The sequence below is a fragment of the Musca autumnalis genome, unplaced genomic scaffold (assembly GCF_047663935.1).
Source record: "Musca autumnalis isolate F117 unplaced genomic scaffold, ASM4766393v1 scaffold_5, whole genome shotgun sequence".
In the NCBI taxonomy this organism is placed as follows: domain Eukaryota; kingdom Metazoa; phylum Arthropoda; class Insecta; order Diptera; family Muscidae; genus Musca; species Musca autumnalis.
This window is the reverse complement of record NW_027412088.1, coordinates 31,596,119-31,668,207: the sequence shown is the minus strand read 5'-3', so window position 1 is coordinate 31,668,207 and position 72,089 is coordinate 31,596,119. Positions and strand designations below refer to the sequence as shown.

General features: G+C 35.8%; 5 protein-coding genes and 1 long non-coding RNA gene across 19 annotated transcripts in view; 4 read left to right on the top strand and 2 right to left on the bottom strand.

Moving 5' to 3' along the window:
* whd (carnitine O-palmitoyltransferase whd) overlaps window positions 1-11,402 on the top strand; it is a 70,167-nt gene extending 58,765 nt beyond the window's left edge. For 8 of the 14 annotated variants that reach the window (XM_073992849.1, XM_073992855.1, XM_073992854.1 and 5 more), the window contains 9 exons: window positions 480-702; window positions 777-1,514; window positions 1,582-1,781; window positions 1,853-2,191; window positions 4,823-4,882; window positions 5,617-5,749; window positions 5,814-6,062; window positions 6,127-6,486; window positions 10,562-11,402. In XM_073992849.1, the coding sequence (XP_073848950.1) occupies window positions 562-702; window positions 777-1,514; window positions 1,582-1,781; window positions 1,853-2,191; window positions 4,823-4,882; window positions 5,617-5,749; window positions 5,814-6,062; window positions 6,127-6,486; window positions 10,562-10,720 (2,379 nt within the window). In that variant the 5' untranslated portion in view covers window positions 480-561 and the 3' untranslated portion in view covers window positions 10,721-11,402. Of the gene's footprint in view, window positions 1-479; window positions 703-776; window positions 1,515-1,581; window positions 1,782-1,852; window positions 2,192-4,434; window positions 4,501-4,822; window positions 4,883-5,616; window positions 5,750-5,813; window positions 6,063-6,126; window positions 6,487-10,561 lie in introns of all 14 variants that reach the window. The other 6 variants (XM_073992843.1, XM_073992847.1, XM_073992844.1 and 3 more) reach the window with 1 other exon arrangement.
* LOC141406806 (peptidyl-prolyl cis-trans isomerase-like 3) lies at window positions 11,391-15,088 on the bottom strand. Its single transcript, XM_073992857.1, has 3 exons — window positions 14,959-15,088; window positions 11,745-11,981; window positions 11,391-11,677 (listed from the first exon to the last, which is right to left on the bottom strand). Exons 1-3 carry the CDS (start codon window positions 14,959-14,961, stop codon window positions 11,432-11,434), a joined length of 486 nt encoding a protein of 161 aa, XP_073848958.1. The 5' UTR covers window positions 14,962-15,088; the 3' UTR covers window positions 11,391-11,431.
* Window positions 15,089-22,633: 7,545 nt separating this feature from the next.
* Window positions 22,634-24,002, top strand: LOC141406803 (uncharacterized). Its single transcript, XR_012413508.1, has 2 exons — window positions 22,634-22,872; window positions 22,947-24,002. It is a non-coding gene; the product is annotated as an uncharacterized lncRNA (long non-coding RNA).
* Oda (Ornithine decarboxylase antizyme) lies at window positions 23,138-36,791 on the bottom strand. The gene is given in 4 exon segments (XM_073992839.1): window positions 23,138-24,676; window positions 24,748-24,799; window positions 24,801-24,963; window positions 34,734-36,791. Coding segments are annotated over 4 exon segments (825 nt in total). The 5' UTR covers window positions 34,799-36,791; the 3' UTR covers window positions 23,138-24,131.
* On the top strand, window positions 25,732-26,990 carry SmD3 (small ribonucleoprotein particle protein SmD3). Its single transcript, XM_073992840.1, has 2 exons — window positions 25,732-26,538; window positions 26,603-26,990. Exons 1-2 carry the CDS (start codon window positions 26,220-26,222, stop codon window positions 26,725-26,727), a joined length of 444 nt encoding a protein of 147 aa, XP_073848941.1. The 5' UTR covers window positions 25,732-26,219; the 3' UTR covers window positions 26,728-26,990.
* A 23,548-nt stretch (window positions 36,792-60,339) lies between the features above and the next one.
* On the top strand, window positions 60,340-71,098 carry thr (three rows). The gene is made up of 6 exons (XM_073992838.1): window positions 60,340-60,790; window positions 60,859-61,893; window positions 62,228-63,181; window positions 68,122-68,961; window positions 69,029-69,235; window positions 69,480-71,098. Exons 1-6 carry the CDS (start codon window positions 60,485-60,487, stop codon window positions 70,890-70,892), a joined length of 4,755 nt encoding a protein of 1,584 aa, XP_073848939.1. The 5' UTR covers window positions 60,340-60,484; the 3' UTR covers window positions 70,893-71,098.
* Window positions 71,099-72,089: the final 991 nt, after the last annotated feature.

The following is a 72,089-nucleotide window of genomic DNA, read 5'->3' as shown; positions in this document are numbered from 1 at the left end:
GCCAACAAAGACAACAAAAGGCGTGGATTTTTTAAAGATTTTTGGCAGCCAACAAAGACAACAAAAGGCGTGGATTTTTTAAAGATTTTTGGCAGCCAACAAAGACAACAAAAGGCGTGGATTTTTTAAAGATTTTTGGCAGCCAACAAAGACAACAAAAGGCGTGGATTTTTTAAAGATTTTTGGCAGCCACCAAAGACAACAATAGGCGTGGATTTTTTAATGATTTGTGGGAGCCAACAAAGACAACAAAAGGCATGGATTTTTTAAAGATTTTTGGATTTTTAAAGATTCTTACTATTATGCATATATGTACTTATGTACATATATAAGTGTTTAAATATTATTTCCTCTTTCTTATAGAAACGGCCTTTTAGTCTTCCAAATCTTGTATATCATTAAACTTCTTCTCATATCAAGTCTTTTATAAACTTCTCCCTAATTATATTAATTTTCTTGCTTTTCTCCTATCATTTCAGATTAATATTTAAAATCTCGGAAAGAAAGCCCTAAATACCACAGTTTCAATACATTTTTTGGTGGGTTAATTAAGCCGGCGCCATGGCTGAAGCCCATCAGGCCGTTGCTTTTTCATTTGCCATTACCCATGAGGGTTTTGACATCAATTACGATCAAGAAGTTTTAAATCTTGTGTGGACTTCCGGTGTCAGATCGTGGAAGAAACGTTTAGCCAGAGCCAGGGTAAGAAGCAAACAATACATTCCCCTCTACTAACTAAGCAAACACAAATTTCCTCTCCTCCTTTCTTTCTACAGAATGGCATACGCAACGGTGTCTATCCAGCCCACATACACAGTCTATGGCTAATAACGGCCATAGCATTAGGCCTGCATTTTGCCGGCTTTCAAACGCCATTTAATATAGTCAATCGTATTCTAGTACATTTACCTGCAAACACAATCAATTGGCAAGTGACAGCTTGCTTTCTAGCCTCATTAGTTATATGGTTAAGTATATGCTTTACAATGCGTTATACGCTCAAACTGTTACTGATGTACAAGGGTTGGATGTATGAATCTCGAGCGCCGGGTAGTAAAACATCGCTACGCACAAAATTATGGGCTGGTGCTGTCAAGGTATTCTCCAGTTGGAATAAACCTGGCCTCTATAGTTTTCAAGGTTCGTTGCCAAGGTTGACACTGCCCTCGGTGAAGGATACAATGCAACGTTATTTGAGATCGGTGCGCCCCCTCTTGGATGATGAACAATATCAGCGTATGGAACGTTTGGCTAATGAATTTGAAAACACCATCGGCAAGAAGTTGCAATGGTATTTGATTTTGAAGAGTTGGTGGGCAACCAATTATGTTTCCGATTGGTGGGAGGAATATGTCTATCTACGTGGTCGCAGTCCCTTGATGATTAACAGTAATTTCTATGGTACCGATGCCATATTCATGGATTTGACTCACAATCAAGCTGCCCGCGCTGCTAATGTTGTTTATCTGTTGTTGAACTTTAGACGTTTGATTGAGAGACAAGAATTGCAACCTGTAAGTAGGGAACTTTTAATTTTTAAATGGATAATATTTAATTTGAATATTATTTACCTTCTCACAGATCATGGTCCAAGGCATTGTTCCATTGTGCTCCTGGCAATATGAACGTACCTTTAATACGGTACGTGTACCCGGCATGGAAACAGATCGCATTGTCCATTACAAAGACTCCAATCACATTGTGGTGCTACACAAAGGCTGCTATTACAAGGTTATGATTTACCACAAGGGACGTTTGTTGAGACCCTGTGAAATTCAAATGTAGGTGACCTTTCATTTTTCACAAGGTTAAATATAAATATCAATAAATAATCTCTCTCACTCTCTTCTAGACAAATGGAAGAAATCTTAAAATCCACTGCCACCCCCTTACCTGGTGAAGAACATTTGGCTGCTTTGACTGCCTGGAATCGTTCCAAGTGGGCTGAGGTCCGTAATACCTATTTCTCTCGCGGTGTAAATCGCGTCTCATTGAATACCGTCGAATCTGCGGCATTTGTTGTTTCTTTGGATGAAGTTCCATTTGAATTCGATTTGAACAGACCCGAACTATTAGATAATTTCGGTAAAACTCTTTTGCATGGCAATGGCTATAATCGTTGGTTTGACAAGAGTTTCACGGTGTGTGTTGGCACAAATGGTCGTGTTGGTTTCAATGCTGAACATACGTGGTAAGTGCAAAAAAGGGAATTTTGAGTATTAAGAATTAAAACTTGGAAAGTTTACTCCAAACAAAGATGAAAACCCCTAATATTGGATAGGATTTTATGAGGACAAGAATAAGAATGTTTATAAGAATTTTAGAGACAATCAAAAAGGATAATAGGCATGGAATTTCAACGAATTTTAGGAACAATCGAAGTCCAGAAAATAGGCGTGGAATTTTTAAGAATATTAAGACAACAATAGGCGTGGATTTTTTAAAGATTTTTGGGAGCCAACAAAGACAACAAAAGGCGTGGATTTTTTAAAGATTTTTGGGAGGCGACAAAAACAACAGTTGGCATGGATTTTTTAAAGATTTTTGGGAGTCAACAAAAACAACAATATGCGTGGATTTTTTAAAGATTTTTGGGAGCCAACAAAGACAACAAAAGGCGTGGATTTTTTAAAGATTTTTGGGAGCCAACAAAAACAACAATAGGCGTGGATTTTTTAAAGATTTTTGGGAGCCAACAAAGACAACAAGAGGCGTGGATTTTTTAAAGATTTTTGGGAGCCAACAAAAACAACAATAGGCGTGGATTTTTTAAAGATTTTTGGGAGCCACCAAAGACAACAATAGGCGTGGATTTTTTAAAGATTTTTGGGAGCCAACAACAAAACAACAATAGGCCTGGATTTTTAAAGATTTTTGGGAGCCAACAAAAACAACAAGAAGACGTGGATTTTTTAAAGATTTTTGGGAGCCAACAAAAACAACAAGAAGACGTGGATTTTTTAAAGATTTTTGGGAGCCATCAAAGACAACAAAAGGCGTGGATTTTTTAAAGATTTTTGGGAGCCAACAAAGGCAACAAAAGGCTTGGATTTTTTAAAGATTTTTTGGAGACACCAAAGACAACAATAGGCGTGGATTTTTTAAAGATTTTTGGCAGCGAACAAAAACAACAACAGACGCGGATTTTTTAAAGATTTTTGGCAGCCACCAAAGACAACAATAGGTGTGGATTTTTTAAAGATTTTTGGGAGCCAACAAAAACAACAATAGGCGTGGATTTTTTAAAGATTTTTGGCAGCCTCCAAAAACAACAATAGGCGTGGTTTTTTTAAAGATTTTTGGCAGCCTCCAAAAACAACAATAGGCGTGGATTTTTTAAAGATTTTTGGCAGCCTCCAAAAACAACAATAGGCGTGGATTTTTTAAAGATTTTTTTGGAGACACCAAAGACAACAATAGGCGTGGATTTTTTAAAGATTTTTTGGAGACACCAAAGACAACAATAGGCGTGGATTTTTTAAAGATTTTTTTGGAGACACCAAAGACAACAATAGGCGTGGATTTTTTAAAGATTTTTTGGAGACACCAAAGACAACAATAGGCGTGGATTTTTTAAAGATTTTTTTGGAGACACCAAAGACAACAATAGGCGTGGATTTTTTAAAGATTTTTTTGGAGACACCAAAGACAACAATAGGCGTGGATTTTTTAAAGATTTTTTTGGGAGCCACCAAAGACAACAATAGGCGTGGATTTTTTAAAGATTTTTTTGGAGACACCAAAGACAACAATAGGCGTGGATTTTTTAAAGATTTTTTTGGAGACACCAAAGACAACAATAGGCGTGGATTTTTTAAAGATTTTTTTGGAGACACCAAAGACAACAATAGGCGTGGATTTTTTAAAGATTTTTTTGGAGACACCAAAGACAACAATAGGCGTGGATTTTTTAAAGATTTTTTTGGAGACACCAAAGACAACAATAGGCGTGGATTTTTTAAAGATTTTTTTGGAGACACCAAAGACAACAATAGGCGTGGATTTTTTAAAGATTTTTTTGGAGACACCAAAGACAACAATAGGCGTGGATTTTTTAAAGATTTTTTTGGAGACACCAAAGACAACAATAGGCGTGGATTTTTTAAAGATTTTTTTGGAGACACCAAAGACAACAATAGGCGTGGATTTTTTAAAGATTTTTGCCAGCCACCAAAGACAACAATAGGCGTGGATTTTTTAAAGATTTTTGGGTGACACGATTGTTAGATGGTTTGAAAGCCGAAAATGAATTAAACGCAAAATTCTTTAAATAATTTAGGAAAAATAAGAGAACAAAGTTCCCTTCGGCCACTTGTGTTCATATTTTTTTTTTTTTTTAATTTTTTTTTTTTTTTAATTGAAAAATAATTGGCACAAAAATCATAAATAAAATATTCAAAATCATTTTATTTTTTTTATTAAAAAATAAAAAAGGGCCGATGCTGCTGTTGGTGCTCACATGTGGGAAAACATGATGGTGGACGATCTTGTCCTCGACGGGTAATACAATATTTTCCAAAGACCTTTTTCTAAAGATATGACAAATGGTGTTGGCCCTTACAGCGTTGTTTATATGTATACGATCACATTTTTTTCATATTTCAAATTTTTTTTTTTCGTTCGCATCTGGTTATGGACATTTTCCTTCACATTTGTACGATTTTTTCATTTTTATGGTTGCAGTTTATTATTATTTTTTACAGGTACAGGATTTTCAATATTTTGTATATTTTATTTATCGTTTTATATAAATTTTATTTTTTGTGTTTTTTTATATAATTTTCCACACATTTTTTATTTTACTTTCACACACTTTTTTTAGGGCTGATGCACCGGTTATGGGTCATACATGGGAATATATATTTGGTGATGATATTTATGGGTAAAACAAAAATGGACTTACTCATTATGTTAAACGCCAAGCCAAGCTAGTCCCCAAATATATAACCAATTCCTAATCATTCATTTCCAAAACAAAAATGTTAAACTAACCATTTTTTAATTTATTCCAACTTTTAAAGATAAATTTAAACTAATTTTAATTTAAAAAAATTTCTATTTTTTTAATTTTTCTCATCAAGTTGGAATATATTTTTGTTGAAACTTTGTTGATAAGCACCGTTATTTGTTGTCATTAACATTTGTTCTCTTATCCATATTGAAAGCTATCTAACCCCTCTAACCCTAAACTTATCAGCAGGCAAATTTGTGTTCTTTGTATTGAATAATTGAATAGAAGAGGTGATAAACTACATGTTCCCGATCCATTTCGCTACGTCGGTGACCTTAAACCATTGAAGATTACAATGCCTCACCATGGAGGTATTGACATTGTTGCATAATTAGAAAAAAAAAAAAAACTCTTTCGGTTTAGGTTACAAACCTTGACTCCTGAATAAATCATTCCAATTTCCAATATTTTCTTCTTTCAAATAAAAATTGCCTGCTAATGATTCGTAATTTGTACTAACAATTGTATGTGTATGTGTTTATGCATGTAGATGTGTATATAGATTCATCTGTAAAATCATAAACCTCGATAAAACGGTGCCGATTCTTCCCAGTTTTATTCCCAAAAAACTAATTTTCTCCTATTTATATTTCTAAACAATTTAGATATGATGAAAACGGCAATACCAAGGGTACACCTGAATTCCAGCCACCCTCACCCACACGCCTCAACTGGCAATTGGAACCATGTTTGCCGCAAATTGAAGAAGCCACCCTAGATGCTAATAAATTGATTAATGTAAGTGAAGAGATAGACTCACAATTTCAAATAAAATTAATAATAAAAATTCTTAAAATTCTAGGATGTTGATCTCAGAATTTTGGTACACAATCAATATGGTAAAGGTTTCATGAAGAAGTGCCGTCTCTCTCCAGATGCTTTCATACAAATGGCCCTGCAATTGGCCTATTATCGTGATGCTGGACGTTTCTCATTGACCTATGAAGCCTCAATGACACGTTTGTTCCGTGAAGGTCGTACCGAAACGGTGAGACCATGTACCATTGAATCGGCTGCCTGGGTTAAGGCCATGGAGGACAAGAATACAACTGTAAGTTTTCACTTTACAAAATTTTTTTATAAAAAAAAAATATTTTAATTTTCTTTATTTTTAGTTGGACGAACGTGTTGCCCTCTTGAAAAAGGCCTGTGAACGTCATCAGTTGGGCTATCAAGATGCCATGTGTGGTCATGGTATTGATCGTCATCTGTTCTGTCTCTATGTGGTCTCTAAATATTTGGAAGTTGATTCACCATTCCTTAATGAAGTGCTCAGTGAACCCTGGCGTTTATCTACTAGTCAAACACCTCATGGCCAGACACCAAAAATGGATTTGAAAAAACATCCCAACTGCATCAGTTCGGGTGGTGGTTTTGGTCCCGTTGCCGATGATGGTTATGGTGTCTCCTACATTATTGCCGGTGAAGATTTGATATTCTTCCATATTTCAGCGAAAAATTCGTGTGCAACAACGGTAAGTTAAGAAAATATCTGTTCAGAAAAGATTTTTAGAAACTCTAAGGAGGTCCGAATACATTGTGAGGTGCTTTATTGAGGTCAGAATAAATTTTGAGGACCTCTATGGTGGTCCGAATAGACTTTAGGAGCCCTATGGTGGTCAGAAAAAATTTTGATGACTTCTAAGGAAGTCGAAATAGATTTTGAAGAGCTTTATGGAGGTCAAACATCTAATGACGTCGAAATAGATTTTGAGGAGCATTATAAAGGTCATAATCGATTTTGAGGACCTCTAAGGGGGTCAGATTAGATTTTGAGGACATCTAAGGAGGTCCGAATACATTTCGATGCGTCTTATGGAGGTAAGATTAGATTTTGAGGAGCTTTATGCAGGCCACAATAGATTTTGAGGACATCTAAGAAGGTCCGAATACATTGTGAGGTGTATTATGAAGGTCATAATAGATTTTGAGGCGCTTTATGGAGGTGTCAGAATAGATTTTGATGACCTCTAACGACTTCGAAATGGATTTTGAGGAGCTTTATGGAGGCCAGAATATATTTTGATGACCTCTAAAGAGGTCAGAAAAGATTTTTAGAATCTCTAATGAGGTCGGAATACATTGTGGGGTATTTTAAGGTGGTCATAATAGATTTTTGGGAGCTTTATGGAGGTCAGAATAGATTTTGAGGACCTCTAAGAAGGTCCGAATAGATTTTGAGAAACTTTATGGAGGTCAAAATAGATTTTGATGACCTCTAAGGACGTCGAAATTGATCTTGAGGAGCTTTATGGAGACCAGAATATATTTTGATGACCTCTAAAGAGGTCAGAAAAGATTTTTAGAAACTCTAAGGAGGTCCGAATACATTGTGGGGTGTTTTAAGGAGGTCAGAATAGATTTTGGGGAGCTTTCTGGAGGTTAGATTACATTTTGAGGACCTCTAAGAAGGTCCGAATAGATTTTGAGGAACTTTATGGAGGTCAGAATAGATTTTGATGACCTCTAAGGACGTCGAAATTGATCTTGAGGAGCTTTATGGAGACCAGAATATATTTTGATGACCTCTAAAGAGGTCAGAAAAGATTTTTAGAAACTCTAAGGAGGTCCGAATACATTGTGAGGTGCTTTATGGAGGTTAGATTAAATTTTGAGGACCTCTAAGAAGGTCCGAATGGATTTTGAGGAACTTTATGGAGGTCAGAATAGATTTTGATGACCTCTAACGATTTTGAGAACCTCTAAGAAGGTCAGATTAGATTTTGAGGACATCTAAGGAGGTCCGAATACATTTCGATGCGTCTTATGGAGATAAGATTAGATTTTGAGGAGGTTTATGGGGGCCACAATAGATTTTGAGGACATCTAAGAAGGTCCGAATATATTGTGAGGTGTATTATGGAGGTCATAATAGATTTTGAGGCGCTTTATGGAGGTCAGGATAGATTTTGATGACCTCTAACGACTTCGAAATGGATTTTGAGGAGCTTTATGGAGGCCAGAATATATTTTGATGACCTCTAAAGAGGTCAGAAAAGATTTTTAGAAACTCTAAGGAGGACCGAATGCATTGTGAGGTGCTTTCTGGAGGTTAGATTAAATTTTGAGGACCTCTAAGAAGGTCCGAATAGATTTTGAGGAACTTTATGGTGGTCAGAATAGATTTTGATGACCTCTAATGACGTCGAAATAGATTTTGAGGAGCATTTTAAAGGTAATAATCGATTTTGAGGACCTCTAAGGGGGTCAGATTAGATTTTGAGGACATCTAAGGAGGTCCGAATACATTTCGATGCGTCTTATGGAGATAAGATTAGATTTTGGGGATCTTTATGGAGGTTAGATTAAATTTTGAGGACCTCTAAGAAGGTCCGAATAGATTTTGAGGAACTTTATGGAGGTCAGAATAGATTTTGATGACCTCTAAGGACGTCGAAATTGATCTTGAGGAAATTATAGAGGTCATAAACGATTTTGAGAACCTCTAAGAAGGTCAGATTAGATTTTGAGGACATCTAAGGAGGTCCGAATACATTTCGATGCGTCTTATGGAGATAAGATTAGATTTTGAGGAGCTTTATGGAGGTCACAATAGATTTTGAGGACATCTAAGAAGGTCCGAATACATTGTGAGGTGTATTATGGAGGTCATAGCAGATTTTGAGGTGCTTTATGGAGGCCACAATAGATTTTGATGACCTCTAACGACTTCGAAATGGATTTTGAGGAGCTTTATGGAGGCCAGAATATATTTTGATGACCTCTAAAGAGGTCAGAAAAGATTTTTAGAATCTCTAAGGAGGTCGGAATACATTGTGGGGTGTTTTAAGGAGGTCATAATAGATTTTGGGGAGCTTTTGGAGGTTAGATTAAATTTTGAGGACCTCTAAGGAAGGTCTGAATAGATTTTGAGGAACTTTATGGAGGTCAGAATAGATTTTGATAACCTCTAAGGACGTCGAAATTGATCTTGAGGACATTATAGAGGTCATAAACGATTTTGAGAACCTCTAAGAAGGTCAGATTAGATTTTGAGGACATCTAAGGAGGTCCGAATACATTTCGATGCATCTTATGGAGGTAAGATTAGATTTTGAGGAGCTTTATGGAGGCCACAATAGATTTTGAGGACATCTAAGAAGGTCCGAATACAATGTGAGGTGTATTATGGAGGTCATAATAGATTTTGAGGCGCTTTATGGAGGTCAGAATAGATTTTGATGACCTCTAACGACTTCGAAATGGATTTTGAGGAGCTTTATGGAGGCCAGAATATATTTTGATGACCTCTAAAGAGGTCAGAAAAGATTTTTAGAATCTCTAAGGAGGTCGGAATACATTGTGGGGTGTTTTAAGGAGGTCATAATGGATTTTGGGGAGCTTTATGGACGTTAGATTAAATTTTGAGGACCTCTAAGAAGGTCCGAATAGATTTTGAGGAACTTTATGGAGGTCAGAATAGATTTTGATGACCTCTAAGGACGTCGAAATTGATCCTGAGGAGCTTTACGGAGGCCAGAATATATTTTGATGACCTCTAAAGAGGTCAGAAAAGATTTTTAGAAACTCTAAGGAGGTCCGAATACATTGTGAGGTGCTTTATGGAGGTTAGATTAAATTTTGAGGACCTCTAAGAAGGTCCGAATAGATTTTGAGGCGCTTTATGGAGGTCAGAATAGATTTTGATGACCTCTAAGGACGTCGAAATTGATCTTGAGGACATTATAGAGGTCATAAACGATTTTGAGAACCTCTAAGAAGGTCAGACTAACTTTTGAGGAATAGATTTTGAGGACCTTTAAGTAGGTCGGCATAGGTGAGATGCATTATAGAGGTCAAAAAAGATTTTGGGGAGCATTATATGGCTCAGAATAGATTTTGAAATAGTCTATTTCAACCTCAATGGATCCCTTTGTGCTCTACTCGGACTATAGGTCTCCTTGTAGTATATCCGAACATCTATAGAACTCCTCATATAGAGTTCTCACCTGTATATAGCCCCTCATTATATATACAGACCTCTATAGGGCTTTTAAAAATCTACTCGGGCCTGTTTCGGACATTTATAAAGATCAGTATAGATCTTGAGGACCTCTAAAGAGGTGGGAATAGATTTGGAGGATCATTACAGAGGTCAGAATAGATTTTTAGAGCGTCTAAGTAGGTCCGAATACATTGTAAGGTGTTTTATGGCTGTCAGAATAGATTTTGAGGACCTCTAAGGTGCTCGGAATAGGTTTTGAGGAGCATTATAGTGTTTAGAAAAGAGGTCTGCATACAATGTGAGGTGTTTTATGGAGGTCAGAATAGATTTTGAGGACCTCTTAGGTGGTCCGAATTGATTTTGAGCAGCTTTATGGAGGTTAGAATAGATTTTGGTGACCTCTAAACACGTCGACATATATTCAAGGCGATTAGGAATGTCAACTCTCTGTGAGTTTTGCCTTTCTGCCGTTTCAACTTAAAGGAGTAAGTGAAAAAACTCACAGGGAGCTGACATTCATAAATGACCTGATAATAATTTCCAAATTTCCCACTTAAAAATTTCTAAATAATTTTTTTTATTTTATTTTTGTTTCCCTCTTTCAGGATGTTCATCGTTTCGCAAATAACATTTGCAAAGCTTTGGCCGATATTCGTGCTATGTTTGAAGAACACATGAAACAAAATCCACCACCACAAAAGAAAGCTGCTGCCATAGCCAATGGTAGTACAACAAAAGAAGCCGGCAAATCAGCAGCTAAATGATGATGCAGATAGAAAAGAAAAACCTTATGGAAAAAATAACATCACCATCTTCATCAGCATCCCGAGATTGATTGGTGGCCCAGCCAAAGGCCCCTCCAAGAATTGAGATGATGAAATTGCTGGGAAAATCAACTCCTCGTCCTCCTCATACAAAAAGAGAAATTAATTTGTTGCAGCGCATTTGTTTTTTGATTTCATATTATTATTAAACATTTTTAGCAATATTAGGTTTAAAAAAAGAAAAAAATATTAAAAAAATCGTTATGATTTTTATAAACCAACCTCCTTGTAGACTACCGCAAATACTATTATTATCATCATCTGTAGCTTAGATAAGTTTTAATGCAAAAACACAAACAGAAACACTAAAATTATCATCGTCCTTTCTCCCTCCATTTGGGTAGTTTTAGTGAAAGTGTTGTTCATTATTTTTTCTTCATTACATCGAAAATTTGTTTTTCCTTAAGAAATTAATCAATCAATGCAATTTTTTTTATTTTTATTTGGTTCTGTATTATCATCATTGTGTTTCGTATTTCCCTTCCCCCTTTTGTTTTATTCTTTACTCATTTTTATTTAAATTAAGAAAAAAATATTAGTTTGTTATAATGAAAAAAAAAAAAAACGAAAAGTTGTTTTAAACAAATTTTTAAATAAAAAAACAACTCACTACTTTTAAAAATATACAAATATTTTATTTATACAAAAACCTTATGCTGCAATGGGATTTGCATGTATTGTCACACTGTTGATTTTCTTCTCTGCATGCGGCCGATAGGTTTTGGGATTTACCGGCAATTTTTCCAATTCATCTAAGGCATCAAAACCATCAATGACACGGCCAAATAACGTGTATTTCAAATCCAAATTTGGTTGGGCAGCATAGGTTATGAAAAATTGACTAGCATTTGAATTGGGTCCATTGTTGGCCATGGACAGCATACCTCGATCTGAGTGCTGTAAATAAAAATTTAGATTAGTATTTTGTCTCTTTATTGATTGTTGTTTTTTTGTTTTCACTTACCTTCAAATGATCTTTGAATTCATCTTCAAATTTGTGTCCCCATATTGATTTACCATTTTTACCCGTATTGGTGGGATCACCACTCTGCACAATGAAGCCTTTTATGTTACGTATGAATGCACAACCATTATAATAATCACTGGCACACAAAGCTAGGAAATTTTCACATGCCTTTGGACAATCCTCACAAAATAATTCCAATTTTATATCTCCAACATCTGTATGTAATGTGACCGCCTGGGAGAAGTAGTAAAAATTGGAAGTTCAATCACATTTTTAGGGAACACACAAATACTCGTATTCTATTACAAGCAAACAAATTTAGGAAGTGCCTAGAACCTATACCAAAGCGTAAACATGCATATAAAAATTTCGGTTTTCTGATCAGAGAAGACGAATTGGCAAATTTCTTTGAATTTGATATAATATTGGCAAAATCATTAAAGCCGATGATGGTATACTTAACCATCTCTATGTCGTCTGATACGCACGATTGTTTTTCACACATATAATTGGCGAACAATTTTTTTGTTAAGTCTACGACAGACAAGTGTGGGGAAGGCGGCAAGTTGAATGTTTTCATTAAGCTCGCATCGGGACAAACTTTTTTCACAGATAGGTCTCGTCACCCTACTCACAAATATGTATAACATTTATTGCGGAAGTCCATAGTTCCGAAATATGGGCCATTGAAGTTCCGAAAATTCCTTTGTAACTTCGCTATTTTTGAACGGATAATGATCATATTATCGATAATATGAGTACCATTGTAAAGCTTACGGAACATACTATAATATACGGGGGATTCAATATTTTCTCCTATGGAAAGGTGCAAATCTCGGAAATGGTAACAAAACTTTCTTTAAAATTGTAAATTGTAGGACTTTACTTACACAAGGGAGTTTTCAGAACTTCATAGGACCATATATGGAGAAGTATGGACTTCCCCCATCGAACTTTATATTTTTTAATCAGGACAAAAAGTTCTACCTATGGTATAAATTTCAGATTTTTCCGCCAGTTCGTAGAATTATAAATTTATGCCTGCTGAACTTTTATTTGACTTATCTTACAAAATTTTTCCATGCGAGGAATATGCAAATATCCACCACTAAATCACCACATGGGCGGAGTGACTAACAGAGTTAAAACAGAGCTTAAATTCGTCGCTATCCGCTTGTCTTAAAAGCGGACCTGTGAATCCTAAAAAGTTGTAAAAAAATCTACTCGCGATGTGACTACATCTTTTCGTTATGACCTTGGTCGTTTTAAGAAATTGAATGTGTGTACAAATATTAAGAAAAATTCTTTGGGGAACACAAAACTTTGTTCGTTATAAACGTAGTTTCTTATAACCGATGTTCGCTATAAGAGAATTCTTTAAAAATGTATAAAAGGTCCATAAGTCCACCGCTATTAATTTTTGTCTCAAAAACAGACCAAATTACCTATAGTTGGTAATTTGGTCTGTAACCTTGTTGGCCACATATAACGCGATAGGTCGATCTGTGATAAGCTATGCGGTGCCAGTTTGGTCCGCGAATATAACTGCAAGGGAATGAAAAAATATTCAAACCTGTCAGAATGCCGCCCTGAGAACAGCAACAGGATGCCTCGTCATGTCTTCAGTGGACCATCTACATAAAAAGACTGAGATTCTTCCGGTACAGCAACACAATGGCATAATCAACTATACTGTGAATGCGGTCCTCGGAGAGGAGCAGCTGAGGAGCGTCAGCTGCCACGAGAGTTTAGGTCCGCGAATATAAGTGCAACGCAATGGAAAAAATGTTCAAAACTATCGGAATGCCGCTCTGGGAACTGCCCATCTGCATAAGGGATTGATGAAATTGTGCAAACCATCAATGATGATGATGACCATAGGGCACAGACCCGCACGACACTCTGCACATATTCAAGTATGGACTTGCCCTCGAAAAAAATGTACCGTTGTAACTAGGACCGCATATACACAACATGTTGCCAAAAATTTTAAAAAGATCTTTGAACTTTGTGTGGGAGTTAACCGAAATAGTGGTCGGAGGATGTAGTCAATATTCGGACAAAATCCGAGTCTGTGGGGCGATGTACAACGTTTGGACCAAGTCGTTTTCTCCCTTCGAGGGTTATTTACCACCCAGTTTAATTGGTACCAACAAGCTTTATTGGAGCTTATGGGCCATTATCTCAGGAAGTATGGATATTCCCCCGAAAATAAAGTAACAGGTCCCACAAGAAACTGATCTGTGCCTAGAAGTATATGCAAAGTTATGACCAATTCAGCTACTACCTTAGAGAGTTATCGTTTACATAATTTTAGCGAAAAATTTTGGAACAAATCTAGTTTAGTAAAAACTCTCCGATTTTTTTGAAATTTTTTCCAGAGGTAGGTATTTTTACGCTGATTACGGGAATATAAAATTTTCTTGGGGGACGGACCCGGTTACCCGGTTATTCGACCCGAAAGTCCGGGTACCCGGTACCCGATAGACCCGGTTCTACTGAACCGTTGGAAAGCTTATGAAACTACCTATACAACAAGTGGTCATATGATGGGGTTATCTCCAGGGGTTCAGAAGTTATAACCAAAATACCTCTTTTTGGACCCGGGTTTTTCCATAAAACCCTCAAAAAGTCGAAAAAGGGCCCATTATGGGTGCTCATTTAATTCACGTAATTTTATAGCTCATACTTCAACCTTTCCAAAATGGTGCCATTTGTTATAATACCTTCACTGGATCCAGAGTTTTTCTAAATTCATCACTTTTTTTAAGTAAATTTTTTTTCTAAGTAGCCGGCCTTCGTCCGGGGATTTAAGACTTTCTCCTATGGACAGGGTCCAATCTAGGGAATGGGAACAACATTTTCTTCTAAATTTTAAATGTTTCTCTCATTCTAAGGTCAATATCTCTGGACCCAGTGAAGGTATTATAACAAATGGCACCATTTTGGAAAGGTTGAAGTATGAGCTATAAAATTACGTGAATTAAATGAGCACCCATAATGGGCCCTTTTTCGACTTTTTGAGGGTTTTATGGAAAAACCCGGGTCCAAAAAGAGGTATTTTGGTTATAACTTCTGAACCCCTGGAGATAACCCCATCATATGACCACTTGTTGTCGGCGCTTTGTATATGAATTTCTATTAATCATGAATGAATTTGCTTTGTGCTTCGGACATATTATGGAAATTATGTATGTGTGTAGTTGCTTACCATTCTTGTTTACTTTTATTATTTTTCTATTAATTAACTATGAATTAAATTAATAAAATTGCTCGCAAAAAATTAGATGGAGATTGTGTGCTTCAAGTCAAAATAACAACAAATACCTGCTTCTTTTTTGTGGCTTCACTCACTGTGAACTGTTAGAACAATGGCGCGCTATTTGACCACGAATGTTTTATTTGGTACTTTATGACAGGGATGCCAACTGTTCCGAGGTAAAAATCGCTACAGCCTCATACGCACCATTGGTCTGTAGCGATTTTTACCTTAAAACAGTTGACATTCCTGCTAAAACAGTGGTTTTTGTACGTCAAAAATCACCACAAGTAGCGGGAAAACCACCAACTTGGCACCCCTGCTTTATGACACAGTTTTGCACAGTTGCAACCATGGTAGAATAAAGTAAAGGTAGGCCACAGCTAACAGCTGATTACAATTTTTTTTCTTTTTATGGTCTAATCTGTCAAAAGCAGGTTTGACATTTTGTACTGTTTTTGACATTATGCAATCATAAAGGTAGATGTATCGCTGAATTGTTCCAACAAAAAACTTCTGCTGTAACACTATATGTATCTTAAAATTGAAAACAAGGACAAAAAATGTGTATTCGCGTGCCATAATAAAATTGTTGATTTTTTTAGCAAAACTTACGAATGAACAATTTATCAAATATTGATATTAATTTAAATTTGTTCCAAAAGTACGGAAATGTAAAAACTACAATTTTTGTATTAATTCTGCTGACATTTATCTGCAAATCGGATACCAGCAATCACGATGTCAGATTAGCCAAACTTGTCAAGTAGAAAATAAGTGAATGACATTTTTCACTGTCATAAGTTTGGGAAGAACTTTTGCTATTTTTTGAACACTTTTCCAACAAGAATATTCTGGAGCATAGCTAAAGAAATGTTTTACACTATATGGCACTTTTAACATATAAAAAGTGAAGCTCTGAGTTCCATATGTTTTTGTAATACGGGATAGCTATGCAGGTACATCTACCATTATTATTTTACCATGCCATTTGACGTTTTAAGCCATGGCTGCAGGGTGGCATTTCTCAGTGATTTTCATACCTGGCCTACCTCCACTTTATTGTACCATGGTTGCAACTTTGTGTATTCTCCACATTATTGTGAATTGTATCTTAGGGAGGTTTCACAGTTGTGTTGTTTTAGCTACATTTACATTCAAGTGAATAACTGAAAGTGGTATTCGTTAATATTAGCTCTGTTCCAGAACTAAAAAGTTTTTACAATTTTTACCACTTTTACACATTTTGCGTTCCCGTACACAAAATTTATATGAAAATCGTTTACGACTTTTACAACTTTTACGACTTTTACCACTTTATAAAGTACGGGAACAGGCCAATTGTTACGAATGTAACTGATAGGTTTAAGTTAATTTAGTTTAATTTCCGTTAATTTAAAAATTTGAATTGTAACGTAAACTTTTATTACGCAGTTACTTTATTTAAGCAACAACAACAACTACCATGTAGAAATCTCTTCATCATTCTAGTTCTTTACCTTTCATTAATGTGTTTTTGTTTTGCTTTGCCATAGTCATGTAATTATTGTTTAGTTTGTCACCTCTTTATTTCTTGCATCTGTTTGTTGTTGTAATTACGTTATTACTGTGCTTGTCGTCCAATTGTATTCCCCCCATGTATGTATGTGAGTATGGTTGTTCGCTTAGTGCGAATGTGCGTCTGTGTGTTCGCTGCACAGATTCGAGGTGTTGCCATATGCTCTAGATATTTCTCGAACAGGGAGACTATGGGATATAAATAGCGGTAGGAACGGCAACATGAGTTGAGTTGTGTTTTAAGCGTTGAACTGAACAGATCGGTAAAAGAGTAGCTGCGTGCTAACTAGAGATTTGCTGTGTGCTTAATAATTAAAGTCGGTTCTGAATAAGTGTAATAAAGTAAATAAAGCATTGTAGAAACGTAATCTAAAACGAACCCTGTTTTATTTGGTACAAATCGTATCGGGGAATAAAACAACGTCTACACGGAGATTAGTTAAACCTAATTCCGTAACAATTGGTGTCAGAAGTGGGATTACGATCATCCTACAATGAAGTTTATGGATCTACGAGTGGAAGACTTGAAGAAGGATGAGTTGTAAGTAAGTAAGTTGGAGTTGTGTTCTACTGGCAACAAGGCCGAACTACAAAAACGCTTGTTGGAAGAGTTCGAGCGCCGTGGAATGAACATCGATGAATATGAGTTCGAGAAGGAGGAAGTCGAGTTATCGGCAAAGGGCGAATCCAGCGTTGAGGAAGTTTCGTCGGTAGCTGCCAGGGGTGACGATTTGAAATCAATGCTGGCTATGATGATGCTGGAAATGAATAAGAAAAATGAAGAAACTTCCAGACTTATGGCGGAAATGAAATCTGACAACTGTAAGATGTTGGAAGAGATGTCCAGAAAGAGCGAAGAAAATTCCAGAAAATTAGAGGAAAAGTTGGAGGAGAACTCTAGAAAAATCACCGAAAACTTAATGGCAGAAAATTCTAGGATGTTTGAAGAAAATTCAAGAAACTTAAAAGAGGAGTTGGAAGAGAATTCTAGAAAAATTAACGAGAAACTCGAGAACATCACGATAGTGATTGAAAAGAGAGTAGAAAACATGGAGGTGCAAATTAAAGAGTTGGATAAAAAGATTTTGTCTGTTGACGAGAAAGTTCTGGCCCATGATGAGAAATTTGTGAACCTTGAGAAGAAAATGTCGGAACTGGCAATCAAAGGTGGCCCAGTGAGAGCTACTCATAACACGTTAAAAATCAAGCCTCCAGTGTTCGACGGCTCTACCTCTTTAAATGTGTTCAAATTGCAGTTCGAGACATTGGCTGCTAGAGATTCATGGAACGACAACGACAAGGCGGTATCACTCCTTATGGCATTGAAGGGTGATGCTGCTGACGTATTACAGAGTATTCCCGCCGCTTCTAGGAACAACTATGGAGATATAATGGCTGCTCTTGAACGTAAGTACGGTAGTGAACACAAGCAAGAGATCTACCGAATGGAACTGAGGGGAAGAGTCCAGAAGCCAAATGAGACTTTACAAGACTTTGCGGCTGATATAGAGCGGTTGGCGCAGTTGGCATATCCAGGAGAGACACATCCATTGGTGGACCGCATAAAGATTGAGACATTTGCAAGTGGTATTCGCGATCCAGAGATAAAATTTGCGACGTATGCGGCACCGATAGGAACATTTGCAGAAACCGTGTCATTTGCCCTGGCCCAAGAAACCGCGAAGATGCTGGTGAAACCTAAAGTTTACAACGTGCGGAGGCTGCAAGTTGAGGACAGCAATTCCCAGACCGTTGTCGACCTGCTGAAAGATGCACTGATGCGTGTTAAACGAGGGGCTGCTAGAACGAAAAAGACTTGTTATAACTGTCGTAAAACTGGACACATGGCCCGAGAATGCAGATTGCGGCAAGCAAAACCCAGATCCCCCTCACCGCCTTCAAAAAGCGACGAACAACCGATGGCCAAGAATCTGGAAAGAGAGACATTAGGTGAATCAAATAAAGTGAATTCCGTCAATCACGAGGCGCCGCTGGCAGAGGATGAAAACGATGGTCCCACTATCTCTATAGCCATAGTCCAGCAGAAGAATCACAACTTAACGGTAAAAGGCTTTATCAATGGTGTATTGCGTACCTTGACATTGGACACCGGTGCAACAAAGTCCATTATTAGACCGGATTTGGTAAAAGGGAAGGTATTGCCGTTAAATGGAGTCAAATTGCGGACGGCCACAGGCGAGACTACAACGGTGCATGGAAAGGCCTACCAAAGGCTGAGCATGGGTAGAAAATCTGTAAATTTCGATTTTGTATTGGCCGATATTATGGACGAAGTTATTCTTGGTGTAGACTTCATGATTGCCTTCGATATAAACCTGGACATAAAGCACCGTGTGATGACTTGGTCCAATGTGGAAATACCGATTAATGTGGGCTACAAAGAGAAGAAAAGCATGTGTCGCCCTAGCGCAGAATCTGACGAAATCGCTGTAGATGTCCGTACGCTGAAGGTGGAAGCCGCCGAAAAATGGCCAGTACGAAAGCGGAAAAATCTCGCAACGAGGAGGAAAAAGCGAAGATGTACGTCGAGGAAACGTCCATCGAAAAGCGGCCGTACAACAAGGAAGGACAAGTCCGATGAAGACCAGGTGACACTTAAGAAGGTGACCACAAAGAAAGAAGGTATAACGTCAAGATTCCTGGAGAGAAAGCAACGTCGTCCAGAAGAGCAAACATCCAAAGCTGACGGCGTAGAGGGTACGTCTAAATTGGTTGCCACCACTACGGATCGAGAACTGCGTCTAGTCAAGAGGAACAGGCTTAAGCGGGAGGCAGTGTTACCAATGCCCATATCACAGAGAGGGAACTGTGCCTATTCGGGACGAACAGGCTTAAGCGGGAGGCAATGTTACGAATGTAACTGATAGGTTTAAGTTAATTTAGTTTAATTTCCGTTAATTTAAAAATTTGAATTGTAACGTAAACTTTTATTACGCAGTTACTTTATTTAAGCAACAACAACAACTACCATGTAGAAATCTCTTCATCATTCTAGTTCTTTACCTTTCATTAATGTGTTTTTGTTTTGCTTTGCCATAGTCATGTAATTATTGTTTAGTTTGTCACCTCTTTATTTCTTGCATCTGTTTGTTGTTGTAATTACGTTATTACTGTGCTTGTCGTCCAATTGTATTCCCCCCATGTATGTATGTATGTGAGTATGGTTGTTCGCTTAGTGCGAATGTGCGTCTGTGTGTTCGCTGCACAGATTCGAGGTGTTGCCATATGCTCTAGATATTTCTCGAACAGGGAGACTATGGGATATAAATAGCGGTAGGAACGGCAACATGAGTTGAGTTGTGTTTTAAGCGTTGAACTGAACAGATCGGTAAAAGAGTAGCTGCGTGCTAACTAGAGATTTGCTGTGTGCTTAATAATTAAAGTCGGTTCTGAATAAGTGTAATAAAGTAAATAAAGCATTGTAGAAACGTAATCTAAAACGAACCCTGTTTTATTTGGTACAAATCGTATCGGGGAATAAAACAACGTCTACACGGAGATTAGTTAAACCTAATTCCGTAACAATATTGGTAAGCCTTAGAGCTCATTTACATTACGCGGCATTTAGAATAGCTCAGAATTTAATTTTATGTTTACATTATAGCATTTATCCGCTTAACCTTATATAAGTTACTCATATTTAGACCAAACCAAGATCTATTTACCAGCCGCTGGATTCTTATTCTATGAAAATTTGAAATGATAAATATTTCCTTTATATATTTTTTCATTTAACAGTTTTCAGTTTTCATTTCATATTTTCATAGAAACGGAATTGAGCCCCAGTTGGCCTTTTCTCTAACTTTTTAACAATCCGACAATCGACAACGTTGTCGACACTAAAAATTGTTTGCAGTAACGATTGTGCTATTCTCTAAATATTTAGACAAATTGTCTCTAAACTTCCAAAAGCTTTCAATTTTGAATGTATTCATAATGCCCGTAATTTCTAACCCTAGGTAACCTGGTAGGTAGCTACCTATTAGTTATCTTTACCTACATGATGAAATAATAAGGTGGCGTAAAACGTCCAGCTGATTGGTTTCAATCTGTCAAATTTTTTGTTATTGTGAATAAATTGTATGAAAACGTAAACAAACATTTTGACATATTGAAGAATTTTCCGCCAAAAATGAGTTGTTGTGCTACTTACGTGACCTGTTAATTAGATCTTGCTTTACCAACGAGTTTGGTAATTTCTACGTGTCATTTACCGAGGCGTGTAAATTTTGAAAACATGTGTTACATTGGTGATTTTCATTCATGATTTCGTAAAAACATTGCCACATATAAGTGTTTTACAATTTTTAACACATTGGCAACGATCAACCTGGCAAAATCCTTGGTGTAAGTAACACGGCCGTTTTCGACCCGGTAACGTTACCTATGGATTGAAATTATGAAATTTTTCTTACACGGGGGATATCTATGAACTCATAGATAACCACACGTAGAAATTACGGGCATAAACAAAACATACACACAAACCAAAGGCTACATTTGTGTTGTTCTCATAACGACATTTTTAACAAAAGTACTTTTATGATTTTCAAATAACTTTAGATTTATTAACTCCATAAAATCTCATGCGACCAATCGTAAACGTGTAAAACACGACAAACTCTGTTGCAAAAACAGTTGCAACTTTTGGTACTTTTTGAGTAGAGTTGGATTTTTTTGCACAAATGCCGAATACAACACTGTATTTTTGGTGGATTTGTGCCGGATTTAAAATAAACCCAGTCGTGAGAGGATTTAATTTTTGTATGGCAAATCTGGTCAGATTTGACCAGGTTAAGCATTAAATCCTCATAAAGTGGGTTAACCCGGCAAAAAACTGTAGTGTAACCGCACTATAACTTCCGAAACGTCAGATAAAATTACTCTAGTATGGAACTCGACCTAAGAACCCCTGGTTTCATGCACGAATACAAAGCAACTGACGTTTCGGAAATCAGCCTGCTTACGTTTTCATACAATTTATTCACAATAACAAAAAATTTGACAGACTGAACCCAATCATCTGGCCATTTTACGCAAACTTATTTTTTCTTCATGGACCAAACCTCAAAATTTGTTTCGATTGCGATTCATACACAATAATGAATTTTGAAAATTAGTATGATGATTTTCCTTTTTGAAGTAATGAGGATTTATTTGACGTATACGCAAAGGAATTGACATTTGAAACCCAGTGGGTTTGTTAAATCTGGTTATATATAAACGTACTATAAAGCACTAAACACATCCAACGTTTCAGCAAAGTTGAACGTCATTTCTGGTAGAAGAACAAAAGAGCAAGGACAAAATAGATTGAATTTTTCTTTATTCGACTTTCAGAAATTATGTCCAACTTTACTCAAACATTGGTAACATTGTGTTAAGCCAGGGCTGTTAACCTCTGTTTATATTAGAGCTTTTTGCCGGGTTAAGCTTTTTTATGAAGATTAATTTGACGTATACACAATCAAATTAACATTTGAAACCCAGTGGATTTATTAAATCCGGTTATATATAAACGTTCACTTACACCTTATTGCGGCATGTTTATGATGATTTATTTGACTTAAATCTAAATGCAGTTATATGTGAACAAAAATTCCCGTGAGTTTTGTCTATCCACTGTTTCAACTTAAGGGAGAAAGTGAAAAAAACTCACGGGGAATTTTCTTTCAGAATGGTGCCAATTGTAATTTGTTAATCTTATAGCGCAATTAAACAACGCAGGATTTAGTGTAGCTCTCACGGAACTTAGTATAGATCCAAAATAACCATTCTACCCAAGTTATAAGCCTACAATCTTTCATATAAGCTCCGTTCCAGAACTAAAAAGTTTTTACAATGTTTACCACTTTTACACATATTGCGTTCCCGTACACAAAATTTATATGAAAATCTTTTACGACTTTTACAACTTTTACGACTTTTACCACTTTATAAAGTACGGGAACAGGCCAATAGATTAAATAAACCTATTTTTTCAAAATACAAAGATGTCAATATTATAAGATAGGAAAAGTCAATTGTTAAAAAATAACTGTAGAGGGAGTTAACCTCTGTTGCTACGACATCATAGCAACATTCTGTTAAACGAAAACTGTTACTCATTGGAATATTGACAAGAAAAACATTAAAACTCAAGTTTGACGGCATTCGCTTTTGATTTTTTCATTGAATGAACAATAAAAAAAGAAAAGAAATAAATTTCAGCCACAAAACACGACGGTAATGTTTTCTGCCGCGAGAAATGGGAATCAAAAACGATTGGCGTTGCTGTTATCAATTCCAGTGAGTTGTGTAGCCATCTGTAACCAAAATGTGGAACTATTAGCATATGTTTTTGGAAAATGCATTTCTTCTAGTCTTTATTCTCTACGTCTTTGCAAAATAACTGATGTTATCTGGCTTGAGGTTAAAATTAAGTCTGTCTGGTTACTTTCCCAGCAAGAACTTTCTCAGATTTTCGACCTATAAATTCCAAATGGACGATAGGATGCTTAGCTATATATCATTTAACTCACTTTGCAAATTAACCTCAAAAATAAGAACACAATTTCTTTTGGGTGAGTAAATATTTCTTTGTATTTCATCAGTTAGATGGAGAGAGCAAGTAATTTCTATTTCAAATTATTTTGTTGTGTAAATGTGACAAACAAATAACTAAAGGAACGGGTGAAAAAAGAAAACGAAATAATATGCTGTTGTTTTAGGAAAAATGGAACATTTATTAAAGAAAAAAAAATTAAATGAAAAACTAAGAAAATTTAAAATTGATAAAGAGAAATATATTGTTCTAAATGAAAATTACATAAGCCATCAAAATTGAAATATTATATTAAATGTTATCTTAAATGATATACAATAATGATTATAAAGAAAATTCAAAATTTTCATTACACATAATATAATATAATAATAGACACATTATAAAGAAAATAATAGACAATAATTGAAAATGCACATATAAAAATCATTAGAACGACAATAAAAGAAATATAAATGGAGAATAATAAAAAAAAAAGAAATTAATAAAAAAATAATAAATTTGGAATAGTTGTTGTATATTGTGTTTCGGTAATATTTTTGTTGTGTATAAGCAAATAATATTTTTAGAAAGCAAATGTAGTATATGTTTTGTGTGTTATAATGTTGCAAATATATAAGAAATACTAAACTAATATATTTTTTTTTTTTCAATTTTTTTATATTTTTAAATTTTTTTGTTGCAGTTTTCTTTGCATTTTTATTTTTGTGTTTTATTTGTATTATTTTACCAATTGTGTTGTGTGGTGATATATTTTGACGACATAATTAGCTTTGCTCTTAACATTGATTACTAATCTCTCCCAAATTCGAAAGTAAACATCATAGCTGGAAAAGTATTGGGCAAAACACGATGATTGGTGTTGGATTAAAAAGATATGCAATTTTTGAAGACGAGCGGTCAGTAGTTTTTGTGTACTGGCCTTGTTGTTGTTACTGGCGTTGTTGTTTTAATTATTGCATATTTTCTTTTTGGGTGTTTTGCCATGAGTTAGCATTTTTGTTTACTCCTCAATACGATAGATAAGGAAGAAATTCTCGACATCTTTAATAGCGGCTGGTGGCGCCTCGGGAGCTTTTCTGGACAACGGTTCAAATCCCATCAACAAAAAGCTTTCCAAGATACGGGCACGATCAGCACGATCTTTGCGAACGCACATGACCACAGCATCAACTTCCAATTTATCTTCGGCAAATTCCAAAAGGGACAAAAAGGTCTGTTGCGATGCCTCGGGGGCCAATTTATCTGGCATGGCCACGTACAAGATGTCATTGTCGGGATTTAGAACGCATTCCCATTTAGTGAATTTCGATTCGGTGACATGCAATTTGATAGAAATGCGAGTTGGATGATCTTGATTTAAGATCAGCTTAACTATCTCTTGACAATCGTCGTCCGAGTAGATAGATTGTATATCCGAATCCGAGCATTCCGATGAAGCCGATGATGAAGTGCTAACGCTTCTGGAGCCACCGCTGCTGCCATTATTACTTCTGTCAAATACACTGCTGCCACCAGATGAATCAACAGAAGATTTACGAGTGTAACCTGTGAAGAAATTCAATTAGAATTGTTTTCGATTTCAAAAAAATCAATACATAAAACAAAAAAATACTAACCTGTTAAGAGGGACGCCCTATCGTGATCTGTTCTGTGGTGGGTAGGGACATCAGGACCACCACAGAGGCCCTACGCCGAGAGAGATACAGTAGGACTCAGTCGACATGTTGGTAGCGCAAGAAGAGGTGGAGATGGTACGCAATTTATTCTCAGCGCAGTTAGCGCCAAGAACGGATTCCGTAAACTCTCTTCTACTACTACTACTTAATGGGTCGCTGAAAGAACAATATTAAGAAATTATAAATGTATTGTGGTTTTATTTTAAAAAGATAATAAAAATATTAGTCCAATTTTAAATAGAAATTCATCCGGTAATTTTCTCTCCACTATCACATGATGGTAAAGTTGCATTTACACTAACGCTTGATATCATAATAAAACCAAGATAGAATGGCAGTCATGATAAAACTTAATTTGCACTTGCAACAAAAAGAGGTGTTTTGTGAATTTGTCATTTATTTTACAGATATTCAATGGAATTGACAACTTAAATGGGGCGCTTTTTTTTCTAAAAATGTATTGTAAATTTGCTTTTACATTTCATTAGTCTCTTCATAATGGACATATTAGGCCGTTTACATATAACCGGGTTAACCCAGTGGTTCTGGGTTTCAAATGCCATTTCCATTGTGTATACTTCAAATAAATCCTAATAAAGAAGGTTAACCCTGCAAAAAACTATAATATAAACGCCGTATTAGATAATAAAATGATGATAATAAAACTCGTCAATTAAATTTTTAATTCCATTTGAATATAATCCAAATAAAGCAATTTTTTCAAAATTTTATCGTAATTTACTTAAAACGGAATTTTGGGAAAGCACTAATTTGACAAATATCCATTAATGTAAATGCACGTTATGATATAAGAACATCTTGAGGAATTTTCCATCAAAGAATTTCGTCTACCGGAGAATTTTATTTAAAATTGTATATGTTTGAAAAATCCATTTTGCAGTAAATTTTGTTTTCATTTTTTGTAGTGGCCGAATAATTTAGGGTTTCTAAATGAAAAAAAAACAACTTGTTTAATAAAGGAGTAAAGTATTTTGTTTTGGTTATGTATTTTAATTAATAAAACTATCTATTTTCATTTAAATATTTTTTAAAATATAAATTAATTGAATAAAATTTGTTTTAAATAAAACAAAATAAAAACACTGAAATTATAACTAACCACACCTAGTGTTGCCAACCTCCTTTCTTATAATACCTTCATTCACAATGAAGCATACTTATAAAATACAACACTGTGTGTGCTTGACATGTGAATACAGCTATGCGCACACACACACTCCCAGACACGCAAATTCAGCAATAGAAAAACATGGCGCTGTACTAAAAGCCGTACATTCTAATCGTTTTCTTCAACAATTTCCAAAGCAAAACATTTTTGTGGTGCAAATAAAGTTCTATATCTGGAATATTTTAAATAAAATCCCAAGAAATTATAGAAAAGACAATAAAACATGTCAATTGGTGTACCCATAAAAGTTCTGCATGAAGCAGAAGGCCATATTATAACATGTGAAACAATAACTGGCGAAGTATACAGGGGAAAACTAATCGAAGCTGAAGATAACATGAATTGCCAAATGACACAAATTACGGTAACATATCGTGATGGCCGGACAGCGCATTTGGAAAATGTGTATATTCGAGGTTCCAAGATACGTTTTCTCATACTGCCGGATATGTTGAAGAACGCGCCCATGTTTAAGAAACAAACGGGCAAGGGTCTTGGTGGGACGGCGGGCAGAGGGAAAGCGGCCATACTTAGGGCACAAGGTAAGATGGAATAGGTTTCTATTGTTATTTAGTAAATATTAACTTGTTTTCTTGTGTTTTATAGCACGAGGTCGTGGTCGAGGTGGGCCTCCAGGTGGCGGCAGGGGAGGTCCGCCAGGTGCTCCTGGCGGTGGCCGTGGTGCTTGGCAAGGTGGTCCCACAGGTGGACGTGGTCGCGGTGGCTTGTAAATAATAACCGTGACTTTGGTTTCATTTTGATTTATTTGATAAATTAATTTTAATTGTTCCCTCTTTAGTCTAAGAAGTGAAACTTGAATTATGATTTATGTATTGTGCTGCATACATCTATGAATTCTTTCTACCAACAAATTCAAGAATCTAAATGTACGATTTTTCAAATATTAAGTTAATGAATAGTAAGTGTAGAAACTACTCTCTTTTTCTACGTTCCCCCAAATAAATTTTGAAGATATTTAAGAATTACCGAAAAAGCTGAATGGTTTGACTTGAAAAAGAGGGAAATGGTTTGAAAACAGACATGTTATGATCGCCACACTGATGTGTGAAATGCAGCTCTTTTGCAAAATTGCAGAGACATTGAGTTCAGTTCAGTTGGAGTAGTAAAAACCAAATCGAAACCTATGGCTAAATAACTTGGGGTAAATATTATTGCATATTCTAAACTAGAATTCTATTAAAAACTTGTCGTTTTAGAAAATAAAAAGGAAAGACTGTGTGTTACAGTTAAGTAGGGTTAGACGCCTTCAAATCACATATAAGGTACATATTAAAATCAACCCGCTTCAACTACATCTACAGCAAAACGTGTTCCACGCAAACCCCAAAATTACATTAGTAGATGCCTGATACGCAGTTTAAACAGGAAATACCTGTCCGATAACAATGAGCCATAAGATATGTAGACAGTTTAAAATGTGAAGTCTTCGAAATTCTGTTACCGACGCTTGCCTTTAGAGCTAAGATAAACAATCTAAAAAGTTGGTAAATATCAATGCACAAAAAGATCGACTCGGGCAGAATGTGCAAACTGAAAATACCAATTTGGAGGTAGTGGGAATAAATCATCCATTTATAACGTTATAAGTCGATATGTTCTTAGATATGTGGCAACAGTGTGGTCTGTGGATGCAATTGCAACCCAACTGTAAGAGTATTTACCACATGTCAGTAAACGTCCTTAAGAGCTGCTTTAAGGTGCCTCAATACTCCATGTGACCATTTAGACAAACATACGAAATTTTTTCTCCTGTTTTTACGTTTTGTATTGCCTGCTTGGTGTTACTGTGGGAGGCCATCCTTGCCCCTATCACATGGTGGGCATAAACCCCATCCAGGCCTGCTGGGAAGGACCTTCATGATATAAAGAAAGATCTGTTAGATCAACAAGCCGATGAGATGTCACAAACAACTAAAATGTGAAGATGGTTCTCTGAGTTCATCCTTAGCAGTTATAACAGAAGGAACAAAGCTGTCCAAGAATAGATTTGGCTTAGTTGTAACACCTCCATTTGTAGAAGGATTGATGGCAGTGTGCAGGACAGGTATAAGCTGCAGGTCCACACAATACGCTGTCAGCCATCAGAACAGAAATCCATGAAAAACAAGTAAGAAAGTATCAGTGAGCTATGTCGACAGAGATGCACCCTCAGCCTCGGACCTAAAGAAAAGAGGTAAACACAATACTTATGACGTCTATATGGGTTTATTGAGTTTTTGGACCAATTTCTAAGGATGTATGGACTTTGCCCCCGAAAAAAACTGTAACGTCGTAACAAGGGCCGCATACACAACATGTTGCCAAAAAATTAAAAACGACCTCAGTCCTTAAACGGCGCTCTTTCCAAATTTTGTGTGGGAGGTAACCGAACGTGTGGTCCGATGTAGTCAAGGAAATTATGAAAAATTTATCACATGTAGTGCTTTTAGTCCTGATTTCAACGATGCATAACACATTCTGGGGAAATGTATTCTTCCCGAGATATGGGCCGGCTAATTAGAGAAAAATTATAAATTAAAAGAAAATTTGGTTCCCATTCCCGAGATTTGCACCTGTACACAGGAGAAAGTCTCAATATCCCGTCCGAAGGCCGACTATTAAAAGGAACTTAAGATTAAAAAAAAATCGTATTGTCGGTAAAGGAAATTTGTTCCGTTATCAATATTCGGATATTATTCGAATCTGTAAGAAATAATACGATGTACAACGTTTGGACCAATGGTTTCTGCCTTCGAGGATTATCTTAAGTATTACGCCAGGCTTTTTCAAGCTTTTGGGCCAATATCTCAGTATGGACTTGCCACCGAAAAAAATTGCGCCATCGTAACAGGGCTTGCAAGAAGAACTTGTTGCAAAAATTTTCGAAACGATCCGATACGAGCTGTTAAACTGCACTTTTTTTAACAGACCAGTCTAAAAAAACCCGTAGAACTGATACAACAACAACATATCGCTAGAACTAGAACATAGATTTCTAGGTAGAACGAATAATTTTGGACCTACCAAAATGTCGCAAAATCGAAGGACGAATCTGCATTGAAAAATAATTTATGTTCCGTTCATTACTGCCATGCAGCTCTACTAAATATATTGCGTAATGAATTAACATACTCCAGGTAAAATTTCGTCTGAATATAATTGCGGTGACGTTTCATGCAGAAGCGAAGGATGGAGAGCTCAAATTAAAAAGGACACTACATCACTCTGCTTTAGTTCACCTGCTTAAAATCGTTTGTCTTACCAAAAAAAAACCTGGATGCCCTTGTTACATTCTTTGGCTTATGAAGACCACCTGTAAATCAAAACATTTTATTGTTTATAAATTTTTTAGAAGAAATCCCAAAACCAAATCAATCATAACACAAACCAAAATAGACTATAGTGTTAGATTGTCGTTTCTACGAATACTATATAAAGAGAGCAATTCCATGACAGTAATAAAAAGCTAGACTGTCGACAGATAGCTCTCTTCATATGCGTAATTCGTGATCTTTTTTCTATACGAAAAGATCAAAAAGGAATTATGGTTGTTAAATCAGTAAAAAAGACGGACAACAAACAGGACAAAATTAATTCCAGACAAAAGACAATAAAAATAAAACACAACATGAAGTCAGTAGAGAAAGTGAAAGAGTTAGGTTAGGGGAGTGAGTAAACGATAGAGAATAGGATTGAAAAAGTATTAGAGATAAAGTCAACATTTATTGAGGCTTATCGAATATCATACAAAGAGAGCAATTCCATGACAGTATTATATTTGTTTAACTGGACTGTCGACGGACAGCTCTCTTTATTTATATATTCGCTTCAATACAATTTGAAGGCGGCAGTGGCAATGTTAGCTGTAAACAAAATAATTAAAATACGTAGCTGCTTGTCATGACGTTTTGTCTGGCATAGTGGCAAGCACTACCCCAAGTAGTTTATGATTTATTTACCGGGAGACTGAAAACAACAATTTCTTATTTTTTCAGCAAAATGAAAAATAAGCATTTTCTCATGCACATCAAAAACACATACACGTTATATGTATATAGGGATATGTGAAAAACTCACACAAATGTATAAAAAAAAAAAAAAAAACAAAAAGGAAAAAAACAATTAAAACTGCGCACTTGGCACACATTTTTTGATATATCGTCACACCACACATTATTGAAGAAAGCACGTATTAATTGTTGCTTTTGTGTAAATAGCTTTTTTTTGAAAATTGTTTATATTTTTTATTTGAAAAATTAAAATCTATAAATAATCTAGGCAAGTAAAATTCAGGCAATTTGTAATAAAAAATATATGTTAAAATTCAACAAATGATTATTTGATGTTAATTTGCACAATATGCATGTTAATAAAAATTCAAATTGCCTATATACCGCATCTGCTTAAAATAGAGAACACGTGATGTCCCCAACTCTCATAAACAAAAACATTAATTTCATCATCACTTTATGAATTGCTACATGGTGGTGGTGGTGGTGTCACATCAATAAAAAAAACCCGAAATCATATTCTCTTGAATTGTTTCATGACGCAAATAAAGATAATTTTCTTAATTATTTTTTGATAAACTCAAGTGGGTTTCAATGTTTGCGTCAAGGTTAATCATGACATATAACACAAGTATATTGAAAACAAAGGAAACAAAATAAATTTATTTTATTTGCTTGCAATACAGGCATATGTATCTTCCATAATTGTTAGCCAAGAAGTGACAAATTTCATTGAATCTCACCACTAAGCATTGAAACATTATTTTATTTTTGAAATAAATTTTAATTGGAATTAGGAGGCAGTATAGGTCAGTGGCTTTGCTTGAAAGGAAAAAGTAACGTTGTCCATTAAAATTGCTAGCAAAGGCAAAAAAGACAGGTAACAATTGTTTGAGGAAAATGCCACCGAAAGTTTAAGGGGATATCCCTACTTATAACTTTCAAAAAATCATCAACGATAGCTTGTCATTAAATGAGACATTTTATTTTATGGTCTATTTTTGGACAAAATAAAATAAATAAAAAAATCGGTAAATTTTTTAGGTTAAAATAAAAATGTTGACTTTGACAGTTCACTATTTTTTCAAAAATGATGTTTTAAGACCCTTTTCGCTTTAAGACAAAATTATTAGGTTCTTAGAACGCCCACAAAAATATCTGAAGATCGACCCATTCGTTTTCGTGCTATCATTGGCACAGCAAAACTCTTTTATAAAAAAGGATTTCGCAGGTAGCCATTTACCCTAAAACTATGCAATATTTGTCAACAAAACAAATTGCAGAAGTAGATTAAGATGTGCTCTTTCAGATGAAAAAATATCTACTAAAACCAGTAAGGAAAGGATCAAAGTCGGGCGGGACAGACTATATGATACCCTACACCACTGTGAATAGGTAAAATATATATGGGAGCTATATCCAAATCTTAACCGATTTTTATATAATTTGGCACATTTATTTCCAGACCGAATTCATTCACACACTCCAAATATCATTGAAATCAGAAGTATATAGCGTGTTTGGTGCAGCATAGACGCGAAATCGGCCGAAAATATATATGGGAGCTATATCCAAATCTAAACCGATTTCGATATAATTTGGCACATTTATTTCCAGACAGAATTCATTCACACACTCCAAATATCATTGAAATCAGAAGTATATAGCGTGTTTGGTGCAGCAAATACGCGAAATCGGCCGAAAATATATATGGGAGCTATATCCAAATCTGAACCGATTTTCACCAAAAGCAATAGCGTTCTGGCTATAGCTAAAAAAATTGTAGTCCTCAATTTTCAGCTGAATCGGACAAAAAATGCGACCTGTACGTTGCGAACAAAAATACATGGACAGACGGACGGACATGCATAAATCGATTCAGAAAGTGATTATATGTATATCCCCAAAAGAAACTATGGGTCTATTTCGTTTCCTTTTGTATGTTACATACAAATGCACAAAGACAATACCACTTACCACAGTGTGGTGCAGGGTAGGTATAAAAACATAAATAACAGGAGTGGTAAATATAAACGTGAATGATATGAAAAAAATGGTATGCACACCCGCCTTTCACACTAAAGGTCGTGGGTTCGATTCCCCGGCCAGTCAACATCAAAACACTTTTCAACGGTGGCAAAATATCCTTCAGTGATGTTAGCGACATTTCCTAAGTATTTCAGCCATGTAAAAACTTCTCTACAAAGGTGGTGTCTTAGACACGCCGTTCGGACTCGGCGATAAACAGTAGGTCCCATATCATTGAGCTAATATGAATCGGGGTGCACTCCTTGATATGAGAGAAGTCTCCCTTGTCCCGTATGGGATGTTTGTGGAACAATTATTATTATATGAAAAAAAAAACATATTTGTAGCTGATAAAATAATAAGTTTTGGAAGTTTCCAGAGAGGTGTTTTGGACAATTTTTGGAATTTTTTCGAGAGAAAAAAATATTGCATTGTAAAATTTTGACGGCCCAAAGTGGTGAACTTTGGAGAAGGAGGTACCTGAAGGAATGAATCGATATGGTCCATCTTTGAACTGGATATAACTGTGAGTGTAATTCTTTCCACAGCGAAATTGTTAAGCTTTGAGATGCACACAGTTGCCCTAAGGAGTTATGCGATATAATTCCACGAAAAAATATCGTTGTAATCAGAATCACTCTGTTTATAATTTTAAAACGCTCCTCGTACACTTAAGCGAACATTTTGAACTTTTGAGAGGGGTACCATCATCGAACTTGATTTAAGTTTGAGAGAAATATTAACCAATGTCAGTCATTACTTTCGATTGTTATAGCGCGCCCGTCGTCCCTTTTGTCACTGTAAACAGGACCACAAGGAGTACATATGGTAATAATTTTAAAACGATTCTCAAACATTCATTAAATTGCACTTTAATTTTAACCATTTGAGGGGGGTACCGGAAAGAGTTGTCCGATATAGTCCATCTTGGAACTTGATTTAAGTTTGAGAGAAATATTACAATGTGTAAAGGTTATACAAATATCAGACCCTCCTTTGGAATATTTTCCTACCCAGCAGCCATTCTAGTTTGTTACAATAGAGGTTTTTAGAGTTTTTGGATCATATAGTCTGGAAGCATGTACTTGGTCACGAAAAACATTATATCGCTGTACACAAGACCACAACTGAACTTAAGTGAAAATGTTTAACTTTTGTAAGGGAGGTAACCCAAAAGTGTTGTCCGATATAGAGCTTCTTGGAACTTTTTGTACTTTTGGAAGAAAATTTCAGCCAAATCGGACACTGCAAATTTGTAAGTTCTCGTGCTCATCAGGATTTTTTAGTCCTCAGGAAGTATGGATTGAATTGTATATTTCATATTTTGTGTGGCAGGTAATGATCCATTTTCAAACCTAATGTATGTCTGAAAAAACAAGTAAGAAAATATCAGTCAGCTATGCCAACAGAGAGATATACCCTGAGCTTAGGACCTAAAGAAAAGAAGTAAACACAATACTTCTGACGTCTAAACACAACATGTTGCCGATCCAGACGAGTCCTTAAACTACACTCTTCCAAACTTTGTGAGGGAGATACCCGAAAGAGTGGTACGATGTAGTCAATATTCGGACATAATCCGAGTCTTTCGTATAGACTATATACGATTGTAATACGATGTACAACGTGTGGACCAAATCGCTTTTATCCTTCGGGGGTTATCTTAAGTGCCGCCCAACAGTTTAATTGGTGCCGGCAGGCTTGTTTGGGCCATTATCACAGGAAGTATGGACTTGCCCGTAACAAGGCCCGCAAGAAAAACTTGTTGCAAAAAATTTCAAAACGATCCGAGACGAGCTGTTAGATTGTACTTTCTCCAAATTTTGTGTAGGAGGTACACGAAGAAGAAATTGTTGCAAAAAAAAAGAAACATGACGATCTGAGAAGAGTTCCTTAACTGCAGTTGTGCCAACAATTTGGAAATTTTGTGTGGGAGGTATTGGAATCTGATGTATGTCCGGAAGAAGTATTACGATATGCAAAATTTATAACAAATCGGATTCTCTTCGAGAATTTTAGTGCACAAAATTTTTTAACTTTTGTAGGGGTGGTACCCGAATGGACAAAATTTGTTTCGAATCAGTTGATCCATTCGATAGTTATAATCAGCACCAGCCAGACAGAAGGACGGACATGGCTAAATCAACTCCAAATTGTGTGAAACGGATTTCGTTCAAACATACTTAAGGGTCTAAAACCATTATTTCGATGAGGCACAATTTTGATCGCACCAAAGTGTACATACCCTCTTAGCCTAAAGGCTGAGGGTATAAATATTACGAAGTGTAAAGATTGAACCAAATCAATTGATCCGTTCGAGAGTTGTGGTGCCTACCAGCCAACCAGACAGGTCTAAATTGGCCCAAATTGTCTGATACGGATTTCGTTCGAACATACTTAAGGGTCAAAGACATTTTTCGACGAGATAAATCGGTTCTTTAAAAAAGTCCAGTGCCGAAAACACACACAATTTATTGTAAAGGTCTTGAAAAATCAAAAAAAATTTCAATAAATTTGGGAAAAATAATTTCATTCGTTTCTTAGGTATTGAATCTGTTCATGATATATTAAAGTCCACTGCTGATATTCGTTTTTATTTTATTTTCCAATTGCAGTCCTATTACACTAGGAGGATTTACATCAATATTCTTTATTTTTTAATTTTAATTTCAAATCTCTGATCGGGTCATATAGCATACCTAGTATCGAAATGCACATGATGATTATCACAGTCAGTAATGGTAACACCAATAGCAGCTGCCATTATAAATTGGAGAGGGAAATAAAACTTAATATAAGTAACTGGGGTAGGAGGTTATATTTCTTTGAAATGTCCTTGGTGTCCTCAAAATTGTTTCTTATTTTCGCTTTTATCTTAAAATTATTTATTAATTTAAAATTATATCACAGTTTTGTTGCGTATTAGATTTAGGGGGGGTGTATGTTGTCCAACTCCCTTATAACAGTTTTAACATTTATTTTAATTTTGTATTAAATTTAAAATGTCTATGGAAATTTTTAAACATTTGTTGACGTCGGCAACAACAGCAACAACAAAGGATTTATGTTATTAATATTGTTTTTAAATTCCGTTATTTTTGTATTTTGCGTTTTTATTTTTAGTTAAGACGTTTAAAGTTCTGCGTCCGATTAAAGACTAAACTGAAATTGTCTCAAACAAAGATTTTTATAAGAAAATTTTATAATAACTAAAGAAAAAAAAAAAAAAAAAAACAAAACTAAGCTAAGCTAAATGACAAAAACAGGGAACGATGGCGATGATGATGATACTAATGTTGGCGGCGGTGGTGGCAGGCAAACAAAACAAAAACAAGGTGAATACCATTCATATATTGCATTAGAGGGGGGAGGGGTTCTGGCTGGGTGGAAGGGGGGGAGAAGAAATGAATTAATGCCTAAATGTTGGTTACCTACCGACAGCAACAAACATATTCTATTGAAAAAAAAAAAAAAAAAAACTGGGGGAGACAAAGACAATGACAACAATGCACCACATTCCCTACCGCACCGCAACGTAAAATATGTGTAATAGAAATGTTTGTAGGCTCGTTTAGAAATGCCTATGACTGGGATAATCAAAACAAACCAAAAAGAATCTACGCCTTACATTATTAAATTGATTGAAGAAACAAAACACAAACATTATATAAGGGGAATAGAACCAACACATTCATTGTCCAATATACCCACAAATTACCCCCTTCGTTAGCGTTTGTGTCATGCAACAAATAGGCTTATAAACCTTTTATTTTGTAATAGCAAAGAAAAAGACAGACGTACGAGACAACAACAGCAAAAAATGTCTAATAGATATTAATGTAAGATTTTAATTGACGTCCGCCTTTGTATGTGCCACAAGTAGTATGTCATACTTGTTTTCAATTTTGCATAACAAAAGCCTATTGGTTCTACCTCTTCCTCTCGTAAAATGTAATATATTGTAATAAAAAGATTTTTAATAAACCATTTAGAAAAAGACGCAGTTGGCAAAGAACTACGAGAATATGACGTTTTTCTGTTATTACAATATTTCAAATACAGGGAAGATGAAAACCAGGGGGAAATGGCTGTTGGTTTTCTGCAACTAATTAGATTGTTCAACATGTATCGATGTATAGATTTTAAATACACGTGTTAGAAAAAATTTGGAAACAACATTCATCAATGTTGTAGATCAAGTAAAAGTAAAAAAAAAATGAAAAAGAATCAGTAGGCCTGTTCCAGAACGGCACTTATTAAATTTTTACATTTTATTTATTTTTTATTGACGTTACCGCCAAGCGCTTTTATTGTGTTTGCGATCGATTCTATTGAAATCGATCGTCATTGTGATTTATCATGTTTCTGTTTGTGATGTTCCTCCATTCTCTCTCTTTGACAATTTCTGATTAAAGTCAAAAATGACAGCCAACGTACTTTTAGGACAATTTTCCGGCAAATAACAACTTTTATTTAGCGAAAAACCTTTTAAATACAATATATACGGTATTATTTAGATATTACAAAAGAAATTTTTCAGTTAGGCTTTGATATTCACGAAATAGACCTCGATGACTGTCAGTTTTGCTTGTCAATGTGTACTATACTTAAGGCATTTGATATTTGCAATGCCATTATTCTTCGTATTTGTCTTTTTGCAGTCAAAGGAGAAGGTGAAAAACTGCGGTAAGTATCAGCAATGATATTTGTTATTGTAATCTGTACTAATGACTTTACATTTTTAGAAATAAACGCATTCTACTGTATGAGGATTTTATGCAGTACATTTAAACAAAATTGTTTCGCGTTCAACGCAAGCCATCCTTCTTTGACGTTTAATCCATAACAAGGCCGATAGTTAAATACCTTCAGATTATGACTGAACAAAAAACCAGTAAGGAAAGGATAAAAGTCGGGCGGGGCCGACTATATGATTCCCTACAACACTGTGAATATGTAAAATATATGGGAGCTATATCCAAATCTTATCCGATTTCGATACAATTTGGCACACTTATTTCTAGACCGAATTCAGTCACACATTCCAAATTTCATCAAAATCGGACATATATAGCGTATGTGGTGCAGAAAATACGTGAAATCGGCCGAAAATATATATGGCAGCTATATCCAAATCTGAACCGATTCCGATATAATTTGGCACATTTCTTTCTAGACCAAATTCAGTCACACATTCCAAATTTCATCGAAATCGGACATATATAGCTTGTGTGGTACCGAAAATACGTGAAATCGGGCGAAATATATATGGGAGCTATATCCAAATCTGAACCGATTTTGATATAATTTGGCACACTTATTTGTAGACCGAATTCAGTCACACATTAAAAATTTCATCAAAATTGGACGTATATAGCGTGTGTGGTGCAGAAAATACGTGAAATCGGCGAAAATATATATGGAAGCTATATCCAAATCTGAACCGATTTTCACCAAAAGCAATAGCGTTCTTCCTATGGCTAAAAAAATTGTAGTCCCCAATTTTCAGCTGAATCGGACAAAAAATGCGACCTGTACGTTGGGAACAAAAATACATGGACAGACGGACGGACATGCATAAATCGACTCAGAAAGTGATTATATGTATATCCCCAAAAGGAACTATGGGTCTATTTCGTTTCCTTTTGTATGTTACATACAAATGCACAAAGACATAATACCACTTACCACAGTGTGGTGTAGGGTATAAAAACATAAATAACAGGAGGGGTGAATATAAACGTGAATGATATGAACAAGCATATCCCTAATTAAAAAAAAACATATTTGTAGCTGATAAAATAATAAGTTTTGGAAGCTTCCAGAGAGCTGTTTTGGACAATTCTGGAATTTTTTCGAGAAAAAAAATATATCAAAATCTAAAATTTTGACGGCACAAAGTGGTGAACTTTGCAGAAGTATGTACCTGAAGGAATGAATCGATATGGTCCATCTTCGAAATGGATATAATTGTGTGAGTAATTCTTTCCACAGCGAAATTGTTAAGCTTTTTCAAAAGAGATGCACACAGTTGCCCTAAGGAGTTATGCGATATAATTCCACGAAAAAATATCGTTGTATTCAGAATCACTCTGTTTATAATTTTAAAACAATCCTCGTACACTTAAGGGAACATTTTGAACTTTTGAGAGGGGGTACCGGCAGAAGTTGTCCGATATATCCCATCATCGAACTTGATTTAAGTGAGGTACACACGATCAGTTTTGACTGTCAGTTTTGCTCAAGTAATCGGTTGCTTGCCAGTGTGGCCGTTCATTTTTGTCAGTCATCAGGCAACCACAAAATATTTTGTGGTTGCTGGACAGTTTGACATTTATCGATATTCCGAAAAATCGACAGTCGAAACTAATCGTGTGTACCCCGCTTTAAGTTTGAGTCATTACTTTCGATGGTTATAGCGCGCCCGTCGTCCATTTTGTCACTGTAAACAGGACCACAAAGAGTACATATGGTAATAATTTTAAAACGATTCTCAAACAGTCATTAAATTTTACTTAAAATTTAACCTTTTGAGGGGGGTACTGGAAAAAGAGTTGTCCGATATAGTCCATCTTGAAACTTGATTTAAGTTTGAGAGAAATATTACAATGTGTAAAGGTTGTACAAATATCAGGCCCTCCTTTGGAATATTTCCGAGCCCAGCTGTCATTCTAGTTTGTCACAATAGAGGTTTTTAGAGTTGTTGGATCATATGTTCTGAAAACACGAAAAACATTATATCGCTGTACACAAGACTACAAACAGTTGCTCTTAAACTGAACTTAAGTGAAATTTTTAACTTTTGTAAGGGAGCTAACCTAAAGTGTTGTCCGAATTTCAATATGCAAACATTTCAGCCAAATCGGATACTGCAAATTTGTAAGTTCTCGTCCACATAAGGATTTTTTAGTCCTCAGGAAGCATGGATTGAATTGAAGATTTTATATTTTGTGTGCTAGGTAATGATCCATTTTCAAACCTAATGTATGTCTAAAAAAACAAGTAAGAAAATATCAGTCAGAGATATACTCTGAGCTTCGGATGTAAAGAAAAGAAGTAAACACAAAACTTCTGACGTCTAAACACAACATGTTGCCGATCCATACGAGTCCTTAAACTACACTCTTCCAAACTTTGTGAGGGGATACCCAAAAGAGTGGTACGATGTAGTCAATATTCGGACATAATCCAAGTCTTTCTTATAGACTATATACGATGTAATACGATGTACAACGTGTGGACCAAATCGCTTTCATCCTTCGGGGGTTATCTTAAGTGCCGCCCAACAGTTTAATTGGTGCCAGCAGGCTTGTTTGGACTTTTTGGGCCATTATCTCAGGAAGTATGGACTTGCCCGTAACAACGCCCGCAAGAAGAACTTGTTGCAAAAAAAAAAAAAAAAATCAAAACGATCCGAGACGAGCTGTTAAATTGTACTTTCTCCAAATTTTGTGTGGGAGGTACACGAAGAAGAAATTGTTTGAAAAAAACATGACGATCTGAGAACAGTTCCTGAACTGCAGTTGTGCCAGCAATTTTAAAATGTTGTGTGGGAGGTATTGGAAGCTGATGTATGTCCGGAAGAAGTATTACGATGTGCAAAATTTAAAACAATTCGGACTCTCTTCGAGAGTTTTAGTGCACAACATTTTTTAACTTTTGTTGTTGTTGTAACAGTTCGGTTGTATTCGGAAGCTCTTTCCTGAAAATTATAAAGGAAGAATGGAACAAGAAAAGGAAATGGAATATATTATTAATTAGTTGTGTGAACAGGATTTGATGTTGGCAATTGAAGGAATTGTGCTACTTCAATTGGATGTGACCACAAATCAACAGGGGTTAGATTTGTGGGGGCGGACGGACAGTTGAATAGATGTGAAGTATCGTGAGGGCTTTGATGGCAGGAGGGGCACCTGTTTATGGTACCGGGAACAATGCGTTCTCTGTAGGAATTGAGAATGCTACTGTAACCAGACCTAAGTTGTGCCAGTATGGAACGAGTTTGCCTTGGAAGAAGCCTCTCACTATCCGAAATTGCTGGAGGATGTTGATTTAGGACTTTATTGTTTTTGTACACACTTATGGCTTCGGAGACCGCCCGTTGGTGCACAATGTTCAGGGAGTCCGTGTAAGACAATCGGTTGACGTCCGATGGAATGACGTCTTGGATGTCATCACGGTAACACCTGAAGTCCTTACGGATGCGTCTAGGTGGTGGATCTTCCATCACTACGTGATGGTTAGGGTGACTCGGCTGATGACTAGCCAGCAGGAACTGTCTAGTCAGCAACACATTATGTTGCCTGACTGACAGCATCCTGGTCTCCTCATGAAGATGATCCACCTGTGACATCTGGACGCAACCCGTAGCAATTCGGAGAGCATTATTTTGCGTCGTCTGCAGGATTCTCCATTGGGTGTCACTCAGGAAGGAAGTCCAAACCGGGGCAGCATAATTGAAGACAGACCGACCGATGGCCTTATAGGTCGTTATCAATGCCTCCTTATCTCTGCCCCAGGAGGTGCCAGCTAAAGCTTTAAAGACTTTGTTCCTGGATTTCACTTTCTGGTTGATGTAGGTGGCGTGCGAAGAGAAGTGGAGAAGATTGTCGAAAACTACCCCAAGGATCTTTGGACTTTGAACAGTGGGGATACGCCTGCCTTCGACAAATACATCAAGCTGGTTGTTAACTTCCTTCGTCCAGGAAGTGGATAAGGACACTGAGGACTTTGTAGGGGATAGCTGAAGATTGCGCTCCCGGAAGAAATTTGTGATGGTGGCTAGGTAGTTGGAAATTCTAGCACTTACGTCGTCGATGTCAACACCGGATGAAATTATGGTGCAGTCATCAGCATACGACACCACCGAAATATCTGCTGGCGGAGGAGGGATATTAGCAAGATAGATGTTGAATAAAATGGGGGATAGTACTTTTAACTTTTGTTGTTGTTGTAGCAGCGTAGAAACCTACGTGAAGCATAGATTTGATGCTGGGTTGGCAGCCGCTGGCCGAAACACTATGGTTTCGGGTCAATCCGGTACGAAAGAACCCGCTGCCGTGGGATTGTAGGGGTACTGACTGGTGCGCACGACAACCCTCGAAAATTGTCTGAAACGGATTTCGTATCATACATGGTGTCTAAAACCATTATTTCAATGAGCCACAATTTTGGTTGTATCAAAGGGTAATACCCTCTCTTTAGCCTAAGTACTGAGGGCATAGACTAATGAAGACATAGACGTCGGATCACTCAATTTTTCCGCGGTCAAGTCACTCTAACCCGAAAACTCAAAAAAGTTCGAAGACGATTTTTCTTGGATATTTTTATCTAGCTAAAAGCTATCCCCATGTAGCCGTTTGTCAGAACAACATATTTGTTTGATACAGCTGTCGCTGGGTTGACAATCTCTGGCCGGGATGTTCCCGGGTCGTTCCGGAGCGAAGATCCAATTGTCGTGGGAACGTTGTGTTTTTTTTGGCATTTTATATTGAGTTTCTTATTTAACACACTCAATTCGAACATAGTCGGTGAGAGAGATCCGTCGTCTGTATATTCATTAGCCAATGCTGAGGATATAAAAATTAAGAAAAAGATATGCTCCTGCAAGTGTGCTTATTGTGGCTCGTTTAACTGACTTCCTTTATTTGTCATTCATTTATTTCAAAAAATTACATTTTTCTTTGAATACCAAAATAATATCACTTATTCGAAAACCCTTTACAATTTTGAGGTTATTAAAGACTATCTACCTCGGCACCCACGTAAATAAGAAACGTCATTTGCCAACAGATGTTTTATACCGAGAAAACAGTAAACAAAGGCAACATTCGGTGTTTGCCCAAGTAGATGAAATAATTCTCAATGTGTTTGGAGAAAGAAAAATTCTTGGAAAGATCTATGGTCCATAGAACGGCCAATCCTTCTGGTAGCGCTCTCTCTCTCTAGGACTGAGATATACAATTTTTTTCAAAGTTATTCGATTTTTATTTTTTTAACATGTTGGGTTTAAATGTCATTTAGTGTCACCTCTCGGATCGGGTTCAAATTTTTACCACATGTAGTTCTTGTTATTCTGATCACAACAGTATATAGTTTTCCAGAGGGCAAGTCATCCAAACATCTTAAAGATATGGGTCTTGGTTTTTTGGGAAATTTCCTACTTTTATGCATTATATTGCATAGAGGCACAACTCGTCTCCGCACGAAAAACTATGTGTCGATGTGATCAGGGTAACGAGGACTACCTATGGTAAAAGTTTTAACACAATCCGAGAGGTGTCCCTAAATCATACTTGTTCCAGATTAATTTTTATTAATTAAAAATTTGTAAATATTTTTCATAGAATTATTCAAACTAGATGAAAGTGCTTATTTATAAATTAAAAGGCATTATTAAATTTGCATTTGTAATAATAGTATGTAAATATATAACCTACAAGGCGCGTGTGTCCCAAGTATCGATTACACAGTTCTTTTACCAACAAACATTATGGTATAGATTATATAGAGACGAAAGAGGTAATTGGCAACAAACAAAATGGCTTAGGTAGTTCATAACAAAGGCATTGTTTGTTTAACTACAGTATTGTTGTATGTATACCTGTATAGTTGTATGTATATATATTATATTTATATACTACATCAGGTTTTACGTGTTTCCAAAACATTTATTTATCGATTAGATTAATATAATAGTAGGTTTCAAAAGTAAATAAGCAAAGGAGAAGCAAAAGAAACGTTTGTAGTATACCTGAGTGGTTAATACTTAATAAAGGCAAATAATAAAAAAAATTCTAAACAAATTAATAATGATGTTTAACCCTTTGACAAACACTGACACAATTCGCACTAGCACTTTAAACAAATATTTTGCGAAAAAAATGTAATTTATTTGACAGATATTTTAATCAGCTGACAAATTAAAAGATGCATTTTATAGGAAACATGTAAATAAGGGCTTTATACCCTAGACAGACGGCAGCGTTAATTTGCATTAAGAACTGTATTTAATTTTGCCCTGACAGACGACAGTTTCTGCATTTACGAAACAGCTGATTGCTGTTTTGTTGTTGTTTGCACTGTAATTTTTTGTTTTCTTGTGTCTCAGAGCATGAATATGTTCTCTCCCTCATATGAATATAGGCTCTCTTATACGGTATTGCCATATTAAAATACCTAAATGCTTTTTAAATTCATTTTGATTTTGTGCATTAAGAATGTGGATAATGCACGAATTAATTTTAATTAAGGCAGTTAATGCAAATTAACGATGCCGTCTGTCTAGGGTATTAGTAATCGATTGAATGATTAACAGTTCTAAGAGGGTTAACTGACTAAAATCATTATAAAAATATTTCCCACATAACACGAAACAGTCATAACTTGCAAATAAAACTCTAATGAGTCAGATTACAAATTAAATGTGCTGCTAAGGCTTAATAACATACCGATATTGGAAAAAATTGCTTTGCACGAAGGTTCTCAGACAGAAAAAACATGACTCCTATACATATAAAATGCTTTAGTTTTGGCGTATACTTGATTAAGAAAGAGACCCAAAAACAAATTACTAAATAATAAAACACTTGTTTATAGATGCAAAATAATGTCCAATTTCCAAAACAAAATACCCAATATTTTCATATGTCTGATGAAACTTTCTCCTCAGTACAATAATAGCACATGTTTGGCTGATAGACTTTGTTTGATCAGCAGCAATCTATATGAATGAGTTATTTATATTTTTAACCAGAACTGAAGAATTTCCTATTGAAAACAAAACCAAACAAAACAACAACAAAGACGAGGCAAAGTATATACACATGTTTACTCATAAACTATACGTTCAGACAAACATAAATATAAGGTACATATATGTATATTCATTAATTATACATACAAATACGTATATAGTTCCACACATTCACGTGTTGGCAAAAAAAGAAAAAAATACGCAAGCTAATGAAATTCTATATAAAAGTAATGAATCATTTAAATTGTTATCGATTTGTTTTTAACAATAATATAGGGGTACATAACAAATTAAGACATAAAAAACGTTTGCAGATTGCAATCGAATAAGAGAATTGAGAAAAAATTATTAAAACATTTAGTGTTGTATAACAAAAGTGACATACAAAATATTCTGCTTAAATATTGTTAAATATTTATTATTAGTTTTATTTATTTAATGCATTCTTTAACACAAAAATCCTCTAAGCCCACAACATTAGATGCTGATAAGATTTTTTTGTTGGATTCCATTTGCATTTATGTTGATGATGTTATTATTTAGTCTCCCCAGTAGTGAGTGAGGGGGGCCTTCATATAACACAGCAATGGAATTTTCCATTACAACATTTCAAATGTACAAAAGGGGGGCTCGTAGATAAATAATCGTACACTTTATCTCGTCATAATTTCAAACATTTGCTTGTACTAAATTTTAGAAACATTTTTTTCTTTTAGAGAAATATAAACTTAAATTACTTTATATACAACATTAAGAAGAATTTACGTAAACTGAGATTTATCTTATCTTTAATTGTTGTTTGTTTGCAGTTCTCCATTTTGGAGGAAAATCAGCAAATACTGCTATAAAAAGATAGTATACAACAATTGTGATTAATATTATCTTTATATGTACATACAATGTATGTATGTATGTTTGTATGTGGACATTTCGTGATAAGCATCATTGCTCTGGTGTGCTAATTCCAATACACAATAATCATATAAATATTTTCAAATAATCTTTATAAGGTGAAAAAACAGCATTTTTAAGATAGCATTTCATATAGTTAAAATTTTGAATAATTTTATTTATAATTTTATTTTGGTTTTAGAAAATTCAAACTACATCTGTATGTGTATAAACATATTTATCGAGAGGTACTTGAGATTATTATATAAAATAATATGTATTGGTGTATATGAAATAACACGTGAGGCTTATACTTTAGTTGTTAATAATACCAAAAAGTGTCCACAATAATGCCAACATATTTGAGCGAATCTCCATGGTAATGCTGACTGAGTACCTCACCAAAGTTCTGTCGCTAGCTCCCCGTAGTCTAGAAAACGGCCCGCAAGGATGGCAGCAAAGGTGACTCGTTAGAGCGATTTCGCTTTTGTCGCCCGTAGCAAAGGCCCTCTTTGAAGCTCTACTCCTCCCCAGCAACAGTAATAATTATTCAGTTGCGGATCATTAGCAAGCATGGGTCCCGTTAGCAGCACGGCACGGCACGACAACAGAACTGCACGCCAGTCGAATGCTTGGTTTACATTTACGAAATCCACTCGATTTCAACTGTCAAATCCATAGGTTAAACGTCAAATGAAATCCAGATGAGATGAGACGGTCAAGGTACCAACGGAGTTGGTCGCTATAACCGATATTTCGTTTAAGCAATATTTGTTTTGTGTGGGCTATAAAGGGTCACAGAAATTTGGGACTTACGTATTTCGTCTTTATAGCCGATATGACGTTATAAACGGCGACATTATAAGCGATATGATTTCCTCTTTATTATGAGACCAAAATAATATCACTTATTGGAAAACCCTTTACAATTTTGAGATTATTAAAGACTATCTACCTCGGGACCCACGTAAATAAGAAACGTCATTTGCCAACAGATGCTTTATACCATGGTGGAATAAGAAGGTGTTACATCAAATCATACCAAACGTCAAATTTGATCACAATTATCCATTACTGTGAATGCTTGTTTACATTTTGTATGAGATTTTATTCACAATAATGCATTTTGACAACTAGTATGATGATCAGCTGTTTTTGACGCTACACCTTCTTATTCCACCATGCTTTATACCGAGAAAACAGTAAACAAAGGCAACATTCGGTGTTTGCCCAAGTAGATGAAATAATTCTCAATGTGTTTTCAGAAAGAAAAATTCTTGGCAAGATCTATGGTGCGGCTATGTCGTGTCATAAGCAAGAATTAAGATGGCCCATAAAACGGTCCAATCCTTCTGATAGCTCTCTCTCTCTCTCTAGAATTGAGATATGCAATTTTTCAAAAGTTATTCGATATTTATTTTTTTAACATGATGGGTTTAAATGTCGTTTAGGGCCACCTCTCGAAACAGTTTCAAATTTTTACCACATGTAGTTCTTGTTATTCTGATCACAACAGTATATAGTTTTCCAAGGGCATGTCGTCCAAACATCCTAAAGATATGGGTCTTGGTTTTTTGGGAAAATTTCTACTTTTATGCATTGTATTGCATAGAGGCACACCTCGTCTCCGCACGGAAAACTATGTGTCGATGTGATCAGGGTAACAAGGACTACCTATGGTAAAAGTTTTAACACAATCCCAGAGGTGTCCCTAATTCATACTTGTTCCAAATTAATTTTTAAAAAAAAATGTGCCGTTGTAAAATTGGTATTTTTCATAGAATTTTTAAAACTAGATGATAGTTCTTATTTATAATTAAAAGCCGATATGACGTTATAAACGGCGACATTATAAGCGATACACACTCATACATTGTTCCTTGAAAATGCAACTAAATATATCAGAAATAAAAATGATACATGTTTGCTTTTTATCTGTGTTGAAAATGAGTATTTTGAAGTTTTGAAACACGTAGCTTCGCAGTTGTTAAATGCAACGGCGCTAAGAAACAAAATACTTCGCAGATTTTGAGTCATTTGTAAAGCAACAGACGATGCGGAAGTCAGCCAATGCCGACCTGAGAACAGCAACAGGGTGCCTCCGCATGTCTTCAGTGGATCTACATGAGAAGACAAAGATTCTTCCCGTGCAGCAACACAAGTGTTTGCTTCTGTTGAAGTACTTGATCTGGTCAGACTAAGCAGAACAAGTGAGAAAGTACCGGTCAGCTGTACCGACAGAGACATACCCTCAGCCTCGAACCTCAAGAAAAAAAGTAAACACAATCAGCCCAATCATGAATATTCTTGCGGAATACAACTCTCGCGGAAAAGGTTTTTCTCGAGAGAACATTCCTTCTATCATGAATAATGTGAGAAAAATAATCATTGAATTTGGCAGCACTAAAGGGTCTTTTTCATACCTTTCATACCTTGTGTGCCCTAATTGTTGTGAAAACAAACAGAAAATTTTAAGTGTTTGTGTTTTAAGACAAAATCAACAAATTTAATCAAATAAACACTTTTATACATCAAAGACATTCAGAAGATGTTACTAGTTATGAAAAACATCAAATGTGATTGGAAATTTCTAAGAAGACAGTGCAATTGACTCCATTGTATTATGGAACTGCCACTATCATGAATGTGTTAGAATGTGTTAAATAATGGCAAAAATTTAAAAAATGCGGATTCTGAAATAAAAATAATTGAAAAAAGGCTTTAATCCAGTGTTCTTTCAATAATTGTTGTGTATGTCCAAAATTCTCTCGTCCCATCGTTGATCGGTACAAAAAGTGGAGAGTGACTGAGTTTGCAAAGTGATGTTATTTTGTAAAATTTGTTCAATTTTTAATAAATTTCCAACCACAAGTAAATGATTTTAGTATAAAATCCCAACAAAAGTGTTTATTTTGCAAGTTTTGTACAAAGTTTGTGGGAAATACTAAGATTTTTTGTAAACTCCCTTCAGTTTGAGAGCGTTCATGATTCATGTTTGAGAGCGTTCATAATATGTACCTACTTTTTCTCCATCGGAATTTTTTCCGTGCGGATTTTTTGTTTGTGATAGCAAAGAAGGGAAAAGAGAGAAATTCCGCACGGAATTTTCATTTATGATTGGGCTGAATACTTCTAACGTCTATAGGGTTTCTTTTGAGTATTTGGTCCAATTTCTCAGGATGTATGGACTTTGCCCTCGAAAAAAATGTGCCGTTGTAACTAGGGCCGCATATACAACATGGTGCCAAAAACTTAAAAACAATCCCAGTCAGGTCATTAAATTGTACTCCAAACTTTGTGTGGGAGGTAACCGAAATAGGGGTCCGATGTAGTCAATATTCGGAAAAAAAAATTCGAGTCTGTGGGAAATAATACGATATACAAGTTTCGACCAAATCGGTTTCTCCCTTCGAGGGTTATTTACTACCCAGTTTAATTGGACCATTATCGTAGGAAGTATGGACTTACCGCCGAAAAAATGGCGCCATCGTAACAGGGCCCGCAAGAAGAACTTGTTGCAAACTTTTTCAAAATGTTGTGTGGGAGCTACACGAAGGAGTATACCGCTTTAGTTTAGTTGGGGGAGGTAGCCGAAGGAGTGGGCCGATATGGCCTATCTTCGAACTTAAACTAAGTTTGGACAAAATATTACGATACCCAAAATTTGAACCAATTGAGTGATCCGTTCAACAGTTATCGTGCGTTCCCACCGCTACACATCATGTCTTAGGATTTTTTTGCCGCTTTCCGGCCATTTTCTAAGGAATTATGAACCAGCCCCTAAAAAAACATGTACCGTCGTAATGCAGGCAGTGAATACAAGTTGTTATAACAAACACCAAAGTGATTCGAGAGCAGCTCTTAAACTGCACTTTTCCCGAAATTTTGTGTGCAAGGTATCCGAAGGAGTGTACCGATATAGTCCATGTTCGAAACTAATTTCTCGTAGAAATATTACGATGTGCAAAGTATGGACCAAATCGATTACTGCCTTCGTGCGCTCCAGCCATACATACCAGACGGACGGACTTTGCTAAATCGACCCCAAATTGTCTAAAATTGATTTCGTCCTCCAAACATACATTGGGTCTAAAACTATTATTTCGATTAGGTACCATTTTGGTCAAAGTGTATATACCCTCATTAGCCTTGAGATTGAGGGTATAAAAATAAACTTAAGTAAAAATGTCAGTCGGTTCTGCCGACAGATATATACTCTCAGCCAATGTGAAGTGAAACTTTATCCTAGGGATAGATCTATTGGATTTAAGGTCTCTTTAGAATTTTGTTGCTCTTTTTGGACATTTGAACTTGCCGACAAAAATGTGGATTAGCTATTAACTGCACTTAGACACAAATGTTGAACTTGTGTGTGGGAGGCACCCTTAGGAAGGACCGACATGGGCTATTTTAGAAGTTAAACTAAATTTTGACAAAATATTAGGAGATCCAAAGTTTGGACCAAATTGGTTGCCCCATTCAAGTGATATCGTCCTACCATTTTAGTGACATTTTTTGAATATTGGGGAGAAGTACTGGAACTTGTGGACCGGTATTGGCCCATGAAACAAAGTTTGGATATAATATGACGAAGACCAAATGTTGGGCCACATCGGTTGAACAGTTCGAGAGTTATCGTGCTCTCCGACCGCCACATATGGTGACATCCGTTGTTTTCCAAGAAATATGGACTTTCCCCTGAAAAATAGTTTACCGTCGTAATGGAGGTAGCGAATGCAAATCGCTTCAAGAAAAATGAAAGTGATTCGTGATCAGGTCTTAAAGTGAACTTATCCGTCCATAGTCCATATTCGAACCTGATCTATATCTGGTAGATATATTGGATATGCAAAGTATGGATTACATCGGTCACACCCTTCAAGAGTTACCGTACGAACAATTTTTCCGAATATTTTTGAACTTTTGTGGCAGAGGTACCTGAAGGAGTGGACCGATATGGCTTATCTTCGAACTTAAACTATGTTAGGACAAAATATTACTAAGGTTAAATTTTGAACCGAATCGGCAGATCCGTTCGAGATTTAACTTGCGCTCCAACCACCTCTCATGGTGTCATAGGGTTTTTTTGCAACTTTCAGGCTATTTTCTTAGGAAGTGTGGACTTGCCCCTGATGAAACTTGTACCGTGGTATGGGGAGGAGTGAATACAAGTTGATAAAACAAAAATCAAAGCGATTCGCGATCAGGTCCTAAACTGAACTTATCCCAAATTTTGTGTGGGAGGTACCCGAAGGAGTGGACCTATTGAGTCCATATTGGAACCTCATCTAAGTCTGGTAAACATTTCACGATTTGCAAAGTATTTACCAAATCGGTTATTCCCTTCAAGAGTTATCGTAAGTACAAATTTTCCGAACATTTTCGAACTTTTGTGGGGAGGTACCGGAAGGAGTGGATCGATATAACCCATCTTCGAACTTAAACTAAGTTTGGACAAAATATTACGAAAGCCAAATTTTGGATCGAACCGGTTGATCCGTTCGAGAGTTATCTTGCGCTGCAACCACTACACACGGTGTCATAGGGTTTTTTGTAACTTTCAGGCTATTTTCTCAGGAAGTATGGACTTGCCCCTAATGAAACTTACAGCGTCGTATAGAGGACAGCGAATACAACTTGCGTAAACAAAAATCAAAGCGATTCGAGACCACGTCCTAAACTGAACTTTTCCGAAATTTTGTGTGGGAGGTACCCGAAGGAGTGGCCGATTGAGTTCATATTGGAACCTAATCTAAGTTTGGTAGAAATTACACGATGTGCAAAGTATGGACCAAATCGGTTATTCCTTACAAGAGTTATCGTGCGCACAAGTTTTGCGACAATTTTTGAACATTTGTGGGGGAGTTACCTGAAGGAGTGGACCTATATGGCCCATCTTCGAACTTAAAACGAATCTGGACAAAATATTTCGATACCCAAAATTTGAACCGAATCGATTGATCCGTCCGAGAGTTATCGTGCGCACCAACCAGCCAGACCGACAGACAGACGGACGGACATTGCTAGATCTACTCAAAATTGTCTGAAACGGATATCGTACATACTTGGGGTCTAAAACCATTATTTCGATGAGGCACATTTTTGGTCGTATCAAAGTGTAAATACCCCCTTAGCCTAAAGGCTGAGGGTATAATAATTGAAAGTTCTTAAAACTAAGTGAGGTTTAAAGCCTGATCGCAGATCTTTTTCACATATATACCGTTAACCGCCCTTGGGACACTGATTACGGCGACATTGGTTGTGTGTTGCGGAAGTCCATACTTCCCAAGATATGGACCTTTTCAAAGTTCCAGAAATTCCCTTATTTAATTTTTTTTTCGTTTCTGTTTTTTTAAGTCAACCAAGCCAATATTGGCATCATTTTAAAGCTTATGAAAACCAGTTTCTACCAATTTGTTGGTGGCCGGCATATTCCAACACCGGCTACGATATAATTTTTTTAAGTATAAATTTTTGTTGTTGTCCGGCTTTCGATCGGGATATAAATATTTTCACCTGTGGCGCGAAAAAGTTCCTTTTATAAAGTTTATGTTTTTGTGGATACTTCGGAACTTTGAAGGCCCATATCTCGGGAAGTATAATGCAAATTGTGTATCATTTTAATCAGGGCCTCAAAAGCAACTACCACAAGGCTAAACCTGACTTAAGTCCTATAGTGTTTCATTCCTCAATTCATCACAAGTTTACTGTAAGGCTTGTTTTTATCTGAACTGGCGCATGTTAAATGCAAAAACAATTTTTATCACGTTCTATTATTTTATTGCAGGAGACATTTTCTCCCAATTGAAACTGTTAATTGGAATGTAACTACAATTGTTATTGTTGTTATCGTTCAATAATATGTCATACAAGTGTACTACTGCAGCAGGCCGTGACAGCAAATGATTGTTATTGTCAATAACAAATGAAAACAAACATCTAGAACAATTTCGAATTTCTCTGTGGTACTGTTTTGTTTTCTTTTCAATTCAATTGGTTTTGTATATCTTCTGTTTGCAATGTATTCTTCTTCTTGGTGTTCTTCCACTTTGTTGTTTTTACTTTTTTAAATGATTGTAATTAAAGCTAATTGATTTTTATTCAACGTTTCTCCTTTTTTTCAAGCAAACAACGTCCACAATTCCAACTGAAAGGCTTAAAATAGAGAGCGTCTTCTTGTTTTTAAATTGATTTGTAGATCACGTGATACTGAAATGATTTGTTGTTTTATTGCAATTATGAAATAATTATTACAATAAAGAATAAAATAAAAATATCGATTGAAATATTTACTAAAGTAAAATAAATAAGTTTAGAAATTTTTAGGTATTATATTAGGACCATTGGAGGTGGAGAAACCATTAGAAAAATTCTAAACAAATTCGCCTTAAAGATAAACAAGTTCTAAATAGGTTTTTGTCCCAATAAACCTTAAAGGTTCCAATAGAAGAATTTCCACCATACTTATCAACAACTATTTCTTTCATATTCTATTTTATTTAACAATACTCGTATTGTGTTATACACAAGTGTTCCTCATGTAGATGGGAACAAGTATAAACAATGACGACTGCATTATGATATTTGCACTGTAAGCAAAAGATAGCAGAGGCAAGTTGTTATTATCTCCTTCCAAACTAAAGCAAAAAACCAAACAAAAGATAATTTTACGACCGACCGACCACCAGGCAAATAAAGTCGCACCCTCACTTTAGATCATCATATGGCAAGAATGCGAGGGAGGTAGGGAGGGAGGAATGGAAAATACTATACTGCAGAAAACAAATGTATAAACAAAAACGAAACAACAACTCAACTTGTCACGTTCCCCCTTTTTAGGCGAGACTCGAGACGAAGACAAGACTACTCGAAATGTATTTATATAATACACACAAAAGTTGAGGAGACAGGCGGGCAGGTAGGTGGTATGGGCAGCAATTCAGTTAGTTAATCAGGCTAACGGCATTGTTGTTTATCGAAAAACTGACATTCATACAAACAAGTCGTACGATAGATGAATAATGTCTACATGACTTGAAAACAAGTAAAACAACAAAAACCATTGAGCTTCTTAAATCTTCTTGTCATATTAAACAATAAAAATAAAAATTCAGATAAGAGTTGAAAAAAAGTGAGATAAAACAGTAAAACAGTTTGGTTTAAATTTACACTATAAAAGCAGAGGAGAAAAGATGATGACGATAAGCCAACTAAAAGTAAATAAGATAAGAATTAAAAGTGGGTTCCAACCAAAGCTTTTGTTGCTGCTGTATATCTTTTGTTTGAATTACGCTTTAAAGCTAAAAAGTAAATATTGAAACAGATTCTGGAATTTTCTTAGGTTAACTTTTTTTCTGATTTACGTAAAACCTTTGCAGGTTGCTGCTGGCTGACAAGCACATACAGATTCTTTACATGACTATATGTCACGCAGTGTAATTGCGAAATGTTGGTTTAATAACTCATTTTTTTAAATGAAAATATGAACATTGACATGGCAACAGTTTCAATCACGCGTTATGCCGGGAACTACGTAATATGTAAAAAGAACAAGTAAGAAAGCAGCTAAATGTGTCCAGGTAAAAATCACTACAGATCTATGGTTGACATCCCTGCTTAAACTGTTGTTTTTGTACATCAAATATGACCACAAGTAGCGGGAAAACCACCAAGATAGCATCCCTGTAAGAAAGTATCAGTCAAATGTGCCGACAGAGATATACCCTCAGCCTCGGACCTAAAGAAAAAGTCACACAATACTTCTGACTTCTATAGGTTTTTTAGTTCTTGGGCCAATATTTTTAGGAAGTATGGACGTGCCCCCGAAAGAAAATGTACCGCCGTAACTGGGGCCGCATATACAACATGTTGCCAAAAATTTAAAAAAGATCCCGGAAGAGTACCTAAACTGCACTCTTTCCAAATTTTTGTTGGGAGGTAAACAAAAAAGTAATCCAATGTAGCCAATATTCGGACATAGCCCGAGTTTGTAGGAAGTAATATAATATACATCGCTTTCTGCCTTCGAGAGTTATCTTTCGACTTCGCAGTTTAGCTGGTGCCGGCAAGTTTTTTTTTGAACTTTTGGGCCATTATCTCAGGCAGTATGGTCTTGCCCCCGAAAGAAATTGAGACGTTGTAACAGGGCCCGCAAAAGAAAATTTTAAATTGTTAAACTGCACTCTTTCCAAATTTTGTATGGGAGGTACCCGAAAGAGTGGTCCGATTTTGTCAATATTCGGTCATAATCCAAGTCTGTAAGAAATAATATCCAGTTTAGTTGGTGCCAACTTTTGGGTCATTATCCTAGGATGTATGGACTTGCCCCCGTCGTAATAGAGACCGCAGGCAGAAATTGTTGCAAAAAATGTCAAAACGATCCGAAACGAGCTGTTAAATTGTACTTTTTCCAAATTTTGTGTGGGAAGTAAACGAAGGAGTATACCGATGTAGATCATATTTAAACCTGATCTATGCCAGGAAGCAATATTACCATATGCAAAGTTATGACCAATTCAGCTACACTTCGGGACAATTTTTTAACTTTTGCAGAGGCAGTATCGGAAAGTGTGGATGGGTTATCTTTCCTTTACCGACCCACCTCAGAAAATTATGAAAACATTACCACAGATAGTGCTTCTTATCCCGATTCCGACCACGTACTGCTTTTGTTGCGGAAATGTATACTTCCCGAGATATACATATCCGCAACAAAAGCAATACATCGTTGGATTCGGTGTAAAAAGCAGTATTTGCGGTAATTTTTTCATAGTTTTCTGCAGTTGTTTGCCAAAATTTTAGACTAGGGCCATTGTGGAACTATGGAGGCCAATATCTCGGGAAGTTTACATTTCCGCAACAAAAGCAATACATGGTTGGAATCGGAATAAAAAAGCACTATCTGCGGTAATTTTTTCATAATTTTCTGCGTTGTGTCGGTAAAGGAAAGGAGTTCCCGTCAAATTTGCTTACAATAATGCATTGCTGTGAATGGCTTGTTTACATTTTGTATGTGATTTTATTCACAATAATGCATTTTGACAACTGGTATGGAGATCAGCTGTTTTGCCGTTGTACCTGTATTATTGTGCCATATGGCACAAACCAACCACACAGTCAGATGGACAGCAGACAAACAGACGGACGTGGCTAAATCAACTCCAACTTGTCCGAAACGGATTTCGTGGGTCTAAAACCATTATTTCTATGAGGCACAAATTTGGTCATATCAAACTGTACGTACCCTCTTTAGTCTAAGGCTAAGGGTATAAACAACTGATTGGCGAGTGTTCAGAGAATTTACCAATCACCGATTCAGAGAGCTGTCCATTCCCTCAAAACGACGGGTAGCTGAGGAAATTTTGCGTGATATTATCACAGCTTCAGCCGCTCGCTACATACCTGCTGGTCGAGTACCCGAAATTAGGCCGAATTTCCCAGCAGAGGCGTACGGACTAGCAATTAAGCGTAATGAGCTTCGTAGTAGGAACCCTAAAGACCCAAGAATTAGGAAATATACTCTAATAGGCGAGCATAAGCGAAAAAGAGGTGCGCTTGTTATTTTAACCGGCAGTTTATAGAGCACCCCGAGAGTGATAAGGCGAAGAGGAGTGTGCTACGCCGTATAGGAACACCTCGAACCGAGGAGTCACCACCACAATTTACGATGGAAAATGATGCAGACCTCATGCGAAACGCGAAATCATCCAAAGCGTTGGGCCCACACGGAACATTAATGGTAATGCTTAAGCAAATAGATGAACCCGGTGTTGAGTATTTGACAAGTGTGGTGTTAAACAGAAGTCTGGAAAGTTGACATCAGGATGGTCCCGCAAGTGAAGCCAGGCAAGGATGCCAGCAAAGGCGAATCGTACGGGCCGAGTATCATCCTGTCCAGTATCGGAGATCCTAGTGGCACTACAACGTTCTGCTATGGTCAGGTAGGTACAAATGACGGCTACGCGAACAAGTGTACTCTCCATAAGCTTTAAAATAATACCCATATTGTCCAAGTATGCTTAGTAAAATGCCAAGACCCATATTTCTTGAAGTATGGACTTCCCCGGGAATCGTTGTGATCAGAGTCCCAATGAATACCTATGTAGAAAATTTCAGCCCGATCCGAGCGGTACCCATAAACAAGGTAATGGTGTTAAAGTAAGAGATTATATTCCAAATGTGAATTTATGGAAGAAGATCGTTTTACCGATAGATTTCATGCCGATACAAGGCATATCTTTGGAAACACAACACCAAGACCTAGATGTAGAAATTTTCAAACGATTAGAATGGACCATGGCACAATAATACAAGTACAACGGGAAAACAGCTGATTATCACACTAGTTGTCAAAATGCGTTATTGTGAATAACATCACATACAAAATGTAAACAAGCAATTCACAGTAATGCATTATTGTGAGCAAATTTGACGTTTGACATGATCTGATGGAACACCTTATTCCACCATGGAATGGACCAAAAAACTAAAATGGACTTCTCGTTACATGAAGAAGAAGTTATCAAGAAGTTATCCCGTACAGCTTCAAACAACATTTATAAAACATCACTATTCATAATAACTCCAAAAACAATCAAACAATTCAATTTCCTGCCCTTTTTACTTCAAAATAATGGAAAACTCTAACTAAAACTCTTTCTGGAATTTCGAGAAAATTTAAATTACGAAATGGTGGAATAATGGCAAATAGAAAACGACAACCGATAAGAAACAAAACAATAAACAACAAAAAATCCAATAAGAAAAAGAGAGAAAAACAAACAATTCCAACATGAGAGAGTAACTTTCCAATTTAACGAAAAACTGAGACGAGTGGAGACTTCCGCGAGAGCGAATAATTCTCCATCTCATTCACTCAACAATGGAAAATAACATTAATAAAATGGCTGAAATAACGAAGAAAAAAGAAAAAAAAACGAACAAAAACTTAATAACTTAACTTTTACAAATGGAAAACACATTAGAAATTAACAATAATTAAAATATTTAATTTTCTTTCTGCTTTGAACAGAAACGCCACATAGAGGGGGAATTCGGGACTTCTCTCATTAACAAAAGAAGTAAAGAAAAATAAAATTCTCAACAAAAACGCAAAAAAAATATAAAATGGAGATTGGTGGGGTCATATAGAAACAATTAAAACTTGTGTTTTTGTATGTTGAATTTAATTTTTATTTATTTCTTTACTTACAACAAAATACTTTCCCCTTTAAATACAATTGAAGGTTAATTTTTTTTCTGAAGTGTTATGTGTGTTTTAATTTATTTATACCGAAAAGTTAGTTGTTTTTGTTCGTTTTTTTTTTTCGTGTAATTTAATTGCAACGAATACAAAAAAGTAGACTAGACCCCGACAACTTTGTCGTCATCCGCCGCGAGTGATTCGTCGTCGTCTTCAACACCACACACTATACATATTGTTGTTGTATATGTATGTTGTATATAGAAAAATACGCACACACCAGCAACTTAGTTATGTGTACTATATAATTTTCCTTTGTTGTTGCTCCTCCTTAACCCACAAAATTATATTTACAAACCATTTTCTTTTGCATATTAAAACTAACGGCCATCACTATTTTTTTCTTTTCGAGAGAAACGGTTTAGAAAATAAGGATATTTCAATAACCCGTTTCTTTTGTATTCTTTCCACTAATAATTACTCACTCACTGCAAAATTTCTTCTTCTTCATTTCACTGATTGCTAGAACAAACACACTATTTCTTTTTTACTTACAGTTTATTATTCATTTGTGATGGCATTTTTACTCTTAATGGTTGAAATTTATTAGAACACAAAGAATAAATTTTTGCTGATTTTTGAAAGATGTTTTGTTTTTTTATTGTGATTTGTTGTTTTTCACACTTCACTTTTCTTAAGCAAAAGCTAAGAGAGTCTTTTTTCTCAAGTGGCGTTGTCGTTTGCTGTTTTCAAAGGGGAAACTGACAATATTCGTTCAATACGATTCAATTTATAGAATTTCTTCGTTAAATATATTTATTGGAAGTAGATTTTGGAGAGTTGTGGAGATATAGAGTCTACACAATAAATTTTGTAGAAATATGGTAGTTGTGGCAACTGAACAATAATTGTTTGCCTAAAGGGGGGTTCGCATTCAATGATATATTGGAATATAAATATTTTGATAGGAACCAAGGCAGATTCATATAAGCTGTGTTCCTTTACTTACCTGAGGTTACCATTTGTTACCATTTTTAACCGGCAAAGCGTTCCTTAACCCCAAAAAGTGGTAAAACTGGCAGCAATTTTTAAGAGAGCGAGAGAGGAGAGAGATCACATATGCCTTTCTCTTCTACCACAGATTACCAGCAAAATTTCTGCAGTTAAAAAATGGTAAAACTGATTTTTCGACTTTTGTTTGACGATTATTTCACAATGAAGAAAAAATAGACGAGAAACAGAAGAAAAAGTCGAACGCTGACAAAACTAAATTAAAAGCTGTGAAATAAAGGACGAAAATTGATGTTTTATGTTTCTTTTTAGCTGTGTTCCTTTACTTACCTGAGGTTACCATTTTAACCATTTTTTACCATTTTCAACCTGTAAAGCGTTCCTTAACCCCGAAAAGTGGCAAAACTGGAAGCAATTTTTAAGAGAGTGTGAGAGGAGAGAGAGCGAAAATGGCTTTCTCTTCTACCACAGGCTACCAGACAAATTTCTTCAGGTAAAAAATGACAGAACTGATTTTTCGACTTTTGTTTGACGATTATTTCACAATGAAGAAAAAATGATTTTTCGACTTTTGTTTGACGATTATTTCACAATGAAGAAAAAATGGACGAAAAACAGAAGAAAAAGTCGAACGCTGACAAAACTAATGCTTTGTTCCAGAACCTGCAAGAAGCTACTATTTTTTACTACGATAACATTTTTTCCTTTATGTTATCGAATAAAATAGTAAAAATTAGTAGATTCTTGCAGTACTGGAACAGACCATATATTAAAAACTGTGAAATAAAAGACGAAAATTGATTTTTTTATGTCTCTTTTTGGCATTGCTGCCAGATCTACCATTTTTCCGTTCCTTTACTTCTCTGGTAAAAATTTTGAGCAATTTTGACACTTTTCTCTTTTACCACTCTTACCATTAAAAAAGTAAAGGAACAAAGCTAATGTGTCAATTGCATTGAATTGATGTTAAATCTTGACATCTTATGTTGCCAACAATTGCCGATGCGGCTACCTGTGTATGTGTACCATGGTATCAAGCATGGTGCAAAGGCCAGAACAGAATCAATCGTCGCTTGCTTCCCAAATGTCAAATTATAAGGGAATGCCAGAGCCTCTTTGCAAATCCGCCTGCGTTCCCCTTTAGGAGGCTCTGGCATTCCATAATTTGACATTTGGGAAGCAAGCGACGATTGATTCTGTTCTGGCCTTTGCCCCTGGCTTGATACCACTATCTTCCCAGCAAAAAATTTTGGAAGTTGGAAATAAGAACTTAACGAGTCGGAGATTTTTTATGGAGTGGAGTTGGAGTCCATGTAGAAAGCTGAACTAGTGATGGGAAGGCAACATAAAAAACTGTAGGATGATGAAAGAAAATCAGATGCGCTTGGATTAAATCGAGAACGGAGGAAGTAAGCTCAAATGTGATTGAATTTAATGCAATTTTTGTTTAATTTTATAATAAAGGTATTTCTTGTTTTACTCAAATAATGAATGCATTTTATTTATTTTGGGATATTTCGCAATGACTTGCATTTTAATTGCATCTTTAGACTGATTAAAAATGCAATGCGAAGAACGCATATAAATTCAATCCAAAGCACTGCATATTAAGCCGTGATTTGGATCGAAAATGGAGTGCATCCTAGCTTTGTGCTGTGGAAGCAAAATGGAGTGCATCCTAGCTGCGCGCTCCCTTGTAAAATTCATAAGTGAATTCATAGGAACCCAGCAAAAAATTGTGGAAGTTGTGCAATTGGAGTTATGATTTCACAACATCTTTCGATGTACTCCAACAGAGTTATGAAAAATGCACTCCTTTCGATACATTTTATAAGCAGCATAAAAAACTTAAGGATGATGAAAGAAAATCAGATGCGCTTGGATTAAATCGAGGAAGTAAGCTCAAATGTGATTGAATTTAATGGAAACTTGTTTTAAATTTGTGTTTATATAATAAAGTTCTTTGTGTTCTTGTTTTACACAAATAATAAATGCATTTTATTTATTTTGGGATATTTCGCAATGGCTTGCATTTTAATTGCATCTTTAGACTGATTAAAAATGCAATCCGAAGAACGCATATAAATTCAATCACTAGTTCAGCTTTCGACATGGACTCCACTCCATTAAAAATGTCCGTCCCGTGATTTACCGCAAAAATGTTCGCAGCTTAAGTTGTTATTTCTTTATTTTCTAACAAATTCTTCGAAATGTATACACTCTTGTTTATCTTTTGAAGAAATGTGTAGGGATTAAATAACTGTTTTTTCTGTAGGGACCTCTACAGCAACTGCTTATAAAATGTATCGAACGGAGTGCATTTTTCATAACTCTGTTGGACTACATCGAAAGATGTAGTGAAATCATAACTCCAATTGTACAACTTCCAAAATTTTTTGCTGGTATTCCATGGGAACAGGGCTAATGTGTTCACATAAATGTTGCCATATCACATAACAATTCAAGTAATTACAAGTTTTGAACGATCTGGCTTGCTTGTTTTAAATGCCAGCCTTGATTTCAAAACAATAGCTAGCGCCCTTTTTCTTTCAATTTAATTTTTTTAATTAAATGCTTATTTCTAAACGAAAATGCAAAACAATTTTGAAAATGAATTGCGTGGTCTTGAAGAGGATGCTATTGCGGCCCAGCAACAAATTGGAAAATACTTTAAACGCTATGGAGAATCTGGGCACCAAGATGCTAGCAAACATCAACTCATATTTGCCAGTCGTATTATTAATAGCATAGCAAAATGTGAACTGAAATATCCAAAAATATATTGTGAAATAATAACAGAGACATTTGGTGATAATCTGAAGCCAGAATGTAGTGATAAATATTGGTCGGCATATGTTAATAACTTACGATACTTTCACTATCATTTAGTGACAAAGGTGAACATTCTAATCCAAGTACCTTCTCTCAAAATCGTATTAACAACTTGTTTTTCTTCTATTTTTAGAAACATTTTGAGTATTCCTCTAAAATATATTACCACATCTGTGATCTGCCGTCCATTAAATTACAAACCGAGGATGTCTGTTTTGCATTTGTTTCAATGTATTGCAATCAAATGTTCCTGCAAAATGTTCATCTGCAAAATAAATGTAAACCGGACCTCAAAGAACTAAATCATATTGTGGAAAATCTTCAAGTTCTGTTTGAACAAATGTTGGACAAAAACAAGGAGGTCAATTTGCAATACAAAGATGTTCTGCACAAGTGCCTTCAGAGTATATTTCCATCATCGGGATTTACGAAAATGCAAAAACTATTTAGTTATGTATCCACAGAGAAAGTTGTGAGAATGTTTGCGGCTTTGTTCAAACTTTCTACCCAGCAACGCATGCCACAACCAACAAGGGAAGAGATTCATCAGAAAGCCCACTTTATTATTGAAACTTTGAATAATTTCATTGTTTTCGATATTGTTGATAATTTTCAAATACAATTGTGTGTACAGCTATTAAAATATGCGCACCAGGATAGCCATCTAAAATTAGAGAAAGCAGTTGCAGAAATATTTGGACAACTTTATGAATATTTAAAAATAATATGTTCACAAAAACCTATAGTGGGATTTGAGAGTTCTATTACCGAAGCATGTGAAGGCTTTAAATCTCTATTTGAGTTGTACTCTAAAAGCTCCATGAACCACTTATGGTTTAAGGATTTATTGGTGTTCTTAAGTACCATTCACACTCAAATGCAGAATACAACAGTTTTTGCTTGTTTTTGGAAACAAATGACACACATAGCATCATATCAGTCACTGTTAATGTTATTATTGGAAACAATGAAACTAGCTCCGTGCATAGTATCGGAAACGAAGCTCAATACAATACGTTGCTGCTCTAGCTTTCGTAAACATATCATATTGACGTTTGCCAATGCAGCATTGTCCACATTTGTTTTGTATTGCCAGAATGTTAAAAATGAACCAAAGGAGGGAATCATCAACGTAGATGAAATGCAAGAACAGGATAATGCTTTGCAGGTATGTGAGATTGGTAATTGTATTTGTTTATGTGTTTTAGCTCTAATGTTAAAATTATGGAACATACTAGGAGTGTAAGGTCTTTTTTACTTCCGCGATAATTGTCCTGTTTCGTTACTCCTAAAAATCTTTAAAATATCAAAACCCAAGCCTGTTGTCCTATTTGGTTGCTCCTAAAAATCTTAAAAAAACTACGCCTATGTCCTCATTGGTTGCTCCTAAAAATCTTTAAAAAATCCAAGCCAATTGTCCTCTTTGTTGGCTCCTAAAATCATTTATTGTCATCTTTTTATTGTTTTATTATCTCATCATTTTTCTTTTCTTTTTATTGCAGGACACCTATACGGAAATGCTACAAAAACCTCTACTGCTAATCGTTAGCCATGCCTTTAAGATTATTGACAAAATGGAATGCATCGATAGTGGCTCACAGGATATAGCATTTCTGTTGACACGTTTCAAACAGGCTTCGGTTAGTGCCTGCAGTGCACGGCAAGCTAGAACATGTATCAAACTATGCGAATTGTATATGAAAATAAACAATAAATACCCCGAAACGGAATGGCCACTGCTCCTTAGGCGAGTATATAAAGCGGCAGTGCAATGTTTCAGCAAGGATCCTCAACAAATACGGGAAATGCAATTGTGTTACATAGCCTCTTTGCTACATTTAAATACGGAAATTGATTTCACACAAATACGTGGACAAATAAGTTTATATTATAGCGACGCCTTTAAAGAGGAACAATTACAACGTATAGAAATGGAGCCACCACTTGTACCACCACCACATGAAAATTGTTTATTACACTGCCTGATGCGTAGCACCAACCCGTTGCGACCACATTTAAAACCATGCCGTAAAAAACTTCTCCATTGGTTAGAAGTCCAACACGCTGTCAAATACTATAAATCGAATGTCAATTTAATGCAATCTCTAATACTATCAAGTCAGTCGTATTATGATTTTGTCATAACTACTCGAGCAACCAAATTATCAACCGCACAAGTGCCAAAATTCCTATCCATACATAAATATTTACGTACAAAGTCGTCTTCAAGTCGTTTGGATCAATTGACCTATGGCCATACTTGTACCAAACTCTTACAAGAATATCACAATCAGCGTTCACAAACAACGCCTTTGGAAACCAAGGATTTGGCCGAAAATCAATTGGAACAATTGCTGTTGAACAAAGAAATGGAAAAAATGACCATATGTAATGAACTGCAATATATTAAATTGGCCTATGATGGTTACGTGGCTTTCCAGGAGTTCTATGATAAGGTAAGTGGGCTCCTTTGGTTCTGTACATGGCGAAATAAAAAAGTGATCAATCAGTTTCACTCAAAACTTAAAGATTTGTTTACATTTCCTATACCATTGTTTTCCTTTTGGGGAGAAATCTAGTCTAGAGCCTCTTGCGGACAACTTGTTGTTTGGTTTCCCCTAAAAATCTTAAAGAAATCCACAACTTTTGTCGTCTTTGGTTGCTCCTAAAAATCTTTAAAAAATCCACGCCTACTGTCCTCTTTGGTTGCTTGTAAAAATCTTTAAAAAATCCACGCCTATTGTCCTCTTTGGTTGCTTGTAAAAATCTTTAAAAAATCCACGCCTATTGTCCTCTTTGGTTGCTTGTAAAAATCTTTAAAAAATCCACGCCTATTGTCCTCTTTGGTTGCTTGTAAAAATCTTTAAAAAATCCACGCCTATTGTCCTCTTTGGTTGCTTGTAAAAATCTTTAAAAAATCCACGCCTATTGTTCTCTTTGGTTGCTTGTAAAAATCTTTAAAAAATCCACGCCTATTGTCCTCTTTGGTTGCTTGTAAAAATCTTTAAAAAATCCACGCCTATTGTCCTCTTTGGTTGCTTGTAAAAATCTTTAAAAAATCCACGCCTATTGTCCTCTTTGGTTGCTTGTAAAAATCTTTAAAAAATCCACGCCTACTGTCCTCTTTGATTGCTCCTAAAAATCCTTAAAAAATCCACGCCTATTGTCCTCTTTGGTTGCTTGTAAAAATCTTTAAAAAATCCACGCCTATTGTTCTCTTTGGTTGCTTGTAAAAATCTTTAAAAAATCCACGCCTATTGTCCTCTTTGGTTGCTTGTAAAAATCTTTAAAAAATCCACGCCTATTGTCCTCTTTGGTTGCTTGTAAAAATCTTTAAAAAATCCACGCCTATTGTCCTCTTTGGTTGCTTGTAAAAATCTTTAAAAAATCCACGCCTACTGTCCTCTTTGATTGCTCCTAAAAATCCTTAAAAAATCCACGCCTATTGTCCTCTTTGGTTGCTTGTAAAAATCTTTAAAAAATCCACGCCTATTGTCCTCTTTGGTTGCTTGTAAAAATCTTTAAAAAATCCACGCCTATTGTCCTCTTTGGTTGCTTGTAAAAATCTTTAAAAAATCCACGCCTATTGTCCTCTTTGGTTGCTTGTAAAAATCTTTAAAAAATCCACGCCTATTGTTCTCTTTGGTTGCTTGTAAAAATCTTTAAAAAATCCACGCCTATTGTCCTCTTTGGTTGCTTATAAAAATCTTTAAAAAATCCACGCCTATTGTCCTCTTTGGTTGCTTGTAAAAATCTTTAAAAAATCCACGCCTATTGTCCTCTTTGGTTGCTTGTAAAAATCTTTAAAAAATCCACGCCTATTGTCCTCTTTGGTTGCTTGTAAAAATCTTTAAAAAATCCACGCCTATTGTCCTCTTTGGTTGCTTGTAAAAATCTTTAAAAAATCCACGCCTATTGTCCTCTTTGGTTGCTTGTAAAAATCTTTAAAAAATCCACGCCTATTGTTCTCTTTGGTTGCTTGTAAAAATCTTTAAAAAATCCACGCCTATTGTCCTCTTTGGTTGCTTGTAAAAATCTTTAAAAAATCCACGCCTATTGTCCTCTTTGGTTGCTTGTAAAAATCTTTAAAAAATCCACGCCTATTGTTCTCTTTGGTTGCTTGTAAAAATCTTTAAAAAATCCACGCCTATTGTCCTCTTTGGTTGCTTATAAAAATCTTTAAAAAATCCACGCCTATTGTCCTCTTTGGTTGCTTGTAAAAATCTTTAAAAAATCCACGCCTATTGTCCTCTTTGGTTGCTTGTAAAAATCTTTAAAAAATCCACGCCTATTGTCCTCTTTGGTTGCTTGTAAAAATCTTTAAAAAATCCACGCCTATTGTCCTCTTTGGTTGCTTGTAAAAATCTTTAAAAAATCCACGCCTATTGTCCTCTTTGGTTGCTTGTAAAAATCTTTAAAAAATCCACGCCTATTGTTCTCTTTGGTTGCTTGTAAAAATCTTTAAAAAATCCACGCCTATTGTCCTCTTTGGTTGCTTGTAAAAATCTTTAAAAAATCCACGCCTATTGTCCTCTTTGGTTGCTTGTAAAAATCTTTAAAAAATCCACGCCTATTGTTCTCTTTGGTTGCTTGTAAAAATCTTTAAAAAATCCACGCCTATTGTCCTCTTTGGTTGCTTGTAAAAATCTTTAAAAAATCCACGCCTATTGTCCTCTTTGGTTGCTTGTAAAAATCTTTAAAAAATCCACGCCTATTGTCCTCTTTGGTTGCTTGTAAAAATCTTTAAAAAATCCACGCCTATTGTCCTCTTTGGTTGCTTGTAAAAATCTTTAAAAAATCCACGCCTACTGTCCTCTTTGATTGCTCCTAAAAATCCTTAAAAAATCCACGCCTATTGTCCTCTTTGGTTGCTTGTAAAAATCTTTAAAAAATCCACGCCTATTGTCCTCTTTGGTTGCTTGTAAAAATCTTTAAAAAATCCACGCCTATTGTCCTCTTTGGTTGCTTGTAAAAATCTTTAAAAAATCCACGCCTATTGTCCTCTTTGGTTGCTTGTAAAAATCTTTAAAAAATCCACGCCTATTGTTCTCTTTGGTTGCTTGTAAAAATCTTTAAAAAATCCACGCCTATTGTCCTCTTTGGTTGCTTATAAAAATCTTTAAAAAATCCACGCCTATTGTCCTCTTTGGTTGCTTGTAAAAATCTTTAAAAAATCCACGCCTATTGTCCTCTTTGGTTGCTTGTAAAAATCTTTAAAAAATCCACGCCTATTGTCCTCTTTGGTTGCTTGTAAAAATCTTTAAAAAATCCACGCCTATTGTCCTCTTTGGTTGCTTATAAAAATCTTTAAAAAATCCACGCCTATTGTCCTCTTTGGTTGCTTGTAAAAATCTTTAAAAAATCCACGCCTATTGTCCTCTTTGGTTGCTTGTAAAAATCTTTAAAAAATCCACGCCTATTGTCCTCTTTGGTTGCTTGTAAAAATCTTTAAAAAATCCACGCCTATTGTTCTCTTTGGTTGCTTGTAAAAATCTTTAAAAAATCCACGCCTATTGTCCTCTTTGGTTGCTTGTAAAAATCTTTAAAAAATCCACGCCTATTGTCCTCTTTGGTTGCTTGTAAAAATCTTTAAAAAATCCACGCCTATTGTCCTCTTTGGTTGCTTGTAAAAATCTTTAAAAAATCCACGCCTATTGTCCTCTTTGGTTGCTTGTAAAAATCTTTAAAAAATCCACGCCTACTGTCCTCTTTGATTGCTCCTAAAAATCCTTAAAAAATCCACGCCTATTGTCCTCTTTGGTTGCTTGTAAAAATCTTTAAAAAATCCACGCCTATTGTCCTCTTTGGTTGCTTGTAAAAATCTTTAAAAAATCCACGCCTATTGTCCTCTTTGGTTGCTTGTAAAAATCTTTAAAAAATCCACGCCTATTGTCCTCTTTGGTGGCTTGTAAAAATCTTTAAAAAATCCACGCCTATTGTCCTCTTTGGTGGCTTGTAAAAATCTTTAAAAAATCCACGCCTATTGTCCTCTTTGGTTGCTTGTAAAAATCTTTAAAAAAATCTACGCCTATTGTCCTCTTTGGTTGCTTGTAAAAATCTTTAAAAAATCCACGCCTATTGTCCTCTTTGGTTGCTTGTAAAAATCTTTAAAAAATCCACGCCTATTGTCCTCTTTGGTTGCTTGTAAAAATCTTTAAAAAATCCACGCCTATTGTCCTCTTTGGTTGCTTGTAAAAATCTTTAAAAAATCCACGCCTATTGTCCTCTTTGGTTGCTTGTAAAAATCTTTAAAAAATCCACGCCTATTGTCCTCTTTGGTTGCTTGTAAAAATCTTTAAAAAATCCACGCCTATTGTCCTCTTTGGTTGCTTGTAAAAATCTTTAAAAAATCCACGCCTATTGTCCTCTTTGGTTGCTTGTAAAAATCTTTAAAAAATCCACGCCTATTGTCCTCTTTGGTTGCTTGTAAAAATCTTTAAAAAATCCACGCCTATTGTCCTCTTTGGTTGCTTGTAAAAATCTTTAAAAAATCCACGCCTATTGTCCTCTTTGGTTGCTTGTAAAAATCTTTGAAAAATCCACGCCTATTGTCCTCTTTGGTTGCTTGTAAAAATCTTTAAAAAATCCACGTCTATTGTCCTCTTTGGTTGCTTGTAAAAATCTTTAAAAAATCCACGCCTATTGTCCTCATTGGCTGCTTGTAAAAATCTTTAAAAAATCCACGCCTATTGTCCTCTTTGGTTGCTTGTAAAAATCTTTAAAAAATCCACGCCTATTGTCCTCTTTGGTTGCTTGTAAAAAATCTTTAAAAAATCCACGCCTATTGTCCTCTTTGGTTGCTTGTAAAAATCTTTAAAAAATCCACTCCTATTGTCCTCTTTGGTTGCTTGTAAAAATCTTTAAAAAATCCACGCCTATTGTCCTCTTTGGTTGCTTGTAAAAATCTTTAAAAAATCCACGCCCAATTGTCCTCTTTGGTTGCTTGTAAAAATCTTTAAAAAATCCACGCCTATTGTCCTCGTTGGTTGCTTGTAAAAATCTTTAAAAAATCCACGCCTATTGTCCTCTTTGGTTGCTTGTAAAAATCTTTAAAAAATCCACGCATATAGACCTCTTTTGGTGGCTTGTAAAAATCTTTAAAAAATCCACGCCTATTGTCCTCTTTGGTTGCTTGTAAAAATCTTTAAAAAATCCACGCCTATTGTCCTCTTTGGTTGCTTGTAAAAATCTTTAAAAAATCCACGCCTATTGTCCTCTTTGGTTGCTTGTAAAAATCTTTAAAAAATCCACGCCTATTGTCCTCTTTGATTGCTTGTAAAAATCTTTAAAAAATCCACGCCTATTGTCCTCTTTGGTTGCTCCTAAAAATCTTTAAAAGTCCATGCCACACATTTAAAATTAATTATCTCTTTCCATTTTTTTTTTTCATTTTCAGTTCGATATTGAACAAATACCAAGTGATGAGGCTATTATTGATTGGGAGGCCATAATTGATGATCTCACAACATTGGCACAATATTTGCAATTTGGCAATTATATGGAATATGCCTCCACCGTTTGGCTGCTACACTATCGGATCTCTCAACTCTTGTTAAACAGTTGCTCGGCCTTGACCAGCCTTACCTTCTTTTGTGAATTTTCAATGTTCTACGAAAAGGTCGAATCAGCGGACGATCTACAATTGGAAAAAGAAATACAATTACATTTACCCCACATAACAACGGCTTTGGAACAGTTAGCTAGCCTACAGAGACGTAAACAAAATGCTGTTCTATTGGCTGCATTGCAGATAGCATACTACTATGCCAACAATGGCAAGTATAGCTATGCCCAAATGTTGTTGCAATTTGTGGCGGAGAAGCATGATGAACTTGGGGAACGTCACGGGTGTTATGATATTGTAATGGCTACGCTGGATGTAATTAGATATCGTCTGTTGTGGAAACACTACCAATTGGCTGAAGAAAAGCCAAAGAAGGCGGCAGATCTTATGTTGAATCAATGTCTAATGGATGAAATGGAACGAACCTTGGATCGTTTGAGAGATTTTTCTTTTGGTTCCGGTGATGCCTTAGCCTATAATATGCTAATTACAAATTTGGCCCAGGACATGGCCGAATGTTCAGCCAATCGTATGTATGAGAATTTTCTTAACTCACTGTTTGTGGTTGCCTGTCGATGTGCCATTCAATATGGCTTTGCCCTGCGTATGGCACAGATAATGTGTTCATGGATGTGGATTAATTTGCAAATGGAATATGTTGATCAGGCCCAGGTGAGTTTGAACAGATGAACTATGTTTTGAATTGATACCTGATTGAATGATTCCATTAATTTTTCAGGCCAAATTAAAAATAATTGAATATATTATGGGCATTAAGAGTCTAAAGGAGGTTGTGGGAAGTTCTGTCAAACCATTGACAGAGGAGAAATGTAGCATGACTGATGCCCCGGAGAATTATGGTGATTTATTGTCTTCATTAAATCATCATAATGACATAGAGGCCGCTCGACGTTTGGCCCAGGTCCAGTTGTCACCCATAAAAACTGTAAGTGGAATAAGAAAGTGGTGGTATTCTGAACGAAAACCCCCCTGAGTTTTGTTTTTCCATCGTTTCAACTTAAGGGAGGAAGTGAGAAATTTCACGGGGAGTTTTCATTCATTCCCCTTAAATTTTGTCTTTCCACCGTTTCAACTTAACGGAAAACGTGAGAAAACTCATGGGTAGTTTTCATTCAGAATAACCTCCAAAAATTATTTTAAAACCCATTAATTTTTATTTTATTTAATAGGGAAAGTTGTACCTACGTCCCGATAGCCAGAAAACGGACCTGAAAAGTTATTTCAAATTTAAAATAGATACCAAAACGTTGCCACAAAATGAGCTCATGGAATGGACGTACTTTGCGATAGGTTGTTTAAATGCTCGCCTCTATTTTCTGGTTGAAGACTATGTCCAATTGGAGCCATTCTATGAAAAGGGTCGCGAATGGCTGGAAATGAGACAGAACTCTTTCAATAAGAACTTTTTCAAAAACATACAACTTTTGGCAATGCAACATTATGTAAATTACCTGCGAGCCAATAAACAACACGACAAGGCGTTGCAGTGTCTGGAAGAGGGTCTGGGTGTTTGTAAAACTACGAAATGGAATATAGATGCAGCATATCGTGTAAATTTTAAACAGCAATTAAAAGCTGTTTATCAGGAATCAGGTAACAAACCCCCCTCGGCAGAGATGGCAAAAGAAAGGTGTAAATGGAAGTTTAATGTATCGCCGGAGGAGGCAATACGCAACAGTAGTAAGAAATTAAAACGGGTATTAATGGAACCAAACCACCAAATTGTGGCAATGGCTTCAAACAAAAAACCCATTTCGACGGTTATTAAAATTACCAGCAGTGCGGCTGCTCCGGGTACAGTCTCGGCCCGCAAACCTAAAACTCAAGCCAACAGTGGCAGCAGCAGTAGTTCTAGTCCCGAGTCCAAACTGAAAGCGAAAGCCAAACCAAAATTCAATATTTGTGAAGATGATGCCATTGAGATTATCGATTCGGATGAGGACGATATTAAGAATGACAAAAAGGAACACAAAGAACCTAGGAGACTAGAAGTGGAATCTAAAGCCACTAAAATAAAGGATACCTACACACCAAAAGTAACCAAAACCTACTCCCGGAAATTGCCAACATCCACTGTCAAGGTCTCAAAATCTCGGACAATCGTAACATCAAAAGATAAACTTATTGTAGATTTACTGGATTCCCCCACATCATTAGCCACATCCATCCCTACCCCCAAAATAGAGGTGCCAATAGCAAACACCTGCTCCTCCTCAACATCAACATCATCGTCAATGGAAAATTTACAAACCAAAGAGAATCAACCCCACAATGATGTCGATTTAATCACAAAATTAGAAAATCTCGATTTAGGCGACAAAGCAGCAAAACCCAAAAGAGGACGACCTCGTATACGTAAATCTCCCGTTAGCAAGAAAACAAATCCCATAATTATATTAGAAGATTCACCAAGTCTAAAGCCGGTTACAAAACCAATTGTAACCACATCCACCGCCACCAGAACTAGGTCACGTAGTCGTACCCGAACCAATAACATATTAGATTCAGCCATAAAATCAGTAGCTAAGGAAGCAATTTCTGCATCAAGGACTACACGAAGAAGGCGTGGTGATGTAATATAAGTTTAGGGAAATAATATTAAATAACATAAATATAAACTTATTTTCCCATCTGTAACTGTCAATTAAAATAGTTTGAAATTAACTTATATTTATTTCTCTATTTTATCACGCTTTATTATTAATTTTCTTCTTTTATATGTTGTATTTAAACATTAATTTTATAATAGTTAATAAACGTTTCTACCACAAACTAATTTTTCAAGAAACCTACCTTTATTTTTTCCGGTCTTTCAATGTTCTCAAAACGTAAATGGACCATTTGTGTTGTGAACGAGGCCTTAAGGCCTGGGTACATAAAGGCCTGGGTACATAAGCTGTTTTGCCTCGTTGCCTTGCTTTCCTACTTCATTTTTGACATAATAAAAATAAAAGAATAAAGGAGGCCGAGCCAATTTCGAACTGGGTTAACCTTTTCTTTTTTATACTTTTATCAGAAGCAAGCAAGGCAACCAGGCGAGGTAGCTTATGTACATACCTAAGCCTTAAACATTCATTGACATCTCCAAGAGAGGCACGCCAAAACGGCAACAAAGGCCGACTTCCGTATTGTCAGTTGCTTTGTATTCGTGCCTGAAACTAGGGATTCTTAAATCGATTTCCCCACTACTGCAATTTCATAAAATTACTCTAGTGCACTCATGCACGAATACAAAGCAACTGACAATACGGAAGTCCGCCAATATTATGATTTGTGTTGTAAACGTAGCCTTAGCTCTGTTCCTTTACGTTCAAGAATCTTCAAGTTTTACCACTTTTTACTCGAAAAACGTTTCTTTACTTCAGACACAATACAATTCATATGGGAGCATTTTACAACTTTTACTACTTTTGCCGGTTTTACCATTTTGAGAAGTAAAGGAACAGACCACTTCATGGCACACTAGTTGTCAAAATGCATTATTGTGAATAAAATCACATACAGAAGGTAAACAAGCAATTCACAGTAATGTGTGTGCTTGTTTAAATTTTGTATGTGTTTTTATTCACAATAATGAATTTTGACAACTAGTGTGATAATCAGCTGTTTTTGCCGATGTACATACCTGTATTATTGTGCCATAGTTATGATTAATGGGCCAAACACATACGGTTCGTTGTGCGACGCGTTGCGCGTTAAAAACAACAACAACAACATGAAAAATGTGTAAGTGATGCCAAGTTTGTTGTTGAAGTTTTCATGTGGTTGTTGTAACGCAA

What these genes read in the sequence shown, in the direction of transcription:
- thr (XM_073992838.1), top strand. Translation starts at nt 60,485, where the DNA reads ATGCAAAACAATTTTGAAAATGAATTGCGTGGTCTTGAAGAGGATGCT. An exon ending in ACTATCATTTAGTGACAAAG is followed by an intron (nt 60,791 to 60,858) that starts GTGAACATTCTA and finishes TTCTATTTTTAG; the next exon opens with AAACATTTTGAGTATTCCTC. An exon ending in AACAGGATAATGCTTTGCAG is followed by an intron (nt 61,894 to 62,227) that starts GTATGTGAGATT and finishes TTTTTATTGCAG; the next exon opens with GACACCTATACGGAAATGCT.
- SmD3 (XM_073992840.1), top strand. Translation starts at nt 26,220, where the DNA reads ATGTCAATTGGTGTACCCATAAAAGTTCTGCATGAAGCAGAAGGCCAT. An exon ending in GGCCATACTTAGGGCACAAG is followed by an intron (nt 26,539 to 26,602) that starts GTAAGATGGAAT and finishes TGTGTTTTATAG; the next exon opens with CACGAGGTCGTGGTCGAGGT.
- LOC141406806 (XM_073992857.1), bottom strand. An exon ending in AATTCAAAGATCATTTGAAG is followed by an intron (nt 11,678 to 11,744) that starts GTAAGTGAAAAC and finishes TTTTATTTACAG; the next exon opens with CACTCAGATCGAGGTATGCT.